We start from the raw sequence: 71,635 nt of genomic DNA, 5'->3' as shown, positions 1-71,635 counted from the left end.
CCAGAAAGATATACCCTCTTTTTAAAATGTTATGTTTTAACACATTTTTAATTTTTAATGTTTTCATAAAAATATTATCCTCATTTTTTCCCTTTCATGTGGAAGTATAATTCATCCCCAGTGAGTCCACACAGGAGCACAAGGAGCTTCTAACCCCTGGGCTGTACTTGCCAGTCACTTCTCTTCTTGATAGCTGGGTTGCCTTTGGACCAGATTCTTCGGTATTGATGTCAAATCAGTGGTTCTCAACTGGGGGTGATTTTTGCCTCCCGAGGACAGTTAGCGGTATCTGGAGACTTGTGTGTTGTCATCACTGGGTGGCTGGCACAAGGGAGTTGCAACTGGCATCTTGTGGGTAGAGGCCAAGAATGCTGCTGAACACCCTAAATGCTCAGGACAGCCCCCCCACAGTCAAGAATTATCCATCCCCAAGTATCATTAGTTCTGAGTCAGAGAAACCCTGACATCAGTAGACCTCAAATCCTCCAATCCGTCCACCCATTCTCCAGAATTACCTTGACGTGTCTGGATTTGAAATCAGATCTTCTTAGTTTCCATCAGGAGTCCTGCGCATCGAATACACAGAACCAGGCACGGAGGTCAGGAGGAAAAACACACCAAAGGGATTTAGAAAATCCAGATGAGGTACAGTGAGCAGACAGAAACCTATTTGCTTTTTCAGCTGCGTCTTGTCTGTCTCATTCACCTCTTTATTCCTGGCGCTGGGTGTCTGGTGATTGGTCAAGAAATGAATCAGTCAGCAGACTTCATTTTTTTTGCACACCTACCGCATGCCAGGCGCCCTGTGTGGTATTTGCGAATCTGAGGCTGTGAGAGGTGAAAACAGAGATTTGTGACTATGTGGTCAAGCCCTTTCACGGAGGCCGTCCCAGGGTGCCCCGGAAACCAGGAGGGGAGGTAAGCATTCTGTTGCGGGAGGCTGGGAGAGCTTCGTGAGTCACAGGACATGTCAGCAAGCCTTTGAAGGAATGTGTCAGATGAAGAGGGAGAAGGCAGCCCTATAGAGCCTCAGCGAAAGCTTGGAGGAGAGGAGCCATATGCAATGTTGTGCAGGGAAATGGGGTGTCAAGCATGACTGAGGCAATGGCTGATGGGGAAATTGTGATGAGACCAAGGGGGTGGGGGGGGACAGGTCCTGGAGCAGGGTGGGCCTGAAGAGCTGGGCTGTAGAGTTTGCACTTGATCCTGAGGGCAATGAGAAAGCATGGAAGAATTCAGACTAGAGGCAGGGCGTGGCCGATTTTGCATTTTTGAACAGTCACTCTGTCCGCGGGGTGGGGGGGACCTCGGAGAGGGTGGGGTTGGAGACAGAGGATGATGAGTAAGGAGCCTGCTTCAAACAGTCAGAGAAGATGAAGGCTTGAACAAAGGTGGGGCGGGGGTCAGAGAGTCAAGAATTATGTAGAAGCTTCCAAGGCTGGAAAGAAAGGGGTCCAGGACTGTGTTTCACAGAGCGTGGCCCGCAAAAGGCAGGTTCCTAAGGCTGCTAGGCCCTCATCTAGTGAATTCAATAGCATAGGGCTTCCTTCTCAACCCCATCCAGGAAATCATAGGATCTTAGTTATAGTTTTCTGTTCAGCAAACATGCCATTGAACTATGGTGTGCTACTCGTGGCGTATATAACCATGACTAGGGTAGACCCAGCCCTGCCCCCGGGGGCAGATGAGGGCAAGAGGTGGGTGAAAAGGTGGATGATGAAATTATTAGATATTTAGAAAACTGGCCTGGGCCAGGGAGGAGACAAAGAGAATGGGGAGGCAGTGGGCGATGGAGAAGACAGGACAGCATGTAGGTGGTTAAGGGCGGACCTCTCTGAGGAGGTGATGTCTGGGTGGAGGCTAGAGGTGTGGAAAGGAGGCAGGGATGCAGAGAACCAGGCAGGGGAGCAGCACCTGCAAAAGCCCTGATGTGGCCAAGTTTTCATGTGTGCAACTTGCAGCATGGAGCCCAGGGCAGTGGGACAGAGAGAAAAAGGGGTGAGTATAACCAGAAGAAAATTGAGAGGTGGCCAGAGCCTGTCCCGAGGGCTGAGAAAGTCACAGCGAGGAATTGAGATTGGACTCCAAGCTTGCGTGTGAGGGCATCGGAGGGGTTTGGGCAGGTGGGCTGCCCGGAACGGTTTGGAGGCAGCGAGAAGGGAAGCAGGAAGCCCACGAGCTCCTGGGTGTTGTCACATCGTTCAGGAGAAAAAAATATGAATCAGACGGACCTTGATTCAACGCTGCACGCTGCCACTTTATAGTTTTTTAATTTTAAAATGTGTTTTAACTTGGTTAAGTTATGACACCTACCCAGGAAAGTGTACAAAATGCCCTCATTGTAGTTGTATGCCTCAGTGAGTTTTTACACATGTGTAAACGCTGCACAGAGGACAATCATCTCCTCTAGAACAAGGAGTCGCAGTCCCCACAGTATTGACATTTGGGGCGGGACAATTCTTTGCTGCAAGGGGCTGTCGTGGGCATTACAGGATGTTGACCTTGACACCGGCCACCACCCACTAGATGCCAGTAGGATCCACACCTCTCAGGGTTTGTTAGGGTTTGTCTGTCTTCTCTGGAATTTTCTATCTATTGATCACCTCCACCATTGCCCCCACCTCTGACAACCACCAATCTGTTGTCCGAATTATTGAGGGTTTTTTTTTTTAAAGAGATTCCACATATAAGTGAGAGCATATGGTATTTGTCTTCCTCTAGCTGGTTTCTTTCACTCAGCACAATGCCCTCAAGCTCCCCCTGTGCTGTCCCAAACAGCAGCATCTCCTTTTCTTTTATTTAGCTGAACAATATTCCACTGTGTGTGTGTGTATATATATATATATAGAACATTTTCTTTGTTCATCCACTGTCGAGCACTTAGGTTGTCTCCAGGGCTTGGCTGTTGTAAATCATGCTGCAGTGAACAGGGGGGTGCAAGCGGTTCCTTCACCTCCCTTAGGCATACGTACACCCAGCAGTGGTATTGCTGGACCTTACAGTTGTTCTTTCAAATTTCTGGAGGAACCTCCATACCACCTTCCAGAGGGGCTGCACCCATTTTATTTTCCCACCAATAGTGCCATGGGGGTTCCGTCTCTGCACATCCTCTCCAGCGCTTGTCACCTCTTGTCTTTTTGATACTAGTCATTCTGACTAGTGTGAGGTGGTATCTCACTGGGGCTCTGACCCGCATTTCCCTGCAGATGAGATGTGGAGCACCCTGTCATACACCTGCTGGCCACGGGGACATCGTCTTTGAGAACACCTCTCAGTTTTGATAGCCAAAAACGTTTCCAGGCACTGCCAAATGTCCCCTGGTTAGGGTGGGGGGGGTGATTAGTCACACCTGACTGAGAACCACTGCTCCAGAAGTTTCCCTCATGCCTCCTTCGTAGACAATGTCCCCATCCCCATCCCTCAGTTTTGCCTGCTGTTGGCCATCTTATGAGTGGAAACATAAGGTGCCTCGCCATACAGTCTTGGGTCAGTGATAGAACGTTTTCGTGCCGCAGTTTCTTCCTCTGTGAAATGGGCTGATGAATGGAGCACATCAGAGGGACACCTCGAGAGCCGAATGAGCCATGAAGGTCTGTGAAGGGCGGGGCTCAGCGAAAACACTGCATCAATGCCACTTGTTAATGACGTGATGTCATGCCAGCTCCCTTGGCCCCTGCCAGCCTTCTTCCTGTTCTTTGGTGCCAGCATATAGTAGGCGGTCAGTAAACATTTATTGTTCTTGGCTGGCATTGCTGTTGCAATATTATGAATATTGTCTAGTTGATTCTGAATGGTTTGAGAGAAGTCAGACAAATTAAAACAATTGTTTCCTGGAAACTGTTCACATCCCATCACCTCAGAGAGGCCGAACCCGCATCTCAGTATGTAACTGTACATTCCGCAGTGGTCACGTTGAAAGAGCGAAGACATGGTGCAATTTTAACTGCATATTTTGTTTAACGCAAGGTATCAAAATATTTATCATTTCCGGTAGGCAATCGGGATGAAAATGACTAGAGAGACCCTTTTCCCCGTTCCGTTCCCCCCAGTGCGACGTCTTCGACATCTGGCGTGCGTTTGGAACTTCATAAAGCGTTGCAATGCGGAGGCTGGGTATTTCATCTGAACTGCTCAATCTGTGTCTAGACTTTGTAAAAAATATTCCAGTTGAAAAGGTCCATTCACAGAAAAAAATTAAAAGCTAAAGAAAGAAAGGAAGGAGGGGGTGGGGGGAGGAAGGGGAGTAGGGGGATGGGGGGAGGGGGAGAGGAGGGGGCGGGGAAAGAGTCATTCACATGCTCCAGCTGTACCAAGCCTACTCCCCAAACTAAACTGAAGATGGTTTGTTTTAATAAAGATGAAACCAAATGACAGCTTGAGCTGTTAGTCCCACCAGCCGCATTCCAAGTGCTCAGCAGCCACGCAGGGCTCAGGGTGGGTGGTCCTGTTGGGGGTCACCGATGTACAGTGTGAATATGATCCCAGAGAGTTCCTGGACGGCAGCACAGCTTTGGACCAGGCTTTCCCATCAGCAGCACTATTGATATCTGGGGCCGGATAATTCATGGTGCAGCGGCGTGTCCTGTGCTCTGCCTGGGTGTTTACTAACAGCCCTGTCCTCCACCCCTGGATGTCTATGGCCACACCCCCTGCCCCTCATAACAACCAAAAATGTTGTAAGACATTGCCAGGTGTTCTGTGGGGGAGAAAAATCACCCCTGGGTGAGAGACACTGCGCGACATCAGAGCCAGGTTCACATCCTACTTAGCTCTGCGTGTGCTAGCTGAGTGACCCTGGGCACGTCCCTGAGCCTTGGCCTGCTCCTGGGTGCGACTGGGCACTGAGTCGTCACCACCTGATAGAGCTCCTTTGACGTCAGATCTGGCGTCCATGTTGTGGTCCTGATGGGAGCCATGCCCAGCACATAGTAGGTGTTCAGTAAACGGTAGCTGTGCTTCCACATCACCAATCCAAGCTCTTAAATGGCTGAGTGCCCCTTGGAGGGAGGGGCAAGGCAGTTCCTGGGCCCTGAGGCTGCACGATGGCGGTGCCCACGGGGCCTTTGGGGCACGTCCTAGAGAAAGAGGGCTGGAGTCACTCCAACAATAAGAGTTTGAGGGTTCCGGGGGTTGGAGATCTGATCCTGTCACCTGGGGTCCCAGCTCTGCTGCAGATCTTAGTGATTTGGGGGTGCCTAACTTTCCCTTCTGTATAGGGCATACTTTGAGCACCATCATGTCCCACAAAACCCACTGGCTTAGCCTCTTTTTTTCTCTGTGATTGTGTTCTTAAGGAAGGGAGCGGTTCCCTAGGAAGAGAAACAGGGCTGGGGGTTTGGGCAAAGCCCAGACTCCCCTTTCGCTGCTCCACCCCGGGACCTTCCCTTCTCCACTCCCCACTCTCCTGGCCCAGCTGACTCTAGTTCAAAATTCAGGTCTTGGTGTGGCCGACACCTCCTCCAGGAAGGCTCCCCTGATTGCAGAGTCTGCTCTCCCTCTCTCTCTCTCTCTCTCTCTCACTGACCTCTCTGCTTCTGCCACCCCAGCTGGGTCACCTGTCCTTGTCCATTTGCCCATCTTGGCCAGGCTATGTGCCCAGAGCAGAGTTGGGGCTCAGGGTGTGTCTGTCCTGGGAGTGAATACACAGGAGCAGGGTGCACCAAGAAGAGAGTAGGTTCCCACAAGCTCATCCTGGCCACAGGTCTGTGGAGTTTGGCTCTGGGTTCAAGGAGAATCGAGAGACCCTCTGTCTTCCCCTCTGTGAGAAGACAAACCGACCTGTGAGGGTGTTTGAGGCTTGTGGGCTGGGGCACGAGGAATGGAGGGGCGAGGGTGTCCTGAGTCCCTGGGAGGGGCAGAAACGTACTACCTAAGGAGGATTTCCCTGGCCCGCTGTGCCAGGCAGGTGGTGGGGGAGAGGCAGTGTCTGGGGAGGCTGTTGTAACAGCCCGGGCCAGGGTGGTACGCAGCCTATGGGGGCTGCGGCCTTGTCCAGGACAAGACAGAATCCGCGGTCCCCTCCCCGAGCCCCATTCCAGCCCCTCCGGCTCCTCTCTGCCTCTGGCCCAGGCAGCTGAAGCCGGGAGGTGAGAGGATGCAGCCCCTGTGGTGGCCATGTGGGTTCTCCAGGGGCAGAGGGGTGGCCTGCGGGCTCCCCAAGGGCACAGCAGGCCCAGCCCTCCGCTCCCGTGGCAGCCAGAGAGTTCCCACGTGGGAATGCAGTCGCTACTCCCCCACATTCCAAAACCCTCCGTGCCAGCCATGCCTCCCCCAGGGAGGGTCCGCCCGGCTCCAGTCTGGTGGTGCCAGCCCCTGAGCAGGAAGGTGTCAGGGGGAACCCAGGGGCTTCAATGGACAGGACAGGTCTGTGCCCAGGTCCCTGTTCTCCCTGAAGCCCAGATGGAGCTGCGGGGTCTCTCGGTCTGGCAACAGATTGGGGGGCCAGGTTTTGCTGCTGTGTGGAGGTGTCCCCTCGGGCCCCTTTTCGGCCTGCAGGTGTTAGTCATCACGCCACAGAATAATGGCAGCCAGCCTTTGCCAGGAGCAGACCGCTGCTTCGCCCCGAGGGAGGGCCCTGCCCCTTGGGGGAAGCTCGGCCAGGCGTGTCCTCACCGCCCTCCAGGAGCAGGGCAGGCCAGGCTGGGCTCAGGCCCTGCCTCATTCAGGGGCGCGGGGCACAGACAGGAGCATGGGCTGGGAGGGCTCTGCACGCCTGGGGTGCTGCTGGCGCGGGCACCTGCTGGCTCTGACCGTGAGCCTCCTCACCTGTGGGCCAGGTAAGCAGGGCTGGGCTGCCGCCAGCGGAGGAGTCAGACAGATGTGACATTCGTGCAGGAGAGGGACAGATGTGGCAGGTGACTTGGGCTTCAGGCCACCCTAGGGGCAGCTGGGAGGTCTTTTCCTTTTTGGCAAAGGCTTCTGTAACAGCAGGCCGGGTGAGAATGCATTTTCCAAACTGACTTGGATGAGTTCACAAACCCGCTGTGACGTGGTGAATTAAATACCTGCCGGGATGAGTGCTGGAGCCTGCCGGGCCTTCCCTGTCCCCCCTCACTCACAGGCTCACTCCCTAGAGGCTGTTTTGATTGACACCTGGGCACCCGGTCCCTATGCCCAGCTGTCCAGAGGGAAATGAGCAAGTCCAGGGCCTTGCTCCCAGGATCTCTGGGCTGGCAGGTGAGGCAGTCGGGTGCTCGATTACCCAGGATCCCAGGTTGAGCAGGAGCTTGGCAATCTTAGTGGCAGTAGAGTGGTGGGTGGGGGCTTCTATAGGTGCTAGTAGCAGAAAAGAGGGTGAGAGCCTTCGTGGGAGAACTAGGTGGACAAAGGCCAGGAGGCAGGAGGCTGCCCCGTGTGTGGGTGGTTCGGTGCCATGGGAGCTTCTCAGGCTGCATGATGGGGGTGCAGAGGGAAGCAGAAAGGCAGCCTGTCAGGGTTAGCAGAGGTGTGCTCCTAGACCCCAAGTGGGATATGGCAGGTCTGTTGGTCAACTTGGAAGAAAGCCCACCAGCTTCAGGGAAAGGCAGGGGGTCCAGCTTGCTGCGTCTGTGTGCCAGGCAGGAGGGACCACGCTCTATCTCTCCTACACAGAGAAGGTCCAAGACCCTCTCTGTGTGGTACCTGGGCTGCCAGGACCCCTGGCTCTTTTACTCCAGCTGGCCCCTTGGGCAGGATGTCAGGGCTTTGCAGCCAAGCCTCTCTAGAATCCAAGATAAGCCCAGGCTTGTAGAAAGGGGCACCTACCCTGTGCCAGGTGCTTACACAGCTACTCCTTGGCTCCTTCCAGGAGAAAGGACTGTCCTCAGTGCTTAGCTGGGAAACAGAAGTCACCAGTGCCTGGAGGGGAGTGGAGAGGACCTCCCCCTCCTGGGGGCCGCCTCGGCCCTCCCACGCCCAGGCGGAGCTGCAGCTCCTGGGGCAGGTGGGGAAGGCGCCCAGCCCCCAGCCCTCAGGCACCGAGGCCTGGCCCTGGCCCCCAAGAAGAGCTTTGCGGTTGGGTGCCATTGTGAGACATCCCCACAATGACCTGAAGAGTGGGGGACTGGTACAGGGCGGTCCCACCACCTCCGATGGTGCACGGCCCTGTGAGCGATCCCCAAAGCACGACACAACAGTGGCCGTTTAGCAGCTTTTGTCCCCAAGGCTCTCTCAGGATGTAATGCTGGGAGCAGCTGGACCCCTGCTCCTGCCCCAGGGTGGGCTGGCCCCCTCGCCTATGGGTCACCATCCCTGCCCACTGCTCCGCCGTTCCCACAGTACTGGGACACCTCTCAGGACGAAGATCCCCCCAGAATGCACACGGATACCGTCCAGGTGCAGCAAGTATGTATCACATGAACGCAGGAGGCCAATCGCCCCTGCTGGGAGCTCCTGATCTACTACCTCAGTCCCCAAGGTCACGACAGACACCCTGATAGCCCTGGGGGATGCTCGCTCATCAGCTCTGCTCAGACATCTGGGGCTGCGGGCGCTGGCAGGAAGATAAACAAACACCTTGTCTAAGAGCTGAGGCCAACCCCCAGAGCCCCTGACTGAACCCAGCGCTCAGCCCCCTGAGGCTCCCGGAGAAGCACCCGGCTTTGCCATCGCCCCCTCTGCAGCCCTCTCCACCCCTGCAGGGCTGAACGGAGGAGCCCCTGGATTTGCATCGAGAGACGAACACCGCCTCTTTGTTCAGGGCTCCGTAACCCGTCCAGTCATAGGTTCAGCTTCTCTGTCTTGGGGACATCTTCGGGGACAACATCCAGACTACTTTTTGAGTCGCTCCCCTCTCCACTGCTGTGTCCCAGAGACGCAGGGCTCACCCTGTTCCTACCCACCTTTGGGACTGCTACTCACTGGGCCAGCCAGTGCGACCCGGTGGTGGGAGGGTGGTGGGAGCGGATAGCTCTCAAGGCAGGAGAACCTCTTGGGGCACCCCACCCGCCACCTGCCCCCCCGAACAGAGTAGAAACAGAAGATCTATATCCATAATACAAATAATGATGTTATGAAGGGCTGAACTGGAAGTGCCTTATTTGTTTAACTGCCTTAAAAATGCTGCCAGATATTTTATCATCTGTTTTTGTCACACTACATGTCATATATTTGTATTTTGAAAATATTTGGCCGTTTTTATTATGTCCACTGAAAACCTGAAACTGAAGGTCAAAGGGACTTCTGAAGGTCACCGAGTCACAAGTGGGCAAGCGGGATGTGAGCCTAGAACAAGTTCAAGTCTTCAGCTCCTGCTCTTAACCCCTGTGCTACCCCGTTATCAACTCTTAGGACTCAAAGCCCAAATCTGAATGGCGATGGCCCCAGGGAACCTTCAGCTGCAGGAATGGAGGACTCAGCCAAGGGGAGTCTGGAGTTCAGGGGCCAGAAGAGTACCCCTTGTCCCTGGGTTCAAGGGACAAGGCAGACATCCAGTCACTTAAAAAGCCACCAGGCAAATAGCCAGGAAGGTAGACGTGAGGAAGTCTGACCTGGGGGACAGGCAGCCGTTGGACCAGAAAGTTGCTTTTCCTAAATCCTGGAGAAAAGATGTGGTGGAGAGGCCATTAAAAATTAACCTTCAGGGAGTAAGGACCTGCCTAGCAACTGACTCTGACCCCACTGAGAAAGAGCGACTGGCCCGTAAGAGATGCGCAAGAAACGCTTGTTGGGTGGATGTGGGGCAGAGGGTCTGGAATGAATGAACAAAGTAGTCGATGCATGAGTCTTTATGTAGAGATTCTTATGGAAAGGGGAGAAAAATCCAGAAGAAAAGATTTTTCTTCCTGCTGCTTCCTGCTGTGATAACCAAGCTGGGTCCTTTCTCCACAGGGGTACCATGGAATGCAGTGGTCTTTGCCCAGAAAGACCCCAAGACGTCTGGAGCCACCAGACAGCCAACATACAATATCTTATCTCCAGTGTCACTCAGCAAGCCCCGGGGTAGGTAATAATTAAGACCGGGAACAACCGGCATCTACTAAGTCCTTAACTCCCTGCCCTGCATGTTGCTAACTGCATCACAGGCACTATTTCATTGCATCTCTACAACAGCGCTGCGCTGTTCCCCCTTCAGATGTGTGTAGAGATAAGGCTCAGAGAGGTTAAGTGACCTGTCTCAGATCAAACAGCAAGAAGGAAACAGAGCTGGAAGTTGAATCCAGCCAAGTCCACTTCTTCCAGATTCCTCCCACTGAGCATTCTGTTTCCAGTCCTGTAGGGGTTGCAATTGGCTTGATTTTCAGGAGGGAAAATAAAGGGTCTCTGGGAAGCGAAATGGACTTGAGGACCGAGTGCATAGGACTCTGTCTCCTCTGCGTTATTCGCGAATGCTGGCTTCCTTCAGAGCAGGCAGGAGAGAGACAGCCTGACCCTTATCCCTCCTCTGGGACTCCCGGCTGCCCCCCCACTTTCCCTCCCCACGTGGGTACAGTGCCCTGGATGCAGACGGTGTCCATGGGCCTCAACCTGGACCCAGCCATCAACTCTGCCCCATACAGAGACAAATTTCCTGTTGCTGGGACACAACTGCTTGAATGGGTTGAGCCCCACTATCTAAGAAGCTGCCAGCAGCTAAGCCAGGCAAGCAGTTGGAATTGGGAAGCATTAAGAAGAGAAAGGGTCAGGCGATCCTGTTCTCAGCTTCATATTTCGTTTTATTATGAGACAAGAAAATCCTGAGGTTAAGTCCACTTACAAAAAAAAAGTCTATCCTTTAGAAACTTCTGATCTATTGCAAATAATTGAGGTACACATATCCCCTTGGTGGGAAGCAGCTCGGGCAAGGGGGGGTTTGAAGCCCAACCCCTTTTCTGGGATTTGCATGCTGCCCTCTGCTCCCTGCCCCTGGGTGATGCGTCCCCCCTCCCAGGAGTCCTGTTGTCCACTCCCTTTGGGTGACCAAGGGTTCTTAAGCAGCCCAGCAGAGCATATAACAGTATATGCACTGGTGCCGGTAGTCTGGGTTCAAATCCCAGCTCTGGGACTTCTTGGACAACCGAGATAACCTCTCTGAGCCTCCTGTCGCTTCTCTGCAACACAGGAATAAATGTGGAAAGGAGGAGTTGTAAGACCTAAATTAAATGAGATGATGCCTCCAGAACAGGGGTCCCCATTGCCTGCCGGGGATATCTGGAGGTCTGTTTCCTTGTCACTACTCCCCAGGAGGGCTGGGGCTGCTGACATCTGGTGGTTAGAAGCTAGGATTTCTTCTGTCACCCACCTTTTCTGCAGGCTGAGAGCTCATTCCTTACTGTCCTCTGCGCGGGGGCTCCTGGCATATCCTCTTTGTCCCCAGGTTCTCCTCCCATTTTGCGTATCTCTGCCCAGCCCTCTGGGAGCCTTTACACTGCTTTCTGGTTTCTGAGACCTGCCAGTGAGACCTCTCTGTGCCCCAGTCCCCAAAACCTTATCTATCTCCTTAACTGATTATCAAGATGGTGACCCGAGAGAACCGGTCCCAAAGAATCCTTGCTTTCTGGCTCTAGCAAGCTTTCATGACCCTGATCTTCATGCTGTTTTGAGATTTTATTCCTTACTTGTTGGAAGACAGAAAGCCAGTAAGTACGTATTCCCGGCTTTGGACTTTACACCAGAACCTTCCCAGAAAGAGTTCTTAGCTCAGAGAGTGAGCTGATGCAATCAGCGCTGTGCCCTCGGCATCTGAGATGGTTGATCCTTGTACCTTCTGTTGCCCCCCACAGAGGGCTTCCTTTTTAGGCTCCTGGATCCAGTCTCTAATGTATAGGTGTTGGGGCGGGGGGCTCCCTGCACAATACCAAGCAACTCTGGGACACCAGCAGGGCATCCAAGAATTCAACTCAATCCTGATGTTAGGAGGTGGGGTCCAGATCCCGCAGATTGAAGGCTCAGTCCTATAAGACTATAAGTCCTGTAAGTCCTGTAAGGCTGCCCCCAGCCCATATTCTTCAGATTGTAGCTGTTAGTCACCTGTGCTTCTGACCAACTGGCTATAAATAAGAGGTTCCCTCAACCTCTTCCTTGGGTTTAATTAATTTGCTAGAGCATCTCAACAGAAACTGTTCACCTTATTATATACTGGTTTATCATAAAAAGGATATAACTCAGGAACAGCAAGATGGAAGAGAGACATAGGGCAAGGTGTGTGGGAAGGGGCGCGGAGACCCCACGCCCTCACCAGGCATGCCACTATCCCCAGATCTCCACTTGTTCGCTGAGAAGCTCTCCCAACCCCATCCTTGTGGATTTTTACTGAGGCCTCATTACGCTGGCATGATTCATGAAATCACTGGCCAATAGCAATCGACTCAACTTCCTGCTAATTCCCCTCCCATGAAAGTTTCTACTCTCTAAAACGTGGTTGGTTTCCCAGGCAACCAGCCCTCTCCTTAGGTGAGATCCCAAAGCCAGTATTAACATAACAAGTGACACCTGGCCCGCTCTCCGTAAATTCCATGGGTTTTAGGATCTCTTAAATATGTTTCTTTTTTTTAATTGGTATCATTAATATAAAATCACATGGGCAGCATTGTGATTACTAGATTCCCCCCCGTTATCAAGTCCCCCCCACATACCCCATTACAGTCACTGTCCATCAGTGTAGTAAGATGCTATAGAGTCACTACTTGTCTCTGTGCTGTACAGCCTTCCTCATGCCCAACCCCACATTATGTGGGCTAATTGTAATGCCCCTCATTCCCTTTCTCCCTCCCTCCCTTCCCTTCCACCCTCCCCAGTCCCTTTCCCTTTGGCAACTGTTAGTCCATTCTGGGGTTTCTGTGAGTCTGCTGCTGTTTTGTTCCTTCGGTTTTTGCTTTGTTTTATGCTCCACAGATGAGTGAAATAATTCGGTACATATCTTTCTCCGCCTGGTTTATTTCACTGAGCATAATACCCTCTAGCTCCATCTGTGTTGTTGCAAATGGTAGGATTCATTTTCTTCTTATGGCTGAATAGCATTCCATTGTGCATATGTACCACATCTTCTTGATCCATTCATCTACTGATGGACACTTAGGTTGCTTCCATTTCTTGGCTTTTGTAAATAGTGCTGCGATAAACATAGGGGCGCATATATTTTTTGAATCGGAGAAGTTGTTTTCTTTGGGGTAAATTCCTAGGAGTGGAGTTCCCGGGTCAAATGGTATTTCTATTTTTAGTTTTTTGAGGAACCTCCATACTGCTTTCACAATGGTTGAACTAGTTTACATTCCCACCAACAGTGTAGGAGGGTTCCCCTTTCTCCACATCCTTGCCAGAATTTGTTGTTCCTAGTCTTTTCTATGTTGGCCATCCTAACTGGTGTGAGGTGATACCTCATTGTGGTTTTAATTTGCATTTCCCTGATGACTAGCGATGTGGAGCATCTTTTCATCTGCCTGTTGGCCATCTGAATCTCTTCTCTGGAGAATTGTCTGTTCATATCCTCTGCTCATTTTTTAATCGGGTTATTTGCTTTTTGGGTGTTGAGGTGTGTTAAATATATATTTCTTGTTATACATCACAGTGGTACAGCTTTAAAGACTTTCCAGAAAAGATGCTTCAGCCGGGTATTTTTAAATTTATAAAAGAAAAAAATAGGAGCAGCGATACTGATTCTTCCTTCTCGGACTTGGCTGTAAATTGGGACGGATGTAGGAAATCTAATTGTAGGCTCACTGTGGAACACTTAGAAAATTCAGTGGAGACAAAAGAATGACTCTTAAATGATGAATAGGTGTTAATCTGAGGAAAGGAGATAGTGAAAAATGCAGACAGAAGGGAGAAATGAATGAAGATCCATGATTTGTTTGGCTGGGGAACTGCAAGAATGCAGCTGTGAATTACGTACACAACTGGAAGGATGTGATGGTGGGAAGGGCGCAGAGCACAGTGTCTCGACCTCGGCACGATTGACATTTGCAGACGGGGTCATTAATTCCATCCCGTGCGTCACGGGGTTGGTAGGGGCCTCCGTGGCCTCTGTTGACTAAATGGCAGTAGAATACCAATAATTGTGATACCCACTGATGCCTAGATGTCACCAAATGTTCCCCAGATAAGGCATGCCTGGTTGAGAAAGAGAGAGACAAGGACGTGGACCATTCAAGACCGATCCATTAAGGAGTTCTATCCTGGGGCAGGACCCACTGAAAGAACTGAAGGAGAGAACTGACGGTCAGATTTTCATTTTCAGGAAATTTCTGTGATTACAATATCTTTCCTCTTGCCCAGATGCGTGTTTTCTCGGTCAGAAGGGTTGCCCGACTTCCCCCAGCCTCTGAAACACACAGAAGCTATTCTGGACAAAAGGTTTGCCCAGTGGAAGCACAGAGATTCCAGCTACGTCTCCCACCACGGAGAACTTGCAGGGCGCCGAGTAGGACTGCAGCCAGCCACCTCCTCTCAGAGAGCTATTCCCAGACGTGCACCCCAAGATGCAAATGCTGACCCACCCATGCTTGAACCCACAAGCCTCCCTGGTCACTTGCTCCTGCACCATGCTTGATAACAGGGGGCAGCATTGCTGAAAGCCCCCTGCAGATGGTTCTGGGCCCACAGGAGCCAGTCTTCCTGGGACATCTGCAGGGGTGACTGGGAGGAGAGGAAGTGTGCCGCCCTTCACTTCTCCAGCAAAGACCACAGCCAGTCCTCCGTCTTTGCTTCTGGGAAGAACCACCCAGTCCACGGGGATAATGTCCTCTGCCTTTTTAGAGTCAACCTCTGGAGAAATTGCCCATTCAGAGCAAAGAACCAGTGCCTCACCAAGTCCCCAGGCAAATGGAATTTTGCTCCAGGAACTCCTTTGCTGGAAGTATGGGTGCAGTCCCCAGCTCTGCAGAAGGAGCTTTTTCCAGGAAAGCATCTCTAGACACACTCACCCTAGAAACTGCAGATGGACAAGTCACCAAAATGTACTCAGCTTCCACCGAGCCCTCATCCACAGAACGCGTTAGAAAAAGGAGCGCCTGGGACACCAAACATCTTCCTGCAACAATCCCAGCGGAGCCAGAGCTGTACACAGATTTCATGGTTTCCAGGGAAAATGTCCCAAAAGTCCATGATTTACTCTTAGACCACAGTGGCTGCCTCAAATTCTCCAGGAAGTACGAATCCATTATTTGGGACATTTTCTTTTTCCCTAAGTCATCACCTAGAGGGACCCCAGATTCCGACTCCATCAAACACTGAGTGTCCCTTCTCTTCTGAACCCAGCTCTGCAGGACACACAGGGTAAGCCCGGGTGATCCTCTGTTGTCATCTGCATTGGCTCTTGGTGATAAGTTGTCAGGATCTAGCACATTCGCCATCCAGACAGTCACCTCCTCCATGACCGCAGGGACCCCTGAGACCCGTAATGCTGGAGTGACGAGTGGGGGTGACTATAAAGACTCCACTTTAAGTGTCATGAACAAGAGGCAGTGAGGAATGAGCTCAGATCCCACAACAGCGCCCGGCCTAGAGGAGGGGTTTCAGCACCACGGACAGTGTCCAGGCATCAGCATTGGTGCAGATGCCCCAAGGATTGTCACAGACGCGGCTGCCAACCTCACACTGCAAGCTTGCACGAGGCCAGTTCTGCCGGAAAAACGCATTCTTCCTTAGCTGCTATCACAGCATTGGGGGCTGCCCAACATCCGAAGACTTCCACTGGCCCCAGTGTGGCCCGTTGCCCTCCCCTTACTCAGCTGGGGTCCCTGAGGCTGGCACAAACGACAGACCTCTGAGTCCAGGGGACACGACTACATAGGGTCCCATCACAACTTTACTTGACCACCTCGTTCCCTGAGATTTCAGGTGTAAGTCAGCCTCTCCACAGCCCTGACCTAATGACACTGTATGTTTCCAGTACTTCTGCGAAGCCAGGGACACTGACCGACATAAGTGGGCCCTTTCTCTCTTCTCTGCCTGGCCCCGCATCTACCTTGCGCTTGACGACTGGTGGTTATTCGTCATCAGTTACTATCACCATGGGAACACCAGTCCTTACAGCCCAGAGGCTGAGCAGAGGTCTCTATCACTTGCAATGTGGCATTTACAATGTGGGCACGTGAGTCCCCAAGTGAAGTGACTTGGACTCTGAATACAAGATCCAAGAAATAGAGCCCCAGGGCTTCTGCACAAAGGCTCACAGCTTCACTCATCTCCAGGAGTGATGCACTGACTAGCTCCACAGCTCCACCGATCCTAGAGCCAAGACAGGCCTCCGCCAACTCACGGGGCTCCAGGTGGGGTCACTCGCTCCCTTGGCTTGATGGACTCCTCCTCCTCCCACAAATGCAGAGGCATCCACAGCATGGGCCCCTAGTTCTGGGGCTGAACTACATTCTTCTGGCCTTACCCACTCAGAACCAACCAAGGTCACGTCACCAGTGATGACGGCCTTCACCATGGAGGCCACCAGCCTTTACTCTTCAACCTCTGGTCATCCTAAATCTGTTGGGAATGGGCAAGAATCTGTTTCCTCACACACTCGTGGACTGCAGGAGACCAGTAGGTCCCAGGACGCCAGCTCAGCCACAGACCCAAGTGTGGTCTTTCCCCAACCATCCAGGGCTGCTCCTACATGGGTCACCGGGTCTGAGTTTACATCATCTGATGGAATATCTGGTCCAGACTTTACTCAGTCCATGGGTAACACCAACATCTTCAACCATCCCCTCCCTCCTTCCATGGCAGACTCTTCACACACGACCTTCAGAACACCCACAAGTACTTCTGGAGCTACACCAGAGAGGACTCTTCCTCTGAACATCAAAAGCCCAGCCTCCAGGGAAGAGAGACCCTCAGATGAGATGCAGGCTTCACTGCCCTCAGAGGTGACCACTTCTGTCACTGGAGGTCTAGAAGCTCAGTCATGGACAAGATCTTCTTTGGAGGAAGGGACCCAAATCTTATCTCCCCTGGTTCTTGTCCTAAACTCAACCTCAGTTTCTTCTGTCTTCTCCAAAGCAAGAGACCAGGAACCCCCAGTTCTCCTCTGCATGCCCCAGGACATACACCATCCATGTACTTCACAGACATGCAATCCCAGGAAACCTCCACTGTCCCCAGACACTGGCTCCCAGAAGATTTCTCCTGGCCCCTGAGTGCCGCTGCAGGAGAGGAATTGAAGTGGCCTCTGTAGGCCTCACCTCATCAGTGGCCAGGCCACTGAAGGCCACCACATATGGCACTGCTGAGACTACAGCCACTGAGGAGATCTCCCCTCATGTTGAGCTCAGCTTGGCTAAAGGTCCTGATAACTTCATCCCATTTACAAGTAAGAAGCCAGTCCTGACTTCCTTTGCTTTGGGGTTCTGAGGACTGGTGGACATAACCAAATGAGAAGAGAGAATTTCTGCTTAGAATCTTCTTGCTGGTTCCACGTATCTAATAGGATCATTCTACACTGTGTAACTGGAAACACGTTCAGCCTCTTTGAGCCCAAATTCAGTTACTCCTAGTCTGAGCCTACCTTTCGCCTTTGCAGATACGAAGTGTACATGATAATCATCAAAAAGTGATAGAGGAAAATGACAATCAAGACATATAATGGGCATGTGTTATTTAATCTGACATAATAATCCATGATCTTGTCCTGATTTTACTCACGGAGACTCCAAAACACGGGAGGGAAAGATGAGCCAATGTTGCATTCTCATGCTGTTGAAGACGGAAGAGCACCCGATGTTCTGGCTTGAGATCAGTGAATCCAGCCGTCCCACGACCACCGAGAAGCTCTTTAATAATTATGACCCAGGCCTTCTTGGGGGACTTGATTCCATGCCTAGGAGAGAACTGTTCCTTGCAGTGTGGCTTCTCCGAGACAAATGATGGGCTGACATCTCCATCCCCTTCTCCTTCAGGACCTGGGTCTGTGGCTACCACCACCAGGGCCCGGAGTGAGGGAGCACATGGAGGCACCACGTGGCCACCTGGTGACCTCACGCCTCTGGTGACTGCCATCGATCTGGGTACGTATGATTCTCCTCCGTGTGCACTGTGCCAGAGCCTTGCCTCCTGGGATCCGGAATAAAATCATTGACTGCCTAAACCCCAGGTTCTGGTAGACAACAGAACTTTGCGCTTTCGCACGCAGAGGCCGCTGATGGTCATCAGTCAGTACGGGGATTTGTCGATTTGTCCCGTGAATCGCTTCTACTTAGTAATATGATTATGTGTTCGGGAGCCAATCACTTCAGCCTTAGGAACAGATACAGGGTCTACCCATCAGCTGGCTGATTATGAAGGGCCTTTCTAAGTCACAACGGTCAGGGATTGCCATTGAGCAAGGAGAGATAAATGTGAGATGCCCCAGGTTTATTCTCTAGAACTAAGTAAATAAACTGTTATGGCTTTCGATACAGGGCAGTTGGGAGGAGGTACCACTTAAGGTGCTTAGGTCGATGGCTTCAGCTGTTCTGATGCTGAAAGCCACCAGTTGGCATGTCCTTCTAAGCTAGGAGCAAGAGCTCTGTCCTTTCCTGATGAGAGGGGTAAAAGAATAGGAAAATATATAGGAAATAAGATGCTTTGATCTGTCTCTTCTAACCTGTTAAAGCCAAGCCACGGAGCCACCTTTCAATTAGACTACAGTTTTGAGGTCTAGAGGAGAAAATTAGGTATCAGACCAAATAGAGGGAATGGAGTCTGGATCCAAGGAGGAAAATAATGGGACAAAGTAAGAGGACATTTTCCCCAGGTCCTGGGTGGGATCTTTACCCTCCACTAAGACATGAGATGCGGTACACACGTCCGCATGGGGTCACACTGATAGAAACTCAAATGTCGCAAAGGGAGCTTGCTAAGCCACTAGAACAAGCCTGCAATGCCAGCCTCAGACACAGGGACAGAGAATGTGATTCCTGCCCTCCGAGGGGCAGGTTATAGGCAGAGGGTGTGTCCAACTGACGTGTGAGGTGAGGGGAAGGAGTCCAAACCCTTTGGCCATGCCTTGCTAATGTCCTAACTGAAGATCTGTTTCAGTCCCAGGCCTGCCCAGCAGAAGCCCAAGGGCATCTAAAGTCGCTGCAAACGCAAGACCTGAGGAGCCCAGCCTCAGCCACGAGAACAGAGCCACTGTGGCTACTTCTGAGGAGACCCCAGCAGAGACTGCGTGGGGGCCGGCCACCCTTCAGTCTGTGGCCACAGGACGTGGCAATGTCGGACTCCCTCAGCGGCCCACAGAACCATCTCCAAGTGGGATGCCACACTCCCCTTACCCGGCTGTGGCTTGGGCTGGCACCCATCCCGGGATGCCCCAAGGAGCAATGTCCTCCCTCCTCCCAGAGCCCACTCCCGCAGGCACCGCCTGGGGGGCCACTGTGGACACACATTTCCCCGTGAGCTCATCTCCCACTGGCCTTCAGGACTCAGCCACAGGCTTAGTTACAGCCCCCAAGGCCGCCACAGGCACGGGGACAGATAAATCTGAACTTGGACCCGTGCTGTGGTTCAGTACCAGAGTCACTCCTTCCACTGCCCTCAGGCACAAGGCAATGAACGCTGCAGGCGAGCATCCCATTCTCTGGGGAATCAGATCTACACCAGACTCCGCAAAGCCCTGGAGAAACTACAGCCCCTGCTAGCACGACTTTCTCCAAGCAGCCAACCGCACAGGCTGATATAAATAGCACCCCTCCCGCTTTTACACCTGATGCTTTCACCTTGGTCTTGGCTGCCGGGAAACTTCTGTCTTCGGCATCTGCCACAGGTTCGATTCCTGTTGGAGCCACAGGAGCTCAAGAAGTCAGCTCAGGGCCAAGTGATAGCTCACCCATCCCACGGCTGCCCTCCCCGACGGGGGCGTTATCAGGTGGGGTCCCACTGCCTCCGACGGTCAGCACTGAAGTGTCTGCCACAGGGAAAGCTGCGCTTCCCAGCAGAGAGCCAGAGGAGAGGCCTGTTCTGCCTCCCACCGTGACTTTTACAACTTTCGGACAGGCGTCAGCACCCACAGCTCCACTCCCTGGAGAGACCATATCCACAGTGGGGACTCGAACCTTCCACGCAGGTGCCCAGGGACAGAGCCTAAGGGCTCCTGTATCAGAGATGACAGACGCATCCATCTCTAGAAGCGAAGTGCAGGCAAGCTTGGTCCCAGCATTGACCACAGAGATGCCATCAGCCTCCTCCAAGTCCCTGGGGACCATCCATGACTCACCCAACTTTTCTGGCCTGCCGAAGACCACAGATCCTACAGGCACAAGCGTGGAATCTGGGACCACTACATTTCCGGTTCTGGTCAGTAGCATGCATGATATCCTGGCCACTTCCAAGACCACCGCAGACATAGAAACAAATCCTTGGACAGACGTGGCAGTGACCACTCACTGGGCGTTTGGTACTGGCTCTGAGCCACGTTTCTCTGCCCCCACGCACTCAGAGTCACCCAAGGCCACTTCTTCGATGGTTACTGCCTCTGCTGTGGAGACCACCAACCTGTCTCCATCATTGTCCATTTATCAGGCTGCGGAAGAGCCTGGTCCCACACACACTGCTGGACTGAGGGACACCAGTCATCTCCAGGACACCAGTTCAGCCACAGACAGAAACACGGTCCTCTCTCGAGTGTCTGGAGCTGCTCCTACTGAGGTGGCCAGGACTGCATTCACTTCTAACAGAATATCCGGCCCAGGACCTACTCTGTCCTTGGGGACATCCATGATCTTCACAAGAACCAGTACTGACCGTTTGTTCTCTCCCATAACAGAACCTTCACGCATTACCTTTACCCCAGGAGCAGGTCCCTCTAGAGCCACATCTGGGGGTTCCCCAGCTCTGGGCAAAGTAACCACAGATGCCCGGGAAGGGCCACCCCTGACCAGGACTCAGAGTTTCCCCTCTCGGAGATGCCCACTCTTGTGAACAGAGGTCCAGAGACTCCACGGGAAAGTACTTCCTCTGGAGAAGAAATCAGATTCCTGTCTGGCCCTGTGACATTGTCCAGCCTAATCTTGCCTACATCCAGTTCCTCCAAAGGAAAGGACTTAAGAGTCCTCGCTTCATCGGTGCCTGCCTCAGGATGGTCGCCATCCACATCACCCACCAGCACACAATCGCAGAAAACCACAGCTTTCCCAGGCACTGCCTCTCCAGAAGGTTCCTTCTGATCTCTGAGCACTGCTACAGGAGAGGACTGAAGAGCCCGGGCCTGCTCCAGCGTCTGACGACTCTACCCCCTTTGCAAGTAAGAACGCATTGTTCCTAAATTCTTTCCATGGAGGTTTTGAGCTTTGGTAGTCCACCTGAATGGCAGAGAGAGGTCTGCTATCAGCAGTCTTCTCTCTGGTTCTGTCTTTCCGTTAGCATCCTTCTATTTCCTCAGCAAATCTAGTGGCACTTCCAATTGGCTGGGCGCCCAGATTCAGCTCTCCACCTCCCAGAGACGAACTACGTATTTCAGGAGAGGCAGTAGAACACGGCTTGTTGGGAGAAATGGTGATTGCTGATGGCTAACTTTGTTGGTTACCTGCTTTAACTATTTTAATGACCGTCCAGGGTTAGAGGGAGCTGGAGGGAGTGGGCTGGGCTGTTAGGTGTTAGAATAGCCGATTAAAGCAACAAGCCCCAAATGAAAGTGACAGTCAAGCCCCTGGTCGCCTACTGTGGTAGTCCAGGCAAGAGGTAGAATTGTAGAAGGCACTGGCCTCCTTCAGTTCCGGTTTCCCCCAGGGGACGGCGTGCAGGTCCAGGAGCAGGTATGTCAGCATGGATGTGGGGATCCTCCGACTGTGGAGGGGACCTTGAACAAAAAGCTCCTGATATTTCATGGACTCAGGAGCCAGGGGGAGGAGGAGGGGAGGGCTAAGAGTGGACATGTACCCAGAATTCAGACGCTTGAGACTAACCAAATCAACCAGTCACCACAATTAACAAACAGCCTTCCATCCCCTTGGCCATCTTGAGGGTTTTCTTTTGATGTATTTCTTTCAATGGAAGTATCACTGATATCTAATATTATATTGGCTTCAAGTACCCAGCACAGCGATACGCCAGTCATCTACATTATTCAATGCGCGCCCCGGCTGGTGTAGTGACAGAACCATCGGCTGTATTCTTTAAATGACATGTCAGAGAAATGAGGACATTGCTAAGCCAGAGTCTAGGGAGAATGTCCCTCCTGGATCCGTATTCCTAGGGAACACCAAGGGACATCCTCATCCCCTTCTACTTCAGGGCCCGATGAGTCCGTGGCAGCCACACACTGGCAGCCACGTCAAGGGGAACGTGGAAGCGCCGGCTGGCCAACCCATGCCTCCACAGCTCCTGTGACTGTGATCAGTGTGGGTAAGTATGAACGTTATCTGCGTGCAAGACTGTCCCATTTGGGTCCTTTCTCCTCCTCGCTGCAGTCAAATGTTGCTTGGCTTCAGGAGGCACGAATGCCTGGCATTGAAACAGATTTCCTCTGAATTCTTGCCATTCTTTGAGGATGTCGGTCGTTTTCTCCTGGAGATGGTATTCACAAACGCATGTTGCTTCGACTTAGTCATTTATATACGATTAGTAGCTAATCGTAGGAGACAATGCCAAGGGTCAGTCCTTTCTACACCTTTTGTCCCCGGGTAAAGGATCTTTCTTGATTAGAGCCATCACTGAAATTATGTGTTGACAGGGAGGCCCCAGACAGACTTGAGATGACATAGGTTTCTTCTGCTACAGGAGAAGAAGCCATCATGGTCTGGCTGTGCCTAGTTGGTTGGGAGACTATGAAGAAATGGCCCCCAGGAGGGCTACCCTTGGAGGACTGAGGTGTCCTCACCCTGCGGCAGTTAGAAGTTCTTTCCCTCAAGGAGAAGACAGGGGTTCAGAGAGGGAGACGGATTTGAAAGATGATGAGGCGAGAGAAAAAGAATGATTTCATAACCCTACCTCTGTCCTCTTCCTTCTCAACTATAAATCCTTAAGTGGCTCTGCAACGGACTCAGATTTGGGGATCTGGAGAAGGCAAGAAGCTGTCAGCTGCAACTGGTTAGAAGGGCAGCCTCCAGGGAGAAAAGTGAAAACTGGATAGGGAAGGCCTCCTGCACGGGTAGGGCCTGGGCTCGTCACATCGCCCCTGGTACCAGCAACCTTCAGGGAGCACGAGGCACTGAGCTCCAGGTGACCATTTCTCCTGAGCAAAGAGGGGTCAAAGCTCTCACCCCACCATATCCTCCAAGATAGTGTGTTCCTGGTATCCAGGGGCTTGGAGTGTGGCATGGAAAGGTTGACGTTTTATGGGGAAGAAGGAAATAGTTTGAATTGTAGTTCCAGGGGGAAATAAATGATACTGTCAACCAGAAGGATTCCCCTTCTGTGCCATTTGTGTATCTCCTGCCGGCTCACTTTCTAATCCCAGGTGCACCCACGGGAAGCCCAGAAATGGCTACAGCTCTCAAAATCATAAGCTCCGAGGGGCCCATCCCAGAGACCGGGGACACTGTGGGAGATCGCTGGGAGACTCCAACAGCGACTGTCCCCGCAGAGACAATGATGGAACCAGCCGCCATTCCGGCCACGGCCATAGCGAGTGGCGGCATCGGCCCCCCTCACCTGGCCTCATGAGTCACGGCACCAGCCACGTCACCAACAGAAGGGACGGCAGCTACAGAAAGGGTCTCGCTTTCCCTGTCTCAGGCTTGGACCAGCCTCTCTTCTGGGATCCCAGGAGGTACCAGAAAGTCATCGGGAACAGTGTCATCTGTCTCCCTAGAGTCAACTCCTAAAGGCACCATAGTGACCAGTGAGCAAGACAGCCCACCTCTGATTCCAAAGACAGCTGGAAGGCATTCTTCCATGTGGCTTGGCTTCACTGGACGGGTCATAATGGACATGCATGTCTTTAGAAGCACTGGCCTTGAAGGCTCTGAGACCACCCTAGACTCTGTAACAACCGGGAAGGTAACCATGAGCACAGTGGCAGGTGGATCTGAATTTACAGCCAAGACATGGGACAACACCATCATTCGTTCCACTGTCTTGAGCAAAAAGACAACGACAGCTGGACAAGAGGAAAGCATATCTGTGACTGAGGCTCATTCATCTGCAAGCAAATGGTCAAGGCAGACAGCTGGGCATGGCCTGACTCCCGGCACATCCCCTGAGACAACCAACACGTTGCACCTCACTTCCGCAGAAGAGACCCCATTAACATCACTGCCTTCTGGGGGCCAAGCCAACACCAGGCTCACTGATGCCTTAGGAGGACGAATGAACTCTTTAGCACTGTCCACCTTGCCTTCCACGGGGTCTGAGACCCTGGTGGCCATCACACGTGTGGAGACCAGTGGTGTTGCCTCTACTCCTGGGCAACCGTCACGGACCTCATCTCCTGCAGGAGAGAGCACCGTGCGTGGCAGCACAGACCCCCCGCCACGTGTCACTACCACCCTCACCACCATGGGAACCAAGCCAGTCCAGACTGCAGTGCCCAGCCCAGAGGGGCGTGTGAGCACCACGGACAGCAGCCTGGCCACGCTGACCCGCACGTCTGCCCTAGTGCCCCAGCCCACCTGGTCCTCCACGACTGCTCCCTCGTCGGGCCCCTGGACTGTCATAGACACAGCTTCAACCTTGGAAGTCTCAGGTTCTCCCAATGCCGCTCCTGCAGTGGGTACATCATTCTTAGCATCAGGCTCTGTGCTTCCTCGGCATGGCCTTGGGACGGTCAGTGGAACCCGTGTAGCCCTTCCATCCTCCCATGCTTTTGCTGAAAAGACAGAGGCCAGCCCAACTCTGAGACCATTGAGTCCTTCAGACACAACCCTAGCTATGCCCATCTCAACTTCTGGTGTCAAGAGGTCGAGCACCTCCATTCCTGACATTTTAAGCACGAGTTGGCCTCCCAGTAGAGGAGAAACAGAAGCCTTGTCTGTTTCAATGGCTTCTAGTGACCATTCAACTATAAAGTCTGGCCCAAATAGCTTCCTGTCCACTCCTTTGTCGGAACCTCTGTCCACTCTTGCCTGGGCCACCGGGAGACCTGTATCATCAGCCACAACCACTTCCTCAGCTCCTCAAGAAGTCCCTTTGGAGAACCTGTTCAGCCCAATGACCTCCCCGCTGTCACTCTCTGTAGGGGGCTTTACAAGTGGGGTCACACGTGCTACAATGATAAGTAGCTCCACAGTTGCTTTGTCAGAGACGCAGGCTCTTACCAGCAAGGAAGCAGAGCAGAGGTCTTCCCAGCTTCCCACTATGGCTTCTATAGACCCAGGGCATGTGTCCAGACGAGAAGCACCAACTCGGGATAGGACCCCGTACGCAGTAAGACCTCCAGATCTAGGTCCCCAGGGGCATGAGCCAGAGACTTGTACAACAGAGGCCAGGGCTGCATCTGATCCCTGGACTAGGGGAGAGGAGTTGATCTCAAGCATATCTCTCAGCACTGAGATGCGGGCTGTCTCTTCTGAATCAGGCGGGACCACCAGTGAGGTTAGCGACCCCTCGGGCTTACTAAGGACCACAGATCAGGTGGGCATAAGCTCGGAACCTGGGACATCTTCATCTCCAAGTTGGAAAAACAGCAGTTATGAGGGAGTAGAGACTTCTGAGCCCACCACAGACAAAGAGGCAGTTCACCCTTCTGGAACCACGGTGGGGACAGCAATGTGGGCCCCAGGTTCTGAAGGGGATTCTTGCCCCACTGTCGCAGTCCACCCAGAGTCACCCGGGGCCACATATCCGACAGGCACTGCTGCCATTGGGGTGCAAACCATTGTTTCTACATCAGTGGCCACCTGGTCAGAGTCCACAAGGGCTAGACCAGAGCTTGATTTCCTCCCGGCCATGGAATCGTCCAGTCCTTACGTGGACCCCAGCTCAAGCACAGAGACAGGCACTGGCCCTTCCCCGAGTTCTACTGCTGTCACTGGGGGGTCGGGGACACAAGTCACCACTTCTAGCAGAATACCCAGCCCAGGCCTTGCTCAGTCCACAGGGTCCTCAGACATCAGCAGGCCTTCCGCACCCCCCGCCATGATAGAATCTGAAAGAAAGCCCATTGCCTTGCAGACCGGTCCTCCCGGGACTCCGACCCTGGATGCACTTCCCTCGGACAGATCAGCCACAGTCCCCTGGGCGGGGACCCACTCTGCGGTGACTCAGGGATTTGCACAGGCAGAGATGACCAGTCCCCGGAGCAGAGGTACCGAGGCTGTGACGCAGGTGAGCCCTCCCTCTGCGGAAGAGGCCGGCCCTGCCACAGCCTCATGGTCCCCTGTCCCATCCACATTCCAAGGTCATAGCACCTCCTCTCTATCGATGAGTTCAGGGCTCCCCACCACCCCAAGCCTGGAAAGTGGAGCCGGTGCTCCTCAGCGTTTGAGCCACACCTCGGCAGACATACTGGCCACTTCAGAAGCCACTACCTGTACAGAGCAACTTCATCCTTCTACACCCACAGCAGTGACCAATGTGGGGATCGCCGGTCCTAGGCAGGAACCACATTCCTCTGTCCCAACTGACTCGGAGCCAGCCAAAGCCACGTCTCCAGTGGTTGCCACCTCTACCAGGGCGGAGGCCACGGTCCCCACACCCATGTCCAGCGTCTCTGAGCCTGAGACAAGTCCCTCCTGGACCCCTGGAATGAGAGCCATGGGCCCCTTTTAGGGAGACCAGCTCATCCACAGAGCTAACCTCTGTCCTTCCTGGGGTGAGCTCCGGTGCCACTACTCAGGTCTCCAGCACAGAAGTCACCTCCTCTCGTGGGATACTCACCCCGCGCTCTGCCCAGTCTGCAAAGTCACCACGCATCTCCGCAGAGACCATCACTGGGCTTTTGACTTCCTCTGTTGTGACAGAATCGGCAGAAATAACTGGCACCACTCAAACGGATCCCCGTACAGATACACTGCAGGGAACTGTCTCCTTGGACACCTCAAACACCCCATCCAGGGCAGGGACCCCCTCAGCTGTGAGTCAGGGATTTCCATGCGTGGAGATGACCACTCTGTGGAACAGAGGCCCCGAGGACATTTCACGGACGAGCCTTCCCTCCGCGGAGGCAACCAGCTCCCCGTCTTCCCCGGCGCCTTTCCCTGCCGGGACCTCACCTTTCCCTGCTCCCTCCACGTCACTCACCTCTCCACCTCCTGGGACCTCACCTCTCATGCCTGGCCTGGAGAAAACCATGGATATGTTGGGGGCAAGGCCAGAACCCAGAACTGGTTTACCTCCACAGTTGAGCAGCCCCTCAGAGGAGAGACCTTCTGCGGACACCACAGATCTAGACAGAATCCATGCTTCCACTGACCCAGCCGCGAGCCCCAGGGGGGACGCTGAGTCGCGTTACTCTGTCCCACATGCCTCTGAGTCACCCGGCACGCCTCCAGTGGTCAGGACCCACGACACAGGAGAGACGGCTGCAGCCACATCGGTGCCAGGCTCCTCTGAGACCACAAAGGCCGAGACAGAGCCGGCGTCCTCCCTGACCCCTGGACTGAGGGAGCCCAGCGTCTCTCAGAACAGCCCAAGTGTGGAGATAAGCACTGTCCCCTCTGCTGTGTCCCTGCATGCCGCTCCTGAGGTGGCCCTGTAGGCTGTAACAAGAGTGAATGTTCATAAGTAGCTGAGTCAGTATCAGGCGAGGTTATATTAAATCTTTATACCATTTTCCAGTTGGGGAAAGTGACACAGAAAGGTTAAGCCATTTATTAAGTGCTTTGTATTAAATCTTTGCAACCACCTACCAGTTGAGGGAAGTGACACAGAGAGGCTAAGTAATTGACTCACAGGCACAGTAAGAGTGGGGGTGTACAGGAGATTTGACCCCATGCAGCCTGACCTCACACATGGTCCTCAGCCCTGGTAAGTAACCCAGCCAGGCTTCCAGGTCCTACTGGTGAATAAATGTAACAAATTGTATTTAGTCGCTTGGCCATGGATGGTATGGGAAAAGAGAGAGAGAGACAACATCACACAGACACACACACAGACACACTGCCCTGTACCTTACCAGAGAAAGATCTAAAGAGGCCCATAGTTGTCAGAAGGACAGGAAGGGCGAGCAGGGACAAAAACATTCTCTGATCTATAATGTTCTCTCTCTCTTTAAGGGGAGAAAGTTTTCATGTGTTTCTGGGGTAACTAAAACTCTATTTCAAAACATAGATTTAAACAAGCCAGTCCAATACTGTATGATTCTGCGTATTGGGTGGGGTCCCAGAGCAACCAGGTTCATAGAGAAGGGAAGTGGCTGGTGGGCGCTGCGGGCTGGGGGTGCAGCTGCGGAGTTAGTGTTTAATGCAGACGGAGTGTCAGTGTCAGAATACGTAGAGTTCTGGTGGTGGCTGGAGGGGATGGGTGCACGAAACCGTGAATGTACTTAATGCCGCTGGACTGTGGGCCTAAAATGGATAAAATGGTAAGTTTTATCCATTTTATGTATTTATGTACCTATCTATGTAACATATGTAGCAAATGTTATATATTTTACACGATAAAAGTGGTTTTTCTCTAAAAGAGATTTTAAAAAATATGGTTCAACACAGCTGTGACAGGGGAACGTGGGACATCGAGGAAAGCCCCGAGGAGGGATCTGACCTAGACGTGGGGTGAGAGGTCGGAAGGTCTTCCCGAAGGGGAGTCCTGAGGTCTGAATGAGGTACAGAAAGCAAAGGGGGAGGTGGTGTGCACTGAGCCGTCAGGTGCCAGGGGAGAGAGAGAGAGAGAGAGAGAGGGGCTGAAATTCAGGAAGTGAGCGTCTCTGGGCCTGCGGTTCGTGGGAGAGGTCAGCAGGGCAGGGCAGCCGGAGGGCAATGCAGAGCCACGGAGGATATGAGAAGGAGGGCGGCCATAGCAGCTGTGAGTTTCAGAGGAGAGACTCAAGGGGCTGCCCAGAGGCAAGGTCCAGGAGGGGAGTCCGGGGTTGGCCGTAACATCTAGGAGGAACTGGGGCACGGCCACAGTCCCTGGGGACCTGGGGACAGGGGAGGTTGCAGCTGGGGCGGAGTGGCTGGGCACACAGAGCTGCTCTGTTCTCTGACCCCAGCGAAGCTTTTGGGCTCATGCATTTTTCAGCCGAACAAGCCTTGAGTTTCAGATTCCAGGGAGCTAGGCCCAGGCCTTTGGGTTCTACTTACTGCCTGAAAACATCTCAGGGCCTCAGGAGAAGGGTCCTTGAGAGGTTCAAGATGCCTGGGCTGGGCAAGGGCCTGGCAGTGCCCCAAATGCCCCAGGGTCCCCTTCTGAGCAGGGGGCTGGCAGGAGTGAGGAGGACTCCTCTCCTTTGCACAGAGGCAGCATCAAACTCTAGGCTTTGCAGGGCTTGAATTCCAGCTCTGCCCCTGCTGGCCAGGTGACTTTGTACAGGCCCAGTACTCTCCGAGCCTCGGTTTTCCCCTCTGTTCAATGGAGGTAATTCCCTAACTCCAACTGCAGTTTTAAGGACGATTCCCATGGGAGACAGGGAGAGCTGCACCCGGGTATATCAAGCATCATATACGAGTGTGGTATATTGTTAGTAATAGTAACATCAATATCCAGCAATGTCTCAGAGCCATTGGGAATGGGCAGGGAACTCAGCTTTCAAACGTCAGGAATTGAGGAGCAAATTCTGGCTCAACTGCTTCCCTGCTGTGGGGCCTTAGGCAAATGGCTCCCCCTCTCTGTGCCTCTGCATCTCCAATTATAAGAATACAGGGGTTCCCCTCAGGCCACGGATAATCAGGAAAACCGTACCTGGGAAAAGTGGAGTCAAACAGCAAAAAATAATGAACTTGAAACAAACAAACAAAAAGACAAGAAGAGGTGTTGGAACACAATATGAATAGCCACTGCTCTCGTGGTTATCACGTCATCCCGTGGATGCCCAACCCACCCCAGGGCCTGATAAAGGTCTGGGGCTGGGATTCTGGTAGGAAGGATTAGGCCAGGAAGAGTTGAATGTCTCCCCCTAGAGGCTCAGCCGGACCCTTCCTCCCTCTGTTGAGCAGAATCAGTCCCAGCCTGCCTGAGACTGAATTTCTCTTTCTTTCCCCACCTGCCCCAAACTTCCCTGGTGCTCAGATCACAGATAGTCAGGAGGTGCAGCCTAGGATTTGCAAGCATTGGTGTGCAGGGAGCACAGACATTGTGCCAGGGATCAGTTATGCCCAGGAAGCCAGTGGGTGCCCCCTGAGGAGGTGGCACCAAAGCTGTTACACCCATTTAACAGAAGGGAAGACTGAGGCACAAGAGGTGTAATCACTAGCCTAATGTCTCCCGGCCAATTGCGGAGTCAGGATTCAAAGCCACCAACTGTGTTCTTACCTGCCACGCAGTAGATAATAATAGTAATAGCAAATAATAATGACATTGAGTATTGGCTACATCCCAGGCACTGTTCCAAGTCACAGCAGGCGTGACAGATAATTCATGCATTTATATGATAACCTAGTGAAGAAAAGTGCAGTTATTAGCCTTATTTCACAGATGTGCAAACTGCCATCCAGCAAGGTGGAGGCCTCCCAGCGGGCTGGTGGCAGAGCCAGGACCTGAGCCCAAATAGCTGGTTCCAGAGCTCATGTGCTCAACACACATATAAACAAGATTGGTACGAGCTTTGTGCCAGGCTCTGCACCAGGGCTCTCTCGGATTGTCCCTGCTCATAAGGTCGTGGTGAAAATTTTTCAAATGTCAGCCCCTTCTCTGAATCTGCCTCCCAGACCCCTATTCATTCTATAACAACTCCCACCCCTGCTCAGCCCAAACCCGGCCGCCGGCTCTGCTGCCTTCAGAACTCCTACCCTTACAACGATCATCTTGTTTTTAGGTTTCTGTATTGTGTTTCTCTTGCCCTCCCTGGAAGAGATCAGCAGAGTGGCACTGTCTCCTTTGCCATCCAGAGTGCTCAGAGGGCACTCAGTGAGTATCCCCTCACTGAGCAAATCATCATGAACAGCATCATTTCACAGTTCCCATAATGAACGCAGCTTCTATCTGTATGGTTTAGCACACGGTACGTGCTCAGTAAATGTTTGTTGAGTGAATATTACAATAATTATAGTGATAATAATAATGACCATGTATTAATGTTTTTGATGTTTCAACATCTTTGTGTCACACAGTAGGAGCTTGTACATATTTTTGGAGTGAATAAAAGTGACACTAATAATAATAATAAACCAGTATAACATTGTATATCAACTGTACTTCAATTAAAAAAATAAAAAATAGAAGAGGAGCTAGCTTTCCTGATTTCACATTATGCTGCAAAGCTATAGGAGTCAGAACTGGCACGAGAATAGACATATAGATCAATGGAACAAATAAGGCACCCAGAAATAAACCCACGCTTAAACAGTCAATTAAGGGGGAAAAGACAGTGTCTTCAATAAATGATGTTGGGGAAAACTGGATAGCTACATGTGAAAGAATGAAACTGGATCACTGTCTTACCACATTCACAAAACTAATCTCAAAATGGATTCAAGACCTCAATGTAAGACCTGAAGCCATAAGACTCCTCCAAGAAAATATAGGCAGTAAATTCTTGGACATTGGCTTTAGTAATTTTTCCTGCATCTGTCTCCCCAGGAAAGGGAAACAAAAGCAAAAATGAACAGGTGGGACCACCTCAAACCAAAAAGCTCCTGCACAGCAAAGGAAACTATCAACAAAATGAAAAGGCAACCTACTGAGTGGGAGAAGATATTTGCAAAGGATCTATCTGATAAGTGGTTGATACCTAAAATATATAAAGAACTCATACAAAAAAATAATAATCTGATATAAAAATGGGTAGAGGACCTGAATAGACAGTTTCCCTAAGACGACATGCAGACAGCCAACAGACACGTGAAAGGTGCTCACCATCACAAATCATCATGGAAACGCAAACCAAAACCAGTATGAAATATCACCTCACACTAGTCAGATGGCCAGTATCGACACAACAAGAAATAACAAGTGTTGGTTAGGATGTGGGAGAAAGGCAAGCACTGCGCACTGTTGATGGGAATGTAAATTGGTTGCAGCCACTGTGGAAAAGAAAAAAAAGAAAAATTAAACACAGAACTACAATGTGAGCAGCAATTCCACTTCTGGGTATTTACCTGAAGAAAACAAAATCATCAATTCAAAGAAAAATATATGTAACCCTTACGTTCACTGCAACATTATTTACAATAGCCAGGATATGGAAGCAACCTAAGTGTCTATTGATAGATGAACGGATAAAGATGTGGTCCATATACACAACGGAATATCACTCAGCTATATAAAAGGATGGAATTTTGCCATTTCATGACAAATGTGTAGACCTAGAGGGTATTATGCTAAGTGAAGTAAGTCAGATAAAGACAAATACCATATGATTTCACTTATATATGGAATCTAAAAAACAAAACAAATGAACAAGCAAACAAACAGAAATAGACTCATAAACACAGAAAACAAACTGGTGGTTGCCATTGGGGAGGGAGGAATGGGCAAAATAGATGGGAATAAAGAGGTACAAAATTCCAATTATAAAATAGTTACAGGGATAAAAAGCATGGGGAAACAAGTGGGTAATATTGTAGTAACTTTGTATGATGACAAATGATAACTAACACCGTGGTGAGCATTTCCTAATGTATATAGTTATTGAATTGCTATGTTGTATGCCTGAAAGTAGTATAATATTGAATGTCAACTATACTTCAATACAAGGAAAGCACTTGAAGAAAATATAAATAAAAAGCACCTGCATTTGTCCTGCTCAGAGTGCTACATTCGGTTGCTGAGTCTAAGAATTGGCTAGTGTGTAAACATTTGAATGAAATAATAAATTAATTAGTAAATATTTATTGTATGAATGAATGAGTGATTCGGACAAATAATGAGTACCCAGTGCTGGGCACTGGGATGCAGACATAAACAGGGCAGTCTCTGCAATATTGGGGCTGATATGTGCGCGGGCGAAAGAAGACAAACAAGATGGATGGGTGGGAGGGTGAGGGTATGGATGGGCGGGTGGATAGTCTGGGATCGACCCCCATTCTTAGCATTTTGGGGTGAAAAAGGACAGTGAGGCTGAGCAGCTGTCCCATCCGTAGCTCCGCCCCACCCACCTCCTCGAGACGAAGGTGCGGCTTCCGTCGCTCCAAGACGCGCTTTAGAAAGCCGCGGGGAGTCTTGCGCTTTCTCCAGGACACCGGCGCCGACGGGGCCATCCTCCCGCTCAGGCGCCAGCACCGAGCCGGCGCTCGCGGCCGCTGGGACAACCAGAACAGCCCGGCCGCTCGGACGCTCCCTGAGGCCCGGACACCCCGACGGGAACACTCGAAGCCGCCGCCGAGGGAGCGCGCCCGCGCCCGGGAGTGACGTCCGCCCCGCGCGAGCTCCGCCCCCGGAGGAACGCACTCCCTGGGCGCTGCGCTCTGTGACTGACGGGCCGAGGCGCCCTTTCGTCGCCTTCTCCGTAGTCCCTGCGCTACGGAACTGTCCTCCTATGTTCCATAGACACGTTGGGAAATTGTGGGAGTGCTGGCATGCCACGGCAGCTACACTTGCTCTCCAGGCTCTCACGCTCTGCTGAGCCTAGTATCAATGGCTAAAAAGTAAATGAATAGAAGTTCGTGACGTTTATCAAGAATCTCAAAGAAACAGTGCCTTCCTGGCAACGCATGTTTTTCTGATAGTGATAGCTCACATACCACGTCACTTCTATTCTTCTGAAAACTATGCTACGTGCTAACACCAAGATGTAAAGTGGGGTAGAAAATGTTATTGTATTTGGGCTATGTGTGCCCAGCTAAAAATCAAAGAATGTGTGCTAACTGGCAGCCTCTGACATAGGAGGCTTTACTGGGGGGCAGCGTGAGTAGAGACTAAAACGGATTTTGAAGTCAAACGAACTGGAGTTTGAGTACAAGTCTATCACTTAGCTTTGAGACCTTGGGTAGGTGGCTTAATCTCTAAACATGAATTATATATATATATGATCTAAAGAGGGGGAAATACCCAATAGTATCCCTACAGTGCACATTCTCCATATTTTGGCTGCCTTCCCATTTTGCAGGAAATAAGTATTGTGTGAGTCCTGTAAAGCTGTCATCACACTACACGACATATGGACAATTTTTTACTTATATCGAGTGCTTCAATTATGATTTCTTACTATGTTCTTTGAGATATTTTCCAAACAAAAACGAATCATTAAATTGTATTATTGCTTCTATTCATAATCGTACACTAAACATAAAGTGTGTTTTAAAATAAAAAATTATGCACTTGACTACACAGATAAAAACAGTATTTTTATAATATGCTCCAAATTAAGTTCCGTTCTCTCTATCCCTCTACCTCTGTACATCAATTTACAATTCAGAATTAGGGAACATGTGAATAAACTACCCAGCAGTCACAATCACAAGAGAAGTAACAGACACTTGAAGTAGATCCTCAAGAATGTTAGATAAAGAAATGATTAAATATAGAATATAAAATAAATATGCTTAAATTTTTTTAAATGAGAAAGTAACAAGTCATTCCCTCACAAAATGAAGCTGGCTGTATTTTTCAAAAGTAAAATGAAATATCAATAAATTTCAAAAAGGTCTTACTTAAAATTAAATAATCAGTTAAATAAACAAGACATTAGAAACAGCAAAATAGAAAAGTAGTGTCTTGTAAATCGAGGAACTACACAGTGATGGAAAAGATGAAAGATGATTTTTTAAATAAGGGGAAAAATATAGGAGTTCCAGGATGAGTGAATAAAAATAATGGAAGAGAAGAAATACTCAGAAAATAATGGCTATAGAGTTTTCCAGAACTGAATTTTTACTTTCAAGAAACATTATGTAACTCAAGCAAGATAAAGAAAACAAAAATGAATGCCTAGAAATAGGCCAGAAAAACTTCTGAATACCACTGACCTGGAAAACATAGTAAATGTATCCAGAGATTAACCATAGCTTGAAAGGCAAGAAAACTAAGCTGAGAACATAATTCTCTACAGTACCAAGAGAAGCCAGAACATAGTGGAACAATAACTTCAAACTACCTAAAGCTAGTAACACCTGACACAGAATTTTATAACTAAACTATCATTCAGAAATGAGGGTAATATAAAAGACATTTTCAGACAAAAAATGATCATTACTGTCACTAGCTTTCACAGAATGTCTAAAGGATGTCCTTCAAAAAGAAAGAAATTAAAATGAAAAAAAAGAAATTGGATGTAAACAGTTAATACACCAGTGAGTAAATCAAAACAAACATTGACTCTATTAAACAATAATAATAAGTTTGGGAGAATTTGGTGAAAATTAAAGGAAAATAGTCTAATGTTCTTCTCTTTCGAGGAAAAAAGTAAAAATACTGGATAACTATGTTTTATTAAGTATTTTGTTTGTTTGTTTGTTATCACTAATCTACAATTACATGAAGAACATTATGTTTACTAGGGTCCCCCTTCACCAAGTCCCCCCCACGAACCCCATTACAGTCACTGTTCATCAGCGTAGTAAGATGTTGTAGAATCACTACTTGTCTTCTCTGCGTTGCCCAGCCCTTCCCATACCCTCCCCCCACCGCACATTATACATGCTAATCGTAATGCTCCCTTTCTTTTTCCCCCTTATCCCTCCCTTCCCACCCATCCTCCCCAGTCCCTTTCCCTTTGGTAACTGTTACTCCATTCTTGGGTTCTGTGATTCTGCTGTTTTGTTCCTACAGTTTTTCTTTGTTCTTATACTCCACATATGAGTGAAATCATTTCCTATTCGTCTTTCTCCGCCTGGCTTATTTCACTGAGCATAACACCCTCCAGATCCATCCATGTTGTTGCAAATGGTAGGATATGTTTTCTTCTTATGGCTGAATAATATTCCATTCTGTATATGTACCACATCTTCTTTATCCATTCATCTACTGATGGACACTTAGGTTGCTTCCATATCTCGGCTATTGTAAATAGTGCTGCGATAAACATAGGTTTTCAAACTGGGCTGCTGCATTCTTAGGGTAAATTCCTAGAAGTGGTATTCCTGGGTCAAATGGTATGTCTATTTTGAGCATTTTGAGGAACCTCCATACTGCTTTCCACAATGGTTGAACTAGTTTACATTCCCACCAGCAGTGTAGGAGGGTTCCCCTTTCTCCACAACCTCGCCAACATGAAGTATTTTTATTAAAATATTAAAGGAATTATTTTTAAAAGGAGTAGAGGAGAGAGGTTCAAGATGTCAGCGTGAGTAGGGTGGTGGAAATCTTCTCCCAAAACCATATATATTTTTGAAAATACAACAAATACAACTACGCCTAACAGAGAGACCAGAAGATACGGTACAACAGCCAGGCTTCATCTACATCTGCGAGAACACAGCATTGACATACAATGGGGAAACGACAGCCTCTTCAACAACTGCTGTTGGTAAAACTGGACAGCTCCATGCAAGAGAATGAAACTGGATTATTGTCGAGCCCCATACACAAAAGCAAACTCAAAATGGATCAAACACCTGAATGGAAGTCATGAAACCATAAAACTCTTAGAAGATAACATAGGCAACCCCAAGTATCCAGTCCCCGGGGATGGAGGAGGAGCAGAAAAGAAAATCAGAAAGCTAGTGAATCGGTGCAGGAATGTCTGCTTGGACCCCTGCAAGCTGCTACTTCATGTGTCTGCACCCCAGCCCCTCTCCCACAACTTCCCCTGGAAAAGCCCTGACCGCTCGTGTGTCGGGAGGACGGTGGTTCTCTAAGGCAGGAGCCTGCCACTCCCTCGTTTGCTAGCAAGTCAATCAACTATCCTTTCCTTTCCTCAAAACCTTGTCATTGTGTTTTGTGATTTGACCTCAGGGACGAGGACCGGGTCTTGGTTTCAGCAGCAGCACCCCCCACCCCGACCAAGTGCCCGCAGTGCCACTCCTCCAGTGTCAGAGGCCACAGGGCCGAGCTGTCAGGGACGCAGAGCTCCCGGCTTCCTCCTTGCTAGCCACGGGGGACTGTGCCGGCCAGGAGTTCGTGCTGTGTGGCAGGGCAAGTACAAGCCTCTAGAACTCCCTCTGAAGTATATATTGAAAGCAGTAATGCCTTCCAGGAGAGGTTACAGACTGGAGTTCCCACCAAGGACTTGGAAGAAGTCGGGGTGGTGATTTCCACGAACCCTTATTGAAGTCACTCACGTGGCCTACTCAGAAAACGGACGAATCTTGGAGATGACAGTGCGTGATGGTCACCGTGATCGGAGTGTCTCAGATTGCAGCTACTGCTGCACGTGGGGCTTCATCACTTGGTCCCCAAGCACCCAGTGTGTAAGTATTGGTCAGGAAAATGCTCTTTGTTCTCTTCCTGTGAGTAAAGACCAGTAGGGCAGTTAGCTTTCAGCCGGCAAGGAGAGAAAACTATCTCAGAGGCATATCAGACCTCCAGACTTAGGCTGTCATTTAGTCAGAAGGAAACTTCGTCTCCTTTTCCTTCCAGCTGTCACACTGGCCCATCCCATTGATGGTACTATGCTGATTGGACCCAGTGATCAGGAAGCACAACTTGTCTAAGCATATTGATAGAACACACACGTGTCAGAAGGTGGGAAATAAATCCAACAAAAATTCAGGGGCCTTTCGCCTTATAGAAGTTTCTAGAAGTCTATCTTGTGGGCATGCAAAGCTCTCCCTTCTAAGCTGAAGAATAAGGTGTTGTATCTGCACGCCCTCCAACACACACACACACACAAAAGAGCACAGCAGCCTGGTGGATCACCTTGGATTTGAGAGGCAGCATAGACCTCATTTCCAGTGTGCTACTCTGACCCATTTACTGATTGGTCTGAAAAGCACCTAGTTTGAGAGCAGCCTGGACCTTTGGAAGGTGGATGCCAGTAGATGGCAACACCTGGATCTCCTCTCATTGCTGCCCCTTCAAGGTGCACACCTGAACATGGCCTAGAGGGGAAGTGACTTGCCCAAGATCACAAGGCCCGGACCCCGGCCTGACTTGCATGGTGTTCCACGCTCCATGCCAAGCCTGGTTGGCATTCTTCCATCTCTGAGTCTGTGCATCAGACACACATGACAGAAGCCCAAAGGAGTTTTAGGTGTCATCCACGTATCCCTGGGAATGTCCCTAGGGAGGAATGTCTGGAGTGACCCTGCCTGTGCAGGTTGGGACGTTGGACAGCTCCTGGGAGGTACCGTGGCCTCAGCAGGACAGGGAACTGGGGAGAAAAAGAGGCCTGAGCTCAGCTCTCGTCTCCTCAGAGCTGGGACCCTGGTGGCATTGCCAAAGAGCGAGTGGAGGGCTCTGGTGGAGATCTGTGTAGTCGTGCATGGCAAGGGCCAGGAGGGTGGGCAGTCAGCAGCCCAGAGGGGCATGTGGGCGTGTCTGAATGCAGCGAGGGTCCCAGGAAATGGACCCTCGAAGAAGTGATGTCACTGAAGACACGCCCAGTAGAACCTGGACAGAACCCAGCTCCTGGTCGCAGACCCCAGTCCTGCTCACTTGACCGGAGGCGCTCGATAGAGCAACATGCGGTCTTGTTGTGCGGAGCCTTCTGAAGGCGTGGGAGTCAGGGAAGCCGAGACAGAGAGTCTTCCTGCTCGCTGTGGGCGTTGGCTGAGAGACCACCTCCCACGCCTCTTTCTGTGTCTCCCGAGGAGCCCCGAGGTAACACAGGGCAGCCCAGAGTGGGCCACTCCAGGGCCAGGACACTGTGTGACCCATCACGGCTGACCTTCCTGCCGGCCTTTCCTGTGTGTGTGCGGTGGGCGTGGGGCATGGGTGGGACTGAAGGCTGGCCAGGAGGGGGCACTCAGTGTCACAGCTCTGGTCTAATGATTCAGGACGTGGAGGTGAGTGTGGGGACCAGGTACTTCCACACACATGTTAGTCCTGACCCGGGGGTGTCCTCTCCTTCCCTCAGGGACTGGATGTCTAGGCAGATGGCCCTCTGCGCCTGATCTCAGGGGCACAGTTTGTGCCCCACATTGCCCCCTGCGGGGAGGTCCACACAGTCCAGGTGCCTGCTCCCCAGCTACAGGGCACCGGCTTTGCAGAGCTCCACCCTGGGGAGCGAGGAGGAGCTGGTGGATGGACCCACCTACTCCATCTCCCTGGACCTGGGGCAGGCTGCGTACACCCCAGGACCCCATTCCAAGCCTGGTAACCTGCCGGGGCCCTCCCAGGGCTGCCCCACGAGATTGGCCAACAGACCCACTCCAGAGGGCCTGGAACCTCGCTCCCGGGGGCACCCCGTGCCTCTCCTTGCTCGCACCCCAGGGGGCTGGGGGCTCTCGGGTGAGCTGCAAACCTCCCTCGTCCTGGTGGGTCCTGGGTTTCCCACTGACTATATCCCTGCTGCCCCCCTCAGCGTGAACCTGAGCCATCTGTCCATGGGACTGAGGTCCCCAGGCGCAGGGCTCCCCGGAAAGGCGGGAGGAGGAAGTGGAGAAAGCACACAACAGGAGTGGAACCGGCTACAAACACCAGCCGGAGCGCTCCTGAGCTCACACTTCCTCCTGAGGATGCTGACCATCCGACCACGGGCCAGCGGCTCCCCCGGTGAGCACCCACCCCCTCCTGGGCCCAGTCGGGCCTCTGCCCACAGCCCGCGGTGTCTAGAGCGTCCCCACATGTGTCTGATCCTCTGCGTGCTCCTCTGACGGGCAGGGTGGCTGGCGATAAGCCTGTTAGGGTGCCCATGGGGAGCATGGGAGGAGCTTAGAGGGGCTCCCCTGGCCCCCGGCAGTGCAGAAAGGACTGCTTGCCAAGCTGGGCCACTTCGGGGCTTATTTCTTAGTACCCAATGAAAAGCCTTTGGCCTCACCCGTCAGTGGCCTGGAGCCTGGCTCATTTGGAAAAGCACATGGGAAGCAGCCTTTGGAACGGAGGCTTGCGATTCTCTGCGGCTGGGCCTGGTCTTTGTCCTCACTGTGGCCACATGGGGGACCTCTGGGGACAGCAGAGGGGTACCTGGGAAGGTTCGGGTAAGGCTGCCTTTAGCAACAATAGGGAATGAAGCACCCACTTGTTGCAGACCTTTGGGGCACTTAGCATAACTCACTGAAGGAAGCAGATGAAATACTGGGACCCCGTCCCCGGTGGACTCTGTCAATCACTTCAGGCGTCATCCTCAGGTCATGGCCGGGGAGTGTCACAGGTGATGCCCTCTTGGCCTCTTCCAGGAACAGGGGGCATGACAAGGGGCCAGAGGAGGAATTGAAAATATAAGCATTCACTGGGTCCAGAGGGGGTACTGCCCATCTCACAGAATAGGGGGAGGAGGCGCTTGGGGCTTTCGGCAGGGGGCGCACAGCAGAGCCCAGCAGGTCACTCATCTTTGGATTCCCATGGGCGGGCTGACGACTGGGGACTTCCTATTCGGGAGGATGGGAGAAGATGGGGTCCCAGGACAGACACACAGGGTCAGGAAAGGGGAGGGGCAGGTGCCTGGACAGGCAGGGGAGTGCAGAGAGGCCAGGCCCACACAAGGCTGGGCCGGGAGGGCAGTGTGGCTGGAAAGACCAGGCTTCTCACTCTGCCACCCCCCGGCCTTCCCGCAGCCCCAGGATGGGACGGGCTAGGTGCTTTGCCTGGGAGCCCGAGAGTGTGCCCAGGGTCCACCATGACAGCCAGCCTTCATCTACCCTGGAGGGCCAAGTCCACCACCACTTGGTCCAGGAGATGTACCTGTGGCCCACGGTGGCAGAGCTGCAAGGTGAGGGGCTATGGCCAGGGGACCATCCAGGGTGGGCTTCCCGGGCTGAAATTCCCTGCAAGGCCATGAGGTCTTTTCTGTCCTTGGTAAGGTGTGGGGGTAATCAGGCCCGGGGTGACCCTTTCTCTGTGTCCTGCTCCAGCACTACGTCGGAGGAGACCGAGGTGGCACGCCTGGTACCTCTTGTGCCACCACTATCTACAGCCAGTTCAGGAGCTCCCTGAGAGCCCTGTGCTGGAGCTACAGCCGGCGTCACGTGCTTCAGTCCCTGCAGAGCCGGAGGATGTCCCAGCAGTGGCCTCAGTCCCGGTGCTAGCTGTGAGCACCTGGGACATCCCAGGGGTGCTCTCCGGCCCTGAGCTGGAGCCCCATGATCCCTCAGGCCCGGGGCCCAGGGCACCTGCCGGAATGGCATCAGGCCAGGGAGAGCCAGACCTGGGCCTGGAACCCACCAGGCCCTGTGCCGCGAGCACCCAGGACATGTGGAGGAAGGAGGAGCCGAACATCTTGGCGTTTCCTCCCTGCCTCGTGGCTGAGCAGCTGACCCTGATGTGTGCGGTGAGCGGAGCGGGCTCCCAGGGTCGAGGGTGGGCCTTCCCTGTGTTACGGGCTGCCCCAGACCTACCGTCCCCTGACGTGGTCTCCTGTGATCTGGCCCCACGTCCCAGTTTCCCCACGGGCTCACCATGTGCCCTGAGAGACTCTCCTCACCCCCAAGCCCTCACTGACCACACGGGGACAGTAGGGCTGGCCTTTAGGGATCCTTGCAGACCAATGAGGAGGAGCGGAGGGAAGGTGGGCAGGGCCTGGCCAGTCTGGGAGGGGCAGGGCAGGGGTGCTCAGGGAGGTGCTGCCAGGGCCTTAGGTCCTTGGGCCATTGGCCAGGCAGGCCTCCGCACCTCAGCAGCCCCTGCCATGGACCTGACTACGTGGGAGACACAGACACCAACAAAGGCTGTGGGTGGAGGTGTTTCAGGGGAAACTGCACCTGAGTGGGGAGCGGGATCCACGGGGTGGCAGAATGGGAGGCAGATGCCCCAGGACGGGCAGGCGAGAGCTGCCTTGTGCTGCAGGGAGGAGGTGAGTGAGGGTGCCTGTGAGCAGAGCCCCTCTGTTCCCCACCATGCTGTGCATCCAGTTCTCCGTGCCTCAGTGGATGCAGTCCAAAGCCCAGATGGCCACACCCCCAGCTGCCTGGGCTCTAGCTCTGACTGGTGACTGCCTGGCACAGGGGCATAGCTGGATGACCCCTGCTTCTCATCCCCAGGAGCTGTTCATGAAGGTGCGCCATTCTGAATGCCAAGCCTACCTTTGGCGCCAACCACAAACAGGAACCATTGAGCACATAGCTCCCACCATCCATAAGGTCATGAAGCAGATTGAAGCTACAGTTAGGTTGGTCACCACCTCCTGCCTTGGGACCCCGAGCATGACGGCCCAGGACAGGGCACGAGTGGTGGAGTTCTGGATCCAGGTGGCCGAGGTGAGTCATGGGACGGCCCCTGGGGTCCATCCTGGCCTCTTGGGACCTGCTCCCCTCCTTGGCCAGCTCTCAGGGTGGGTGCCTGCGGTCTGCGCTGCACAGTCCCTGGGCCCCTCCTGCCAGGGCCGTGTGGACCTGGACTCGCAGGCCCTGGTGGGGGTGACAGCCATCCCTGGCCCCTTCCTTGGGTTGAGCTACAGTCCTCCACCCAGGATGGCTGCTCAGCAGGTACCAGGTGTGCTGCGCTCCCTGGGTCTCTGCCCCCTTAAGGACAGGAGTTCATGGGGGGGACAGAAGCAGTAAAGCAGGCCACGCTCTAAGCTCTGTCTTCCCTCCCAGGAGTGCCGGTACCTCAGGAACCACGCTGCCCTCCATGCCATTGTTTCGGCCCTGCAGTGCCCTTCTATTCGTCATCTGGACAGCACCTGGAGACACGTGTCCTGGTGGGTAGGCCTGTCCCTGGGATCAGGGCATCTGAGTGGACAGGGACACCCTTACACCTTGCAGTGTCCCTCAGTGGGCTGGGACTTCCTGGGAGGTGGCAGAGCCTAGGGGCGGGGATAGCAGGCTCTTGGGGCCCCCTGTGGGTTAGGCCACGGGTACCCCCGCAGGAATCAGTTTCCTGCAATGTCAGGTGTGGGATGAAGCCCACTGGAGATCTTGAGCTTGTGCTCTGCAGCAGGAGGTCTCTGCCCCAAGGACAGCGAACTGGCCCAAGGCACATTCGCCCCTGGGAGAACTGGGAATGGAGGCCCTGGGTGGAAACACGCAGCCTCCTCCCCAGGCCACGGATTCCCAGGATCAGGGCCGTGGTGGAAAGCCTCCTGCGGGCTAGTGGATCTCCTGGATCCCCAGGAAAAGGGGTCGGCCCCCAAACTCTCCGCCTGCTGGCCACATGTGTCCCTCCTCCTCTCCCCTCCCCTTAGGGAGAGTTCCTGGATCTACAAAAAACTTAAAAACACAGACAAGGGAGTTAACAGGAAGCAGCTCCTCCAGGTAAATGGGGGCTGGAGGTCTGGAAGGGAGGGGTCCTTGGGCAAGTCCTCTGACGCGCTGTAGCCCAGCCTTGGGGCACACTTGAGGTGTGCGGGTTGGGAGGGGGAAGCTGATGGGGAAAGTAGGGTCCCCCAGGTCCCCGAGGGCCTCGTCTGTCTCCCTCCCTGGCTCCACTTGACTGCGGGCCTGGCATCCAGTGAGGACCCAAGGGACAGGCCCCCGTTAGGGCTGGGGCTGGCGTGGGGTCGGTAGCAGGGGTGGGGCCTGTGGCCGAGCAAGGTCGGCTTGTCCCCTGGGTCGCCTGAGCCTGTCACGGCCCCTCTGTGGCCTCGGGCTCCTCATGTGCACATGGAGGGTTGCCGTCACCCTGGGGTGCGGGTCTCCCAGGTGAGCAGGGCCCACAGAACACAAGATAGGCTTCAGCTTTGTGCCCCCCACAGTCATGTGAGGGGAGCCATGCTGATAACCAGGTGACACTGAGTGCTCAGGGCACCCAGGGAGGCAGAGGGACCTCCCCTGACCCTCTCAGGGCGGTGGCCATGGCCCAAGGACCCCCACGAGTATGAGTGTGTGCTGGAGCTGGGGTCGCTCTAGGTTGAGAGCCTGCTGGAGGTGGGGACAGCATAGGTGCCAGGGGGCTCGGGCAAGGCATCCATCCACCACGGTCTGGTTCTGGGAGGCCTCGTGGGAGGGGAGCATGAGCACCTGAGTGTCGTGCACCCTGCAGGAGGCGAGGGCCATCGTGAAGCAACAGCTGTGGGCCCTCAGGGCATCCCAGGATATGAAGAAGCAGGTGAGAGAGGCGTGTCGCGTGTCACGGGTGGTGGGGGTGACCCTGTACCTAGCTCCTGGTGCCACCAGCCCTGAGCTGCCGGCACTGGGGTGACCAGGAGAAGGGTGAGAGCAGCTGGGTACAGGGAGAAGTTGGAGGACAGGAGCAGGGACCACAGGACCCGGGGTTGGCTGGAAGCCAGCCCTGGGTTGGACCAGGAGGGGAGAGCAGGGCAAAGGGAGGAGGGGAGGCACCACAGGGTGGTTCAAGGGAGCTGGGGACTGTGGGTGTGGGGTTCAGGGGAGGCTCTGTGGGCGCCCCTGAAGCAGGCAGGGACTCATCACCTCCCCACCCCGGTGGCACAGGGCATGGTACCATTCCTTGGAGTGTTTCTGGATGACCTGCTCGCAGACCAGCTCCCGGAACATGATGAGGACGTGAGTGAGCCCAGAGGGGCACGGAGTAGGGGGGCAGGATGGTGAGCTTTAGAGAAGAGAGAGCCTCAGTGAGCCTGGACCTGTCAGCACCGGGCCTCCGCTGCTCCTTAGCGCCCCCCTCCACCCCAGGACCTGGGCTTCTTGGAGAGGACTGCCAGAAGGACCCACCTAAGCCCCGGTCCTGGCCCCAGGGCAGGTGGGGCTGAGGGCTCCAGCGGGCAGCACCTGGGCAGGACTGGTCTCCCCCTCAGGCCCTGCCCAGGGGGAGGGATGCTGCTCCTTCAGGGCAGGAAGTACATCAGGGGGCTGGCAGTGCCTTCCCGCCTGAGGCCTCAGCTCCCCGGTGCAGTCCCCGCTTCTCGGTAGCCCCGAGCCTGGGCCAGGTCCAGGCGCTGTTTCTGGGCAGGCCTGCCCCTTGGAGGGCCCTGGCGGTCCTCCACCTTGAGAAAGGCTGGGGACGTTCTGGCCTCGTTCTGGGCTCAGGGGGCTTTTTCCGATGTACTTTGGCTGCCTGGCTGCCTTCCAGGGTGATGGGATGAGAGAAAGAGCATCTAGTGCCCAGCCAGCAAAGGTGAGGGATGGAGTCCAGACCCCCTGGGCAGGACCCTGTCTGGCCCATCCCCTGGGATTAACGTGTCTTGACAGAGTTGAGACATGCAGAGCTGAGGACACTAAAGGCTTTGTCAGGTGGGGGGTGGGGGTGGCATCAAGGCCGCCTTCCTGGAGGAGGAGCTGGAGACCCAACAGTGGGAACAGGCAGGGCTGGATGGCATTGGAAGGAAGGTGGGTTCCTGTGTGAGCAAAGATCCAGGGTCACCCCAGTGCCCCCACTCCTCACCCCCCTCCTCGTCTGCATCCTGTCCTTCCTTTGCTCCAGGTCACTAACATCCTATATCAGATCATGATGCACAAGCGCGTGGCCAGACTGTATGACCCGGAGCCCGATGAGCGCTTCCAGTCCTTTCTCCAGACAGTGGAGCTCCTGGATGCGGACGAGAGGTGAGGCTGCCAGGAGTGGGGTGTGGGCTGCAGCTGCCGGCAGGCTCTGGGAGAAGGGCCCCCTGCCATGTGGCTCCAGGGGCTCACAGGTGTCCCTCTGTCCTGCAGCTACACCCTGTCCTGCCAGCTGGAGCCCGCAGGCCAGGGGCCTGGCAATAAGGGAGTGTTACAGTTATACAGGTCCCACGTTTAAACGTCCTGGCCAGGGCCAGGTGAGTTTCTGGGCTGGGGCGATCGGGAGGGGGTGGGCTGTTCCCCAGCCTCAGGGAAGCTTCGGGCCATGCTGGGTGTGGGGGCGTCCTAAAGACGGGTGCGGCTGGGGTCCCAGCTCCACTGCCGACCAGGCCTGTCAGGCTGAAGGGTGGTTCCCTTCCCCTCTGGGACCCAGCCTCCTCCTCTGTGAGTGGGTGACGCTCAGGAGCCTTCCCGAGACAGGGACCCCCCGGGTGCTGGTGATTGACAGGACCCTCCGCACAGGGCACAGGGCCCGGAGCCCAGAGGGCAGTGGGGACGGGGTGGAAGCAGGATAATGGGGGGAACCCCGGATGACCTGCCTCTTCTGATCACCCGTGTGTGGCCCTGTAGCTGCTGTCATCGGGCCCGCGGCCCTGCCGGTGTCCTGGCTGCATGTGGAGGAGAGCTGCTTCCCCTCCGGGCAGGCGGCCCCTGGCGCCCCAGGACCCCAGTCTGCTTGCTGCTCCTCCGGAGCCTCTGCTGGGGCAGCTGCTCTGGCACCTCCTCCGTCGGCCGCCTCGGGCAGCTCCCCGGGCTGCCGCTGCCTCCTCAAGGACCCGTATGTAGCTGCGGCGCACCTGGCCACCTTCGTGCTGGGTCGTGCCCTCTGCTCGTGGCCCGTTGGACAGAGGCGAGCCGCCCCACCGTGTGGAGGCTGTTCCCCTTGGTGCAGGTGGCCTCCCGCCGTGACACCAACTCCTGCCTGGGCGTTTCTAAGGGGTCTAGACTCCTGCGTCCCCACAGTCAATTCCGGAGTTCCCAGGGACCCCGGTTGGAGGGTCCCCAGGCAGTGACCCCACCTCCCCACCCCTCGGCTCCTGCCCAGGGTCCTCGCACGTCCTCACTCTGACACGCTTCCTGGATGACCTCAAGATGCTGGGCCAGAAGCTGGACGACTTTCCTCTACCCTGAGCCCCCCCAGCTCCGCCAGAGAAATAAACCGCTGGCGGCTCTCTCCAGGCTCCGCCCACCTCACTTTCCTTCTGAGGGGGCTGGTGGGGCCCGCCTCCCAGGAGTCCCATTCCCCTGCCCCCGGCCCGTGCCTCAGGCCCCACCGCACCCTGTTGTTCTGCCAGCGGGCACGTTAAGCCCCAGTGGAGGTTAAGAACTTGGGCCCAGGTTTGAATATTGCCTCCAGCACTGATCAGCTGAAAGGCCTCGGCCAGCCGACCTGCTGGGATCCCCATCCAGAAGATGGGGCCACTAATGGCAGCTGCTTTGCAGACGACATAAACGGTGCAGGAAAGCTGATGCTGGGTGGGGCCCAGCAGCCCTTGGCTGCTCCCATGGGCTACTGAGTATTATGAACAAGCAGAACTGCCCTGCACGCCCACCACCCCCAAGCCCTCTAGGAACTGCCTCAGCAGGCCTGGGGCCATACCGTCTGAGGGTCTTCTCCAGCTCCTGGGTTCACAGCCTGCGTTTGTGTGAGGACAGTCACACAGCAAACCATACCCAGTTCCCACTTGGAGAGTGAGAACTCTCTCTGCTCATCCTCTGCCCCATTCCCAGGGCAGTCGCAGGGGCTCCTAACTGCAGGACTTATCAGAGCCTTCACTGGGTGTATCAGTCTGCTCAGGCTGCCATAACACAGTGCTACGTTCCTGGCGACTTAACCAACAAATGTATTGTCTCCTGGTCCTGGAGGCTGGAAGCCCAAGGTCAGGGTGTCTGCTGAGGCCTCTCTCCTGGGCATGTAGATGTAGATGGCCGTCTTCCCTCACAAGGTTTTCCCTCTGTGTGCATGTGTGTGTGTGTCCTAATCTTAGAAGGATACCAGTCATACTGGATTAGGGCCCACCCAAATGGCCTCATCTGAACTTCATTATCTTGTGAAACACTCTACCTCCACTCTCTCCTGTGGTCCTGTGTGTTAGGGTTTCAATATCTGAACGTGGGGTTTTGCGGGGGGGGTGCTGTGCACAATCTACGCTGCAACACTCTGCTAAGAAGAGGTGGGAACCTCACAGCGTGAATAAGACAGGTGAGGACCCTTCTTTCTGGGGCACAGATGCACGGCCACCCAATCTCCGGGGAATCAGGGAAGTCTTCTTGGAGGAGGTGAGGTGTGAGTTGAGAATGAAAGTGAAGAGAAGTTGGGAACAAAGGGAGAGAAGGGCAAAGTGGGGGCAAAGGTAAGGGAGTGAGGTGGAGGGGAGAGAGTCGAGTAACAAGTTCTGAGAGCCACGCAGGGCCTCAAAGATGGCGGGCCTTGCCCGTGCTGGGGAGATGGGAAACTACAAAAGGCGTCCGACCGGGGGCGGGTGGCGCCCAAGGCTAATGCTGGCAAGAGACTCTGATGGGTTGGGTGCTGGGGGAGGACGCCCGGGGTGAGTAAGCCGGGTACAGCGCCCCCCGGGGGAGCGCGATGTACTTCCATGCTGTCACCGCTGGGGACGTGGCCGATCCAGGGCCGAAACCAGGAGGGCGCGGACGGAGACAGGACACCCAGGACCCTTCCTTCCCTGCCCACCGAGGACCCGGCCCTGATCTGGAGGGCACCTGCGCACCTCCCAGAAAAGCCTCACACACAGTTCTGGAGGCGGGCTTCACGGGAGCCACCGATCCGGGAGTTCTCCGTCTCGGATGCACGCGAAACTCGTGCCCGCGCAGAAACGTGGATGTGCGAGGTCGTCGGGCGGGCGGGACGAGGAGTGCAGCGGCGAGAGTGGGGTGGCGCAGACCCCTGAGACTGCCCGCCCCGGACGAGCGGCGCCCCGCCCGGCCTCAGCAGGGAAGCCGAGGAAGTGGGAGGGAAGCGGTCTTCAGCTTTAGCCGTGAGACTCGCCTCCCCCGAGAGCCCCGCCTTCCCTGCGGGGCCCGCTGGGGTAGGTGCACGCTGAGCACCAGGGCTCGCTGCCGCTCCGCTTCCCCCGGTTCTTCGACCTCTGGCGCCTGTGACTGGAGCTTGGCTGACCCTAGTGGGTCAGGAGCTACCCAGGATGGCGGGGGCAGGGCCGGGACAGGCTGACTCCTGGGATGGGTAGCCTCGCCTGTTTACTAGACCGAAACCTCAGTGAGGCCCGAGGTCCTTTGTGTTTTTCTTGTAGATTTCTGAAAGTGGTAACAAGTGTAGCAGCAGCAGCAGCAGCAGCAGCAGCAGGGGAAACACCCTGCAAGGCGAAGCGGAGGCCCTGGGTTGCAAGCACTGCCCCCTCGGCTCCTGAGGCCTCTGTGCACCGAGTGGGGCAGTGGGTCTGGACATAAAGGCCTCTGTGGGTCCCCTCTTCTCATTTCCCCAACTTGTTCACGTGCTAGAAGTGGGGGAGGGGCTCTTGACAAAATTCTGCATGCGAGTATTAAATGCAAGGCTGCCGGCTCCAGCCAGGTGCAAGGAGACACTCCCTTGCTGATTCTAACAGCAACAGTTGCAGAATTTGAACACATAAGCCAAGTCCACTGGAAGTCTGAACCGCAGGTGGCAGTTCCTGTCTTGTCAGCCAGCACTGATATTCCAAGAAACGCTTAGAGCTGTGCTTTTCAACTAGTGGCTATCTTCCCGGAATAAAGTCAGAAACTCTCCCTCAAGACATTTCATGATCTGTGTGGGACTGCTCTTAAGGGAATGCAGTAAGAAATGAATCTGTAATAGAAGAAAAGGGGAATCAAATCTCTGTTCAAAACTGAACACTGACATTCACCTGAAAGTGAACTCAAGTAGCCCCAGAAACTTTGTAACCACTAACCCGTGGGGGTGGGGGGAGCAGGGCAGTTTCTAATTGTTCTCCAGATTTTCTGCTTCTGAGGATCAGAGATAAAGCTGAAAGCCGATTTTGTTCAACCCTAAGCATCCAGTCCCCAGGGACTGAAGAGGCCCAGAAAAGAAAATCAGAAAGCTAGTGAATCGGTGCAGGAATGTCTGCTTGGACCCCTGCAAGCTGCTACTTCATGTGTCTGCACCCCAGCCCCTCTCCCACAATTTCCCCTGGAAAAGCCCTGACCGCTCGCGTGTCAGGAGGAAGGTGGTTCTCTAAGGCAGGAGCCTGCCACTCCCTCGTTTGCTAGCAAGTCAATAAACTATCCTTTCCTTTCCTCAAAACCTTGTCATTGTGTTTTGTGATTTGACCTCAGGGACGAGGACCGGGTCTTGGTATCAGGAGCAGCACCCCCCCCACCCCGACCAAGTGCCCGCAGTGCCGCTCCTTCGGTGTCAGAGGCCACAGGGCCGGGCTGTCAGGGACGCAGAGCTCCCGGCTTCCTCCTTGCTAGCCACGGGGGACTGTGCCGGCCAGGAGTTCGTGCTGTGTGGCAGGGCAAGTACAAGCCTCTAGAACTCCCTCTGAAGTATATATTGAAAGCAGTAATGCCTTCCAGGAGAGGTTACAGACTGGAGTTACCACCAAGGATTTGGAAGAAGTCGGGGTGGTGATTTCCACGAACCCTTATTGAAGTCACTCACGTGGCCTACTCAGAAAACGGACGAATCTTGGAGATGACAGTGCGTGATGGTCACCGTGATCGGAGTGTCTCAGATTGCAGCTACTGCTGCACGTGGGGCTTCATCACTTGGTCCCCAAGCACCCAGTGTGTAAGTATTGGTCAGGAAAATGCTCTTTGTTCTCTTCCTGTGAGTAAAGACCAGCAGGGCAGTTAGCTTTCAGCCGGCAAGGAGAGAAAACTATCTCAGAGGCATATCAGACCTCCAGACTTAGGCTGTCATTTAGTCAGAAGGAAACTTCGTCTCCTTTTCCTTCCAGCTGTCACACTGGCCCATCCCATTGATGGTACTATGCTGATTGGACCCAGTGATCAGGAAGCACAACTTGTCTAAGCATATTGATAGAACACACACGTGTCAGAAGGTGGGAAATAAATCCAACAAAAATTCAGGGGCCTTTCGCCTTATAGAAGTTTCTAGAAGTCTATCTTGTGGGCATGCAAAGCTCTCCCTTCTAAGCTGAAGAATAAGGTGTTGTATCTGCACGCCCTCCAACACACACACACACACAAAAGAGCACAGCAGCCTGGTGGATCACCTTGGATTTGAGAGGCAGCATAGACCTCATTTCCAGTGTGCTACTCTGAGTTTGAGAGCAGCCTGGACCTTTGGAAGGTGGATGCCAGTAGATGGCAACACCTGGATCTCCTCTCATTGCTGCCCCTTCAAGGTGCACACCTGAACATGGCCTAGAGGGGAAGTGACTTGCCCAAGATCACAAGGCCCGGACCCCGGCCTGACTTGCATGGTGTTCCACGCTCCATGCCAAGCCTGGTTGGCATTCTGCCATCTCTGAGTCTGTGAGTGAGACACACGTGACGTCACCCCCCATGCATCCCTGGGAAGTCCTTAGGGAGGCATGTCTGGCATGACCCTCCCTGTGCAGGTTGGAACGTTGGGCAGCTCCTGGAAGGTGCCATGGCCTCAGCAGGACAGGGAACTGGGGATAAAAAGCGGCCTGAGCTCAGCTCTTGTCACCTCAGAGCTGGGACCCTGGTGTCACTGCCAAAGAGCGAGGGGAGGGCTCTGGTGGAGATCTGCTTAGTCGTGCAGGGCAAGGGCCAGGAGGGTGGGCAGTCAGCAGCCCAGAGGGGCACGTGGGCGTGTCTGAAGGCAGGGAGGGGCCTAGGAAATGGACCCTCGAAGAAGTGATGTCACTGAAGACACGCCCAGTAGAACCTCAATTGTGACCCGGACGGAACCCAGCTCCTGGTCGCAGACCCCAGTCCTGCTCACTTGACCGGAGGCGCTCGACAGAGCAACATGCGGTCTTGTTCTATGGAACCTTCTGAAGGCGTGGGAGTCAGGGAAGCCGAGACAGAGAGTCTTCCTGCTCGCTGTGGGCGTTGGCTGAGAGACCACCTCCCACGCCTCTTTCTGTGTCTCCCGAGGAGCCCCGAGGTAACACAGGGCAGCCCAGAGCGGGCCACTCCAGGGCCAGGCCACTGTGTGAGCCATCACGGCTGACCTTCCTGCCGGCCTTTCCTGTGTGTGTGCGGTGGGCGTGGGGCATTGGTGGGACTGAAGGCTGGCCAGGAGGGGGCAGTCAGTGTCACAGCTCTGGTCTAATGATTCAGGACGTGGAGGTGAGTGTGGGGACCAGGTACTTCCACACACATGTTAGTCCTGACCCGGGGTTGTCCTCCCCTTCCCTCAGGGACTGGATGTCTAGGCAGATGGCCCTCTGCGCCTGATCTCAGGGGCACAGTTTGTGCCCCACATTGCCCCCTGCGGGGAGGTCCACACAGTCCAGGTGCCTGCTCCCCAGCTACAGGGCACCGGCTTTGCAGAGCTCCACCCTGGGGAGCGAGGAGGAGCTGGTGGATGGACCCACCTACTCCATCTCCCTGGACCTGGGGCAGGCTGCGTACACCCCAGGACCCCATTCCAAGCCTGGTAACCTGCCAGGGCCCTCCCAGGGCTGCCCCACGAGATTGGCCAACAGACCCACTCCAGAGGGCCTGGAACCTCGCTCCCGGGGGCACCCCGTGCCTCTCCTTGCTCGCACCCCAGGGGGCTGGGGGCTCTCGGGTGAGCTGCAAACCTCCCTCGTCCTGGTGGGTCCTGGGTTTCCCACTGACTATATCCCTGCTGGCCCCCTCAGCGTGAACCTGAGCCATCTGTCCATGGGACTGAGGTCCCCAGGCGCAGGGCTCCCCGGACAGGCGCGAGGAGGAAGGGGAGAGAGCGCACAGCGGGAGTGGAACCGGCTCCAAACACCAGCCGGAGCGCTCCCGAGGCCACCCTCCCTCCCGAGGACGCTGGCCAGCCGACCACGGGCCAGCGGCTCCCCCGGTGAGCACCCACCCCCTCCTGGGCCCAGTCAGGCCTCTGCCCACAGCCCGCGGTGTGTCTAGAGCATCCCCACATGTGTCTGAGCCTCTGCGTGCTCCTCTGACAGGCAGGGTGGCTGGCGGTCAGCCTGTTAGGGTGCCCATGGGGAACACGGGAGGAGCTTAGAGGGGCTCCCCTGGCGCCCGGCAGTGCAGAAAGGACTGCCGGCCAAGCTGGGCCACTTCGGGGCTTACCTCTCTGTACCCGATGAAAGGCCTTTGGCCTCACCCGTCAGTGGCCTGGAGCCTGGCTCATTTGGAAAAGCACATGGGAAGCAGCCTTTTGGAACGGAGGCTTGCGATTCCGTGCGGCTGTGCCCGGTCCTTGTCCTCACCCTGGCCACATGAGAGACCTCTGGGGACAGCAGAGGGGTACCTGAGAAGGTTCTGATAGGACTTCCTTCAGCAACAATAGCTATGCAGGGCCCACTTTGTGCAGACCCTTTGGGGACACTTAGCATAACTGAGTGAAGGAAGCAGACACAGTACTGGGACCCCGGCCCGTGTGGAATCGGGCAGTCACCTCAGGCGTCATCCGCAGGTCACAGCCGGGAAGCGTCACGGGCGATGCCCTCACGGCCGCCTCATGTAACGGGGGGCATGATGGGTCAGAGGAGGAACTGAAAACGTGAGCATTCACTGGGTCCAGAGGGAGCACTGCCCATGTCACAGAATCGGGGGAGGAGGCGTGTAGGCCTTGGGGCAGGGGGAGCCCAGCAGAGCCCAGCAGGTCACTCATCTTCAGATTCCCATGGGCAGGCTGACGACTGGGGACTTCCTATTCGGTGGGATGGGAGACGATGGGGACCCAGGACAGACACGCAGGGTCAGGAAGGGGGAGGGGCAGGTGCCCGGACAGGCAGGGGAGTGCACAGCGGCCAGGCCCACACAAGGCAGGGCAGGGAGGGCAGTGTGGGGGGTAAGACCAGGCTTCTCACTCTGCCACCCCCTGGGCTTCCCCCAGCCCCAGGATGGGACGGGCTAGGCGCCTGGCCTGGGAGCCCGAGCATGTGCCCAGCGACGTCCATCTCGTCCAGCTTTCATCCACCCTGGTGGGCCAAGTCCTCCACCACTTGGTCCAGGAGGAGCACCTGGGGCCCACGGTGGCAGAGCTGGAAGGTGAGGGGCTGCGGCCAGGGGACCGTCTAGGGTGGGCCTCCCGGACTGGGGTTCCCTTCAAGGCAGTCAGGGCTCTTCTGTCATTGTGAGGCACGGGGAATCAGGCCCGCGGCGACCCTTTCTCTGTGCCCTGCTCCAGAACCACGGCAGATGCAGCTGGCTCCAGAGACACGGGGAGGGCCGACTTCGTGGCTAGAGCCCATCCAGGAGCTTCCTGAGACCCCTGTGCTGGAGCGACGGCCCGTGTCACCTGCCTCAGCCCCTGCAGAGCCGGAGGATGTCCCAGCAGTGGCCTCAGCCCCGCTGGCAGGCCCTGAGCTGGAGCCCCATGAGCCCACAGCAGAGCCCAGCAGGTCACTCATATTTGGATTCCCATGGACAGGCTGACGACTGGGGACTTCCTATTCGGGAGGATGGGAGAGGATGGGGTCCCAGGACGGACACGCAGGGTCAGGAACGGGGAGGGGCAGGTGCCTGGACAGGCAGGGGAGTGCACAGCGGCCAGGCCCACACAAGGCTGGGCAGGGAGGGCAGTGTGGGGGGTAAGACCAGGCTTCTCACTCTGCCACCCCATGGGCTTCCCCCAGCCCCAGGATTGGCTGGGCTAGGCGCCTTGCCTGGGTGCCCAAGCATGTGCCCTGCACCATCGATACCAGCCAGCTTTCATCCACCCTGGTGGGCCAAGACCTCCACCACTTGGTCCAGGAGGAGCACCTGGGGCCCACGGTGGCAGAGCTGGAAGGTGAGGGGCTGCGGCCAGGGGACCGTCTAGGGTGGGCTTCCCGGACTGGGGTTCCCTTCAAGGCAGTCAGGGCTCTTCTGTCATTGTGAGGCACGGGGAATCAGGCCCGCGACGACCCTTCCTCTGTGTCCTGCTCCAGACCCACGGCAGACGCAGCTGGCTCCAGAGACACGGGGAGGGCCGGCGTCGTGGCTAGAGCCCATCCAGGAGCTCCCTGAGACCCCTGTGCTGGAGCGACGGCCCGTGTCACCTGCCTCAGTCCCTGCAGAGCCGGAGGATGTCCCAGCAGTGGCCTCAGCCCCGCTGGCAGGCCCTGAGCTGGAGCCCCATGAGCCCACAGCAGAGCCCAGCAGGTCACTCATCTTTGGATTCCCATGGACGGGCTGACGACTGGGGACTTCCTATTCGGGAGGATGGGAGAGGATGGGGTCCCAGGACGGACAAGCAGGGTCAGGAACGGGGAGGGGCAGGTGCCCGGACAGGCAGGGGAGTGCACAGCGGCCAGGCCCACACAAGGCTGGGCAGGGAGGGCAGTGTGGGGGGTAAGACCAGGCTTCTCACTCTGCCACCCCCTGGGCTTCCCCCAGCCCCAGGATTGGCTGGGCTAGGCGCCTGGCCTGGGAGCCCGAGCATGTGCCCTGCACCATCGATACCAGCCAGCTTTCATCCACCCTGGTGGGCCAAGACCTCCACCACTTGGTCCAGGAGGAGCACCTGGGGCCCACGGTGGCAGAGCTGGAAGGTGAGGGGCTGCGGCCAGGGGACCGTCTAGGGTGGGCTTCCCGGACTGGGGTTCCCTTCAAGGCAGTCAGGGCTCTTCTGTCATTGTGAGGCACGGGGAATCAGGCCCGCGGCGACCCTTCCTCTGTGTCCTGCTCCAGACCCACGGCAGACGCAGCTGGCTCCAGAGACACGGGGAGGGCCGGCGTCGTGGCTAGAGCCCGTCCAGGAGCTCCCTGAGACCCCTGTGCAGGAGCGACGGCCTGTGTCACCTGCCTCAGTCCCTGCAGAGCCGGAGGATGTCCCAGCAGTGGCCTCAGCCCCGCTGGCAGGCCCTGAGCTGGAGCCCCATGAGCCCACAGCAGAGCCCAGCAGGTCACTCATCTTTGGATTCCCATGGACGGGCTGACGACTGGGGACTTCCTATTCGGGAGGATGGGGTCCCAGGACGGACACGCAGGGTCAGGAACGGGGAGGGGCAGGTGCCTGGACAGGCAGGGGAGTGCACAGCGGCCAGGCCCACACAAGGCTGGGCAGGGAGGGCAGTGTGGGGGGTAAGACCAGGCTTCTCACTCTGCCACCCCCTGGGCTTCCCCCAGCCCCAGGATTGGCTGGGCTAGGCGCCTGGCCTGGGAGCCCGAGCATGTGCCCTGCACCATCGATAGCAGCCAGCTTTCATCCACCCTGGTGGGCCAAGACCTCCACCACTTGGTCCAGGAGGAGCACCTGGGGCCCACGGTGGCAGAGCTGGAAGGTGAGGGGCTGCGGCCAGGGGACCGTCTAGGGTGGGCTTCCCGGACTGGGGTTCCCTTCAAGGCAGTCAGGGCTCTTCTGGCATTGTGAGGCACGGGGAATCAGGCCCGCGGCGACCCTTCCTCTGTGTCCTGCTCCAGACCCACGGCAGATGCAGCTGGCTCCAGAGACATGGGGAGGGCCGGCGTCGTGGCTAGAGCCCATCCAGGAGCTCCCTGAGACCCCTGTGCTGGAGCGACGGCCGGTGTCACCTGCCTCAGCCCCTGCAGAGCCGGAGGATGTCCCAGCAGCGGCCTCAGCCCAGGGGCCAGGCCCTGAGCTGGAGCCCCATGAGCCTTTGGGCCTGGGCCTCAGGGCACCTGCTGGAATGGTACCAGGCGTGGCAGAGCCAGGTCCAGATCCAGAGCCCACCAGCCCCTGGGACATCCCAGGAGTGGTCTCAGGCCCCGAGCTGGAGCCCCATGAGCTCTTGGACGCGGGGCCCGTGGCACAGGGCCTAGCAGAGCTAGAGCTGGACCTGGAGCCCACCAGCCCCTGTGCCGTGAGCACCCGGAATGTGCTGAGGGAGGACGAGCCGCCCATCCTGGTGTTTCCTCCCCGCCTGGTGGGCCAGCAGCTGAGCCTGTGCTTTCTGGTGAGCGGAGCGAGCTCTCGGGGTCGGGGGTGGGCCTTCCCTGTGTCACGGGCTGCCCTAGACCGGCCGTCCCCTGACGTGGACTCCTGTGATCTGGGCCCACGTCCCAGCTTCCCCACGGACTCACCATGTGTCCTGAGAGACTCTCCTCACCCCAAAGCCCTCACTGAACACAGGGGGACAGTAGGGCCGGCCCTCAGGGATCCTTGCAGACCAAAGAGGTGGAGCAGAGGGAAGGTGGGCAGGGCCTGGCCGGGCAGGGAGGGGCAGGGCAGGGGAGGGGTGCTCAGGGAGGTGCTGCCAGGGCCTTAGGACCCCGGGACATTGGCCGGGCAGGCCTCCGCAGCCTCCGCACACCAGCGGCCCCCGCCATGGACGTGACTGCGTGGGAGACACAGACACCACCAAAGGCCCTGGGTGGAGTTGTTTCGGGGGAAACTGCACCTGAGTGGGGAGCGGGATCCACGGGGTGGCAGAATGGGAGGCAGATGCCCCAGGACGGGCAGGCGTGAGCTGCCTTGTGCTGCAGGGAGGAGGTGAGTGAGGGTGCCTGCGAGCAGAGCCCCTCCGTTCCCCACCAGTGTGGGGTCCTGTGCATCCGGTCCTGGGCACCTCAGTGGATGGGGTCTGAAACCTGGACCGCCACGAGGCTCACAGCACGTCCACAGCTGCCTGGGCTCCAGCTCTGACCGGTGACTCCGCCTGGGCACGGGGGCACCAGGGGCACAGCTGGATGACCCTCCCTTGTGATCCCCAGGGGCTGTATAAGGACATTTTGGAATGTAAGAAGTCCATTAAGGAGCAGCCACAGATGGGAGACACTGGGTGCCTGGCTCCCACCATACAGAGGCTCCTGATGGAATGTGACACCTTGATCAATGTGGTCACCACCACCTGCCTCATGACCCCGAGCATGACGGCCCAGGACAGGGCCCGAGTGGTGGAGTTCTGGATATGGGTGGCCATGGTATGTCACGGGACGGCCCCCGGGGTCCATCCTGGCATCTTGGAAACTGCTCCTCTCCGTTGTCCGCTCTGAGGACGGGTTCCTATGGTCTGCCCTGCACGGTCCCTGGGCCCCTCCTGCCAGGGGTGTGCGGACCTGGACTCGCAGACCCCGGGGGTGGGACAGCCATCCCTGGCCCCTTCCTTGGGTTGAGCCACAGTCCTCCACCCAGGAGGGCTGCTCACCAGGTACCAGGTGTGCTGGGCTCCCTGGGTGTCTGCCCCCTTAAGGACAGGAGTTCATGGGGGGACAGAGGCAGAGAAGCAGGCCACGCTCTCAGCTCTGTCTTCCCTCCCAGGAGAGTCTGAGCCTCAGGAACCACATTGCCCTCCGTGCCATTCTCTCCGCCCTGCAGCGCCCTGCTATTCATCGTCTGCACAGCACCTGGGGTCATGTGTCCTGGTGGGTAGGCCTGTCCCCGGGACCAGGGCACCTGAGTGGACAGGGACACCCCTAGGTCTGGCAGTGTCCCTCAGTGGGCTGGGACTTCCTGGGAGGCGGCAGAGCCTAAGGACAGGGATGGCGGGCTCTTGGGGGCCCCTGTGGGTTAGGCCACGGGTTCCGCCGCAGGAATCAGTTCCCTGCAATGTCAGGTGTGGGTTGAAGCCCACTGGAGATCTTGAGCTTGCGTTCTGCAGCAGGAGGTCTCTGCCCCAAGGACAGCGACCTGGCCCAAGGCAGATTCGCTCCCGGGAGAACAGGGAATGGAGGCCCCGGGGGGAAACATGAAGCCCCCTCCGCAGGCCACGGATTCCCAGGGCTCAGGGCCGTGGTGGAAAGCCTCCTGCGGGCTAGTGGGCCTTCTAGGATCCCCAGGAAAAGGGGTCGGCCCCGAGACTCTCCGCCTGCTGGCCACATGTGTCCCTCCTCCTCTCCCCTCCCCTTAGCGTCTGCCTGGCGGTATATGAAAAACTGAAAACGCAGGACAAGTGGGTTCACAGGAAGCGGCGGTTCAAGGTAAATGGAGGGTAGAGGTCTGGAAGGGAGGGGTCCTTGGGGCAAGTCCTCTGCCTGCCGTGCTGTGTCCCAGCTGGGGGCCAGACTTGAGAGGGGGGAGCTGATGGCATCCAGTGAGGACCCAGAGAACAGACCCCCGTCAGGGCTGGGGCTGGTGTGGGGTCGGCAGCAGGAGTGGGGCCTGTGGCCAAGCAAGGTCGGCTTGTCCCCTGGGTCCCCTGAGCCTGACACGGCCCCTCTGTGGCCTCGGGCTCCTCATGTGCACATGGAGGGTTGCCGTCAGCCTAGCGGGCAGGCCTCCCAGGTGAGCAGGGTCCAGGGAGCACAAGACGGGCTTCGGCTTTGTGCCCCCCACAGTCATGTGAGGGGAGCCGTGCTGATAGCCAGCTGACAGTGAGTGCTCAGGGCACCCTGGGAGGCAGAGGGACCTCCCCTGACCCTCTCAGGGCGGCGGCCGTGGCCTGGCCCAAGGACCCCCATGAGTATGAGTGTGTGCTGGAGCTGGGGTCGCTCTAGGCCGAGAGCCTGCTGGAGGTGGGGACAGCGTAGGTGCCAGGGGGCTCGGGCAAGGCATCCATCCACCACGGTCTGGCTCTGGGAGGCCTCGTGGGAGGGGAGCATGAGCACCTGAGTGTCCTGGACCTTGCAGGAGATGACCTTCACATTGATGCAAATGCTGTGGGACCGCATGGCACCCGACGTGAGGAAGAGGAAGGTGAGAGAGGCATGGGAAGGGTCGGGGGCGGTGGGGGAGCTCCGCACCTGCCCCTGGTCCCACCACCTCTGAACTGCCGGCACTGGGCTGACCAGGAGGGCGAGAGCAGCTGGGTACAGGGAGAAGTTGGAGGACAGGAGCAGGGCCCACAGGTCCTGGGACTGGCCAAAAGCCAGCCCTGGGAGGGCCCGGGACGGGAGAGCAGGGCGAAGGGAGGGGAGGGAGGCAGCACAGGGTGGTCCAAGGGAGCTGGGGACTGCGGGTGTGGGTTCAGGGGGTGCTCTGTGGGCGCCCCTGAGGCAGGCAGGCGACTCATCACCTCCCCACCCCGGTGGCACAGAGCATGGTCCCCTACCTCGGACTGATCCTGTATGACTTCGTTTACAAACACCTGGAAAATGATGAGGAGGTGAGTGAGCCCAGAGGGGCACAGGGGGGGCAGGATGGTGAGCTTTAGGGAGGAGAGAGCCTCAGTGAGCCCGGAACTCTCAGCACCGGGCCTCCCCCATTCCTGAGAGTCTCTCCTCCACCCCAGGACCTGGGCTTCTTGGAGAGGACTGCCAGAAGGATCTACCTAAGCCCCGGTTCCTGGCCCCAGGGCAGGTGGGGCTGAGGGCTCCAGCGGGCAGCACCTGGGCAGGACTGGTCTCCCCTCAGGCCTTGCCCAGGGGGAGGGATGCTGCTCCTTCAGGGCAGGAAGCACATCGCGGGCTGGCAGTGCCTTCCCGCCTCAGGCCTCAGCTCCCCGGTGCAGTCCCCGCTTCTCGGTAGCCCCGAGCCCAGGCCAGGCCCGGGTGCTGTTTCTGGGCAGTCCTGCCCCTTGGAGGGCCCTGGCGGTCCTCCACCTTGAGAAAGGATGGGGACTTTCCGGCCTCCTTCTGGGCTCAGGGGGCTGTTTCTGATGCACTTTGGTTGCCTTCCTACCAACAAGACCCCCTGAGCAGGACCCTGTCCAGCCCATCCCCTGGGCCTAACGTGTCTTGTGAGAGTAAAGAAATGCAGAGCTCAGGACACTCAAGACTTTGTCAGGTGGGGGCCGGGGTGTGGCGTCAAGGCCACCTTCCTGGAAGAGGAGTTGGAGACCCAACAGTGGGAACGGGCAGGGCTGGATGGCATTGTAAGGAAGGCGGGTTCCCGTGAGCAAAGATCCGGGACCATCCCAGTGCCCCACTCCTCACCGCCCTCCTTCTCTGTACCCCATTCTTGCTCCTCTCCAGTTCGCTCTCCTCCAAAGTGAGATCCTCATGCAGAAGAGGCTGGCCAGGCTGTATAAACTGGAGCCCGATGAGGGCTTCGAGTCCTTTCTCCAGGCCATGGAGCCCCTGGAGCCCCTGGATGAGGAGCAGAGGTGAGGCCGGCGGAGTGAGGCGTGGGCTGCAGCTGCCGGCGGGCTCTGGGGGAAGGGCGCCCTGCCATGTGGCCCCAGGGGCTCACAGGTGTCCCTCTGTCCTGCAGCTACACCCTGTCCTGCCAGCTGGAGCCCCCAGGCCAGGGGCCCGGCAATAAGGGAGTGTTACAGTTATACAGGTCCCACGTTTAAAATCCTGGCCAGGGCCAGGTGAGTTTCTGGGCTGGGGCGATCGGGAGGGGGTGGGCTGTTCCCCAGCATCAGGGAAGCTTCGGGCCATGCTGGGTGTGGGGGCGTCCTAAAGACTGGTGCAGCTGGAATCCCGCTCCACTGCCGATCGGTTGTGTCAGACTGAAGGGTGGTTCCCCGCCTCCTCTGGGACCCATTTTCCTCCTCTGTGAGTAGGTGATGCCCAGGAGCCTTCCCGAGATAGGGACCCCCCGGGTGCTGGTGATTGACAGGACCCTCCGCACAGGGCCTGGAGCCCAGAGGGCAGTGGGGACGGGGTGGAAGCAGGATAACGGTGGGAACCCGGGATAACCTGCCTCTTCTGTTCACCTGTGTGGCCCTGTAGCTGCTGTCATTGGGCCCGCGGCCCTGCCGGTGTCCTGGCTGCATGCGGACGAGAGCTTCCCCTTGGGCAGGCGGCACCTGGCAGTCCCAGACCCTAGTCTGCTTCCTGCTCCTCTTCCTTCCCCTGCTCATCCTCAGCCTCTGCTGGGGCAGGTGCTCTGGCACCTCCTCTGTCGGCAGACTTGGGCAGCTCCCTGGGCTGCCGCTGCATCCTCAAGGACTCGTACGTAGCTGCAGCCAATCTGGCCTCCTTCGTGCTGTGTCGTCCCCTCTGCTCGTGGCCCCATGGACAGAGGCGAGCTGCCCCACCATGCGGAGGGTGTCACCATTTGTGCATGAGGCCTACCGTGTTGTCAACACCACCTGCTGCCTGGGTGCCATCAGCCACCGAGTTGCAGCCACACGGTTCCAGGAAAAGGTGGGGCCGTCCTCACCAGGCCTGGACATTCCCGGGATGGACGTGGACACGGCGCAGTGCTGTATGGAACCACCGCCCCGTGGATTTCCAGAGGAGGCATCTGAGGATGCAGGGGTGGCCGGCCGCCGCAGGTTCCCAGGGCATGCTCCCAGGGGCGCCCCCTGTGCACCTTCCACCCGTCATCCCTGAGGAATAGCCTCTCTAGGGATTAAAGACGGCGGTGTGAGAGCTGACACAGAGACCTCCTCCCAAAACCACATATAATTTAAAAATATAATTAATACAACTCAGCCTGAAAGAGTAACAGGAAAGAAGGCTGCGCAGACTGCACACACCTAGAGAAAAGAGCAGACCTCACGGAACAGGGTAAGGTACCAAAGCTGTGACCCGGCGGGACTCGAGCCCTTCCCCCACCCCAGCGCATCGGCGGGAGGAAGAGACACAGACCAGGGACGGAGTGGAGGCCTGGCACTGCTGAACACCTAGCCGTGCAGATCTCTTCGGAGCACAAACCTACACTGCATGGTGCTCTGGTGATTAGTGGGGCTGGAATACCTGGAGAGATGGAGATTCCAGCTGCTTGTGGAGAACAGGGATTCATATCCACGTGCTCTGGGCGGGCAGTCTTAAAAACTTCCTAAAAGCAAGAGGGCTGCTAAAGGGGCAAGGATGGCACAGAGCTTACTGCTCAGGAGAAAGGACAGGTAGACAGAATTGGGCGGGTGCACTCTGCCCAGCAGGTTGGGAACTTAAAAGATCATCAGGCACTACATCACCCTGGCTGGCTACGCAGGTCCAAGGACTCGCACGCTGATATGCAGACTGCTGTGTCTTCCTCCTGGCTAGCCTGTACCTGGCTCGCAAACCGGCTGCCCCTGCCCTGGCATCAGGAGAGCCAGAGGGACGTCCCGCATCACACACAAAGGAAAACCCGTCAGGCTATCATCAGACTTCTCAGCAGAAACCTCACAGGCCAGAAGGGTGTGGCATGGTATATTTAAAGCAATGAAGCAGAAGGGCCTCAACCAAGAATACTTTATCTGGCAGGATCATCATGTAAATTTGAAGGAGGGATTAAACAATTTCCAGATAAGCAAAAGCTGAGAGAATATAGCTCCCACAAACCATCCCTACAGTGAATTTTGGAGGGACTGTTATAGATGGAAGTGTTCCCAGGGTTAAATGAATATCACCAGAGGTAATAAAAAGGGATAGACAGAGAGTCCAGAATATGATACCTAACATATAAAGAATGGAGGAGGGAAAAAAGGGAGGGGAAAAAACCCTTTAGATTGTGTTTATAATAGCATACTAAGTGAGTTAAGTTAGGCTCTTAGTGAGGAAGTTACCCTTGAACCTTTGGTAACCACAAACCTAGAGCCTGCAGTGGCAATAAGGACATACCTACCGATAACCACCCTAAACGTAAATGGTCTGAATGCACCAATCAAAAGACACAGAGTCACTGAATGGATAAAAAAACAAGACCCAACTATATGCTGCCTACAAGAGACTCACTTCAAACCCAAAGACATACAAAGACTAAAAGTGAATGGACGGAAAAAGATATTTCAAGCAACTAATAGGGAGAAAAAAGCAGGGGTTGCAGTACTTTTATCAGACAAAATAGACTTCAAAACAAAGAAAGTCACAAGAGACAAAGAAGGACATTACATGAGGATAAAGGGGTCAATCCAACAAGAGGATATAAGCATTATAAATATCTATGCACCCAACACAGTATCACTTACATATGTGAAACAAATAGTAACAGGATTCAAAGGGGAAGTAGAATGCAATGCATTCATTATAGGAGACTTCAACAGTCCACTCACTCCAAAGGACAGATCAACCAGACAGAACATAAGGAGACAGAGCCATTGAACAACACATTAGAACAGATGGACCTACTGGACGTCTGCAGAACTCTCCACCCAAAAGCAACAGGACACACATTCTTCTCAAGCGCACATGGAACATTTTCAAGAACAGACCATATACAAGGCCACAAAAAGAGCGTCAGTAAATTCAAAAAGACTGAAATTGTACCAACCAGCTTCTCAGACAACAAGGGTATGAAACTAGAAATAAATTACACAAAGAAAATGAAAAAGCCTACAGACACATGAAGACTTAACAACATGCTTCTAAATAACCAACGGATCAATGACCAAATAAAAACAGAGATCAAGCAATATGTGGAGACAAATGACAACAATAATTCAACAATACAAAACCTGTGGGACACAGACAAGCGGTGTAAGAGGGAAGTACACTGCAATACAGGCCTACCTCAGGAAAAAAGAACAATCCAATATGAACAGTCTAAACTCACAATTAACCAAACTAGAAAAAGAACAAATGAGGCCCAAACTCAGTAGAAGGAGGGACATAATAAAGATTAGAGCAGAGCAGAAATACATAAAATCGAGAAGAATAAAACAACAGAAAGAATCAATGAAAGCAGGAGCTGGTTCTTCGAGAACATAAACAAAATAGATAAACCCCTAGCCAGACTTATCAAGAAAAAAAGTCGACACGCATAAACAGAATCAAAAATGAGAAAGGAAAAATTACTACGGACACCACAGAGATACAAAGAAGTATTAGAGAATGCTATGAAAAATTATATGCTAACAAACTGGATAACCTAGGAGAAATGGACAACTTTCTACAAAAATACAACCTTCCAAGGCTGACCCAGAAAGATACAGAAGATCTGAACAGACCAATTACTGGCAACAAAATTGAATCTGTAATAATAAAAGTACCTAAGAACAAAACCCCTGGAATAGATGGCTTCACCACTGAATTTTATCAAACATTTAGTGAAGACCTAATACCTATCCTCCAAATGTAGGAAAGGAAGGAATACTTCCAAACTCATTCTATGAGGCCAGCATCATCCTCATACCAAAGACCAGGCAAGGACACCACAAAAATAGAAAATTACAGACCAACATCCCTGATGAACATAGATGCAAAAATACTCAATGAAATATTAGCAAACCGAATTCAAAAATACATCAAAAACATCATCCATCACGATCAAGTAGGATTTATTGCGGGGAAGCAAGGATCGGTACAGTATTAGAAAATCCATCATCATCATCCATATCAACAAAAAGGACAAAAACCAGGTGAGCATCTCCATGGATGCCAAAAAAGCATTCGACAAAATTCAACATCTATTCACGATAAAAAGTCTCAACAAAATGGGCATAGAGGGCAAGTACCTCAACATAATAAAGGCCATAGATGACAAGCCCACAGCCAACATCATACTGAACAGCGAGAGGCTGAAAGCTTTTCCTCTGAGAACCGTAAGAAGACAGGGATGCCCACTCTCCCCACTTTTCATCAACATAGTACTGGAGGTCCTTGCCACAGCAATCAGAAAGCGCAAAGAAATAAAAGGCATCCAGATTGGTAAGGGAGTCAAACTGTCCCTGTCTGCAGATGACATGATATTGTACAGAAAAAACCCTAAAGAATCCACTCCAACACTACGAGAACTAATACCTGAATTCAGCACAGTTGCAGGATACAAAACTTGGCAGCACGGGGGGAGGGCTGCTCTGGGCCCAGGCACGGGGCTCTGGGGACTGCCCGTCATCGGACCCCACAGAGAAGCCATGTGGCCGAGGCTGCCAGCAGCATCGATGCCCGCAGCTGCGGCTCCAGGGGCAGGGACGTCAGGAGCCTGTCCCATCCTCCGCTGCAGCGGGCAGATCCTCTGGGTGCCAAGTGTACAGACACAGCCCCGGCCCCTCCCTTCAGGGTAGGCCTGCTGGCCAGAGGGGCCGCTGGCCACCGGAGGAGGGGAGGCCCTGGCCCTTGGGCCCCCCCACTGTTTTTTCAGAAAGTGTTTTACCTTAATAATAAAAAAAAAGAAATGGCCTCCCTGAGGGCAGTGTGATGTGGATGTTGTCCCTGGGGGTCACCCGTGTGCAGGTGGGATGCACTCAGTGAGAGGACTGCCCCCACACTGCTCTTTCTTCTCAAAGCTCTGCCCCACAGGCAGACATTGTGTGCCCCCCGACCCACCCCGGCCCTCAAACTCTCTGACCCAGGGTGGTCCCGACCTGTGTATGCCAGGTTGCCCTCCATCCACCGTCCTGGCCCATAAGGTGCTCAGGAAGAGCGGGGCGCTCTAAGCCCCAGGCGGGCACACCTTGGCAGCACTGGGGAGGGCTGCCCAAAAAGAACCTGGGCCTTTCTGCCTGTCACCTATAGATTATGATCGGACATGAAAATCTATTGATTAGAAGCTCCGGGGTGTGTCCTCACGTCTGGGACACCAATGCACATGTAACCCAAGTACATCCCAGGGCTGCAGGGCACCAGCCTAGCACTGTCCCATTTGATGAGACACAGCTGCCTCACACATTCCAGAAATTCCGTTGCAAAAAACATTGAACTTGGTCTCTCAAAGCACCTCCAAGAGGTGCATGCCTTCCACTGGGGGGGCTTTCTCTGAGCCCAATTTCTCCACACTTCACACCTCAGAGCACCCCCCAAAGATCCCAGGTCCCCAGTCCTCCCCCATGGTGCCCCTCAGCTGCCCATCCCCAGGCCAGGCTGGTGTGAGGCCCCTGGTGTCCAGCTCCTGGGTCCTGGCTGAGCGGCCTGAAATCTGTGACAAATGGCTGGGGAGGCTGAGCGGAGGCACTTGGTTCTGATTCTCCACATACGCTCCCCCAGGGCTCTCAGGATGTGTTCACCCTCCCAGGAGGGGAGGCCTGGCCTGGAGGGGAGTTGCAGGATCAGCACAAACATCCCCTTGGGGGGCCCCAGGATGGAGACAGTCTCCAGGCCTTATGCTGCAGGTGGAGCCCCAGACTGGGGACTGGGGAAGCAGACGTGGGCCCTCCTGACAGCCTCAGGTGACCAGGTGACAGGAGGTAAAATCAGGACACCCAGGCCACCCTCCTTTCCCTGGTCCTGCCCACAGCACCCTCAGAGCCATCTGCCTGCACGATGGTCCCAGGGATGACCTCAGGCTCCCCGGCCACATAGGGAGGTAGGTTTGGGCAGGAGGAGGGCAGACGGGCCCCTGACAGGGCAGGGGCCCAGGTCAGACCTGTCATCCTGCATGGCCCACCAGCCTCAACCTGAGACAGAAGAGCTCTGGGCCCAGAAACAAAGCAGCAGCCCTGGGTCTGCCGGGTGGTCACTGGGCCAGCGGTCTGTCCTGCCCAGGGTCTGTGCAAGGGACCCAAGCTCGCTACAGCCTAGACCGCTGGTGCTGGGACACCAGGCTCACACGACTGTGTGGCCACCCTGACTGTGGGCTGCAGCGCACCTTCTCCACCCGGCGTGTGCTGGGGAGGTGGCAGGGCCCTCTGGCCGCTGGTGCGCTCCTCTGCACCCAGGCACGGGCTCTGGGGGCTCCCCGTCTTCGGGCTCTTCAGAGAAGCTCATGATGGAGTTCTTGTTCGCAGGCTCAGAGAATGAACTTTGCAAACACTGAAGGTAGGAAAGCATGTGCGAGGCTTTTATTTAGGGATAAAGCAGAGGACAGAGCTCCTGGCTTGCCCCTGCCCAGAGGGGACAAGATAGCCCCGGGGTGATGCACAGTCTAGGGGATTTATAGGCAGGTGAGAGACAAAGGGCCATCGATGCAGACCTGCTAAATGGTCCACAAATGCTTATCTTCGAAGAGACACTAAGTTTCTTATTAGTCTTCCAGATTATTTTGCCTACTTGCCATTATTCCTTGCCTACATTGCACATCATTTGATTAGGGCTAGAGGAAGAAAAGCAGCATCTGGGTAAAGATAAAGAAAAGAAGCCAGGCCTTTTATGAGGCTATGGTACATTTTAAAATGACCTCATTTAATTGACACAATGAAGACATGGGCTATGCTGCGGTGTTTTCTTATGTGGGGGACATTCAAACATTTCGGGCCAAGTTACTCCTGGATTTTTAGTTTTAATTAATCTCACACAAGAACGCTTATATTACTTTAGAGAATGAATGTGACTGATTTTGCTTAATTGTTTAATATGGAGGTTCAGTAGGGGTTTTATTCCGGAGGCCCTCACCCTACTCTGTCTGCACCCACCGTCCCTGCCTCACTAGCACTGAGGCTCCGTGGCTTCCCTCCCCAGCTTCCATTCCCTCCCAGTTCCTCCTCCAGGCTTCCCTTCTGCACTCCCCAAGCTCTCTGATCCCATGCTCGCACCCCTCTCCCCCTGCCCTCCCAGCCTTCTCCTTCCCCCACCCCTCCCCTGGGCTGGGACTCCTGTTAGGAGGGCGTTGTGTATTCTCCTGGGTTCTTGTCCCCGCCGCAGCAAAGAACTGAGGGGCAGAGACACAGCAGTGAAGTAGAGTAAAAGTTTTATTTACAGAGAGAAAGTGCACACTCAGAGAGAGGGGAGTGTGGGCTACCTCAGAGAGGGAGGCGCACTGAAAGGGTGGGGGTTCCCCCTTGGAACGATTTATCAGGAATGTGACAAAGGGCTAGGGGTGTGGACCTGTGAAGTGGTCTCAAGATGGGACATGAAGGTTCTTATCGGTCCTCCGGGTCATTATGCAAAATTAGCTAAACACAAGAAATGCCCTGCTCTGATGGACTCCCTCCCGGAGAGCAGCTTCCTGGTTGGGGAGCATATCAGTTAAGACTGCCCTCCCTGCCTCCAAGGTGGGCTGAGTTATTGTGTGTTTGCTACAGAGTATGTTAAGTGTGGATAAAATCAAAGTTCCTGTGGCCAGGATTCTCACCTGGGCCTAGTCGGCTAGCTCACCACTCATGTGGGCAATATGTTGCTATTGACTCTATAGAAAGAGCTCCATCCAGTGCTCTGGGTGACACGGTGACACGGCTACGAGGTTGCAGGAGAGGAGAGCAGAGGCTGGAGTGGTGGCAGCGCCGAGGTCAGAGCCCCAGAGGATGGCTGTGTGGGACGGCTGTGTAGGCAGGGAGGCCCAGAGGCCGAGACCCGCTTGCTGCATTCAGACTCGCTCCGACTGGATGGGATGGTAGTGATTGACCTGCCACTGTGGAAATAAAGTTGGGTATAACCCTTTCACCCCCAGAACGTTTTACTGTCATTTCTTTGGTCACACTGAATCCATAGTGAACTTGCCCAGGGTTGAAACCCATTGGCAGTGCATTAAAAATCTTACTTCTTCACTTCCTGGGTTTTGAAATGCAATCTTAGCTTTAAGATAGACTCTTTCCTGTCTTACTGTGCTGTTATGGCTGGGCTAGCTTGCTAAGTGAACTGTCCAGTCCGCAAATTACTTGATACGGGCATGGAGGAGGAAAAACCACATATAGGTAAAGTTAGAAAAATAAGCTAGGCCTTTTAGCAGGCTAAGTGACTCTTACCATGACATGATTTACAAAACACAATAAAGACAAGGGTATGCCGAGACCTTCCTTTGTCTGGGGAATACTCAAGCATTCCAGGCCAGTCACTCCTGGCTTCTGGAACTTTAACTGATCTCACTGGAGAATGCCTATATTCTTAGTTTGCTACTTTTACCCTAGAGAAGGGACAAGCAGAAGGTGCCAAAGAGCCCCGTGCACCTTATTAAGAAGTGCAGACTGTATTCCATAGGCAATACCAGGCCTGAGAAGGATTTTGAGCAGGGAAACATGATCACTCTCTTATAGGTAGGTCATCTAGCAGTAGTGAGGGGAAAGAATTTAAGTGGGAGGCACTGAAGGATTGGGGGTCAAGTAGGAGGCCACCGCACAGCTTAGGGGAGAGACGGTGAGGGCTTGGAAACCCAGTGTGGTGGTGAGAACTGAGAGGAGACACAGACGTGAGAAAGAGCAAAGTCCGCGGAACCCGGGCCTGACTCTCTATGCGCAGGATGGAAGGGGAAGGCGTCCCCTGGTCCTGGGATGGCTGGGGTCAGGTACACAGATAATGGTAAGAAAGTTGTGGGCAGAGGAAGATAACTGACTAAGTTTGGAAGATTTTAGGTTTGGGATACTTGTGAGTAACCTAGGAAGAATTAATATTGTCAAAATGGTAATCCTACCTAAGGCAATCTACAGATTCAAATGCCAACCCTATCAAAATACCAACAGCATTCTTCAACAAACCGGAACCAATCGTTCTAAACTTCATAGGGAACCACAAAAGACCCCGAATACCCAAAGCAATCCTGAGAAGGAAGAATAAAGCCGAGGGGATCTCGCTTCCCAACTTCAAGATCTACTACAAAGACACAGTAATCAAGACAATTTGGTACTGGCACAAGAACAGACCCACAGAACAGTGGAACACAATAGAGAGTCCAGATGTTAACCCAAACATATCCGGTCCATTAATAGATGATAAAGGAGCTATGGATTTACAACGGGGAAATGACAGCCTCTTCAACAGCTGGTGTTGGCAAAACTGGACAGCTACATGTAAGAGTATGAATCTGGATCATTGTCTAACCCCATACACAAAAAGAAAGTCAAAATGGATCAAAAACCTGAATGTAAGTCATGAAACCATAAACCTCTTAGAAAAAAACATAGGAAAAAATCTCCTGGACAGAAACAGGAGCAACTTCTTCATGAACATATCTCCTCAGGCAAGGGAAACAAAAGCAAAAATGAACAAGTGGGACTATATCAAGCTGAAAAGCATCTGTACAGCAAAGGACACCATCAACAGAACAAAAAGACATCCTACAGTATGCGAGAATATGTTCATACATGACATATCCGATAAAGGGTTGACATCCAAAATATACCAAGAGCTCACGAACCACAACAGACAAAAAGCAAATAATCCATTTAAAAAATAGGCACAGGATTAGAACAGACACTTCTCCAAAGAAGAAATTCAGATGGCCAACAGGCACATGAAAAGATGCTTCGCATCGCTAATCATAAGAGAAATGCAAATTAAAACCACAATGATACATCACCTTACACCAGTAAGGATGACCACCATCCAGAAGACAGACAACAAATGTTGGTGAGGATGTGGAGAAAGGGGAACCGTCTTACACTGCTGGTAGGAATGTAAATCAGTTTAACCATTGTGGAAAGCAGTATGGAGGTTCCTCAAAAATCTCAAAATAGAAATACCATTGACCCAGGAATTCCATTCCGAGGAATTTACCCTAAGAATGCAGCAGCCCACTTTGAAAAAGACATATGCACCCCTGTTTATCACAGCACTATTTACAATAGCCAAGAAATGGAAGCAACCTGAGTGTCCCTCAGTAGATGAATGGCTAAAGAAGATGTGGTACATATACACGATGGAATATTATTCAGCCAGAAGATGAAGAGAGATCCTACCATTTGCAACAACATAGATGGAGCTAGAGGGTATTATTATGCTCAGTGAAATAAGCCAGGCAGACAAAGACAAGTATCAAATGATGTCACTCACCTGTGGAGTGTAACAACAAAGAAAATAAACCTGAAGGAACAAAACAGCAGCAGACTCACAGAACCCAAGAATGGACTAACAGTTACCAAAGGAAAAGGGACTGGGGAGGATGGGTGGGAAAGGAAGGATAAGGGCAGGGAAAAAGAAAGGGGGCATTACGGTTAGCATGTATACTGGGGGATGGGCACGGGGAGGGCTGTGCAACACAGAGAGGACAAGTAGTGATTTTACAGCATCTTACTACGCTGATGGACAGTGACTGTGAAGGGGTATGTGGGGGGGACTTGATGAAGGGGGGAGCCTAGTAAGCATAGTGTTCTTCATATAATTGTAGATTAATGATACCAAAATAAAATTTAAGAAAAAGCACCTACTATGCACCAGGACTCATCTAGGTAGCAGTTTTCTCTACACAGACGAATGCGTCCAAGATGAACGGAATTTGCAGAATGAACGACGTGGTCACAGGTCAAACCATGTTCTCCAAATCAACTTTACCAATAATAAAGCTGACTGAAAAAAATTACTCAATTAAGGATTTCCAGGGGGATGATATATCCCTGTTCTTTACTTTTGCAGAAGTGTTTATCTAGTTTATCTCTGGGCTAAGAATCACAACAATTCCTGTGCATCTTAAGGCTGGGTTGACATGTCATCATAAGCATTCTGAATGACAGGTGCCAATGTATGTGTGGAGGTATTGTGTGTTAAGGAAATAGATTGTTGAGTGGAGGCTTTTAAATATTTGAAGAACATTATCACACCCACACTTAAGCCCAAGCTCCAATTTCAGAGCTAGCTGGGACCGTTTGATGGTTAATAGGTATGATACCTGTAGTATACTGTACTAAGGCACAGAATCACATGACTACAGCATAGTGTCAGGGTAGTATAGTATAGTATCGGGGATGACTTGTGTTGGAATTCATATGAGTGATAAATAAAGTTTTATTTGCAAAGCCACCAGATTATCCGTTACCACTGCATAAACCCTCAACAGCCCTATGAGTTCGCATTATTTATTGCCTTATGTACAGATGAAGAAACTCAAGCACAGGCAGTTTAGGTAACACATC

This window comes from Manis pentadactyla, chromosome 12, assembly GCF_030020395.1.
Source record: "Manis pentadactyla isolate mManPen7 chromosome 12, mManPen7.hap1, whole genome shotgun sequence".
In the NCBI taxonomy this organism is placed as follows: Eukaryota; Metazoa; Chordata; class Mammalia; order Pholidota; family Manidae; genus Manis; species Manis pentadactyla.
Note: the sequence above shows the minus strand (reverse complement) of the source record.